Source organism: Seriola dumerili, unplaced genomic scaffold (assembly GCF_002260705.1).
Source record: "Seriola dumerili isolate Sdu_G_001 unplaced genomic scaffold, Sdu_1.0 BDQW01000035.1, whole genome shotgun sequence".
Classification (NCBI taxonomy): Eukaryota; Metazoa; Chordata; class Actinopteri; order Carangiformes; family Carangidae; genus Seriola; species Seriola dumerili.
The window spans coordinates 660743-732831 of record NW_019174290.1 but is presented as its reverse complement, the minus strand read 5'-3'; the positions used below and the strand labels follow the sequence as shown (position 1 = coordinate 732831).

At 41.3% G+C, this 72089-nt stretch overlaps 3 protein-coding genes and 1 long non-coding RNA gene across 4 annotated transcripts; 1 reads left to right on the top strand and 3 right to left on the bottom strand.

Annotated features, from left to right (window-relative positions):
- The first annotated feature begins 337 nt into the window (after positions 1-337).
- On the top strand, positions 338-1894 carry LOC111216615. Its single transcript, XR_002664925.1, has 2 exons — positions 338-462; positions 1143-1894. It is a non-coding gene; the product is annotated as an uncharacterized LOC111216615 (long non-coding RNA).
- A 315-nt stretch (positions 1895-2209) lies between these two features.
- On the bottom strand, positions 2210-20236 carry LOC111216609 (lysophosphatidic acid receptor 2-like). Its single transcript, XM_022738184.1, has 5 exons — positions 19847-20236; positions 12340-12845; positions 10854-11348; positions 8515-8774; positions 2210-4365 (listed from the first exon to the last, which is right to left on the bottom strand). The coding sequence occupies exons 2-5, from the start codon at positions 12593-12595 to the stop codon at positions 4261-4263; spliced, it is 1116 nt and encodes a 371-aa protein (XP_022593905.1). The 5' UTR covers positions 12596-12845; positions 19847-20236; the 3' UTR covers positions 2210-4260.
- An 8299-nt stretch (positions 20237-28535) lies between these two features.
- Positions 28536-48938, bottom strand: LOC111216613 (bromodomain-containing protein 4-like). The gene is made up of 22 exons (XM_022738190.1): positions 48874-48938; positions 46325-46480; positions 43656-43896; positions 43479-43571; positions 42470-42607; positions 42161-42293; positions 41319-41743; positions 40854-41225; positions 39547-39675; positions 38709-38930; positions 38310-38533; positions 38126-38226; positions 37769-38026; positions 36630-36728; positions 36122-36514; positions 34728-35339; positions 33786-33886; positions 33535-33655; positions 33157-33290; positions 32817-33007; positions 31415-31658; positions 28536-31316 (listed from the first exon to the last, which is right to left on the bottom strand). Exons 3-22 carry the CDS (start codon positions 43782-43784, stop codon positions 31248-31250), a joined length of 4188 nt encoding a protein of 1395 aa, XP_022593911.1. The 5' UTR covers positions 43785-43896; positions 46325-46480; positions 48874-48938; the 3' UTR covers positions 28536-31247.
- Positions 48939-49969: 1031 nt separating this feature from the next.
- On the bottom strand, positions 49970-59534 carry LOC111216614 (A-kinase anchor protein 8-like). The gene is made up of 14 exons (XM_022738191.1): positions 59432-59534; positions 58529-58570; positions 57901-58123; positions 55798-56398; positions 55127-55241; positions 54965-55014; positions 54348-54378; positions 54108-54207; positions 53843-53984; positions 53039-53144; positions 52817-52947; positions 52416-52511; positions 51128-51314; positions 49970-51055 (listed from the first exon to the last, which is right to left on the bottom strand). The coding sequence occupies exons 1-14, from the start codon at positions 59454-59456 to the stop codon at positions 50808-50810; spliced, it is 2097 nt and encodes a 698-aa protein (XP_022593912.1). The 5' UTR covers positions 59457-59534; the 3' UTR covers positions 49970-50807.
- Between the last annotated feature and the right edge of the window lie 12555 nt (positions 59535-72089).

The following is a 72089-nucleotide window of genomic DNA, read 5'->3' as shown; positions in this document are numbered from 1 at the left end:
TTCTCGTGCAATAAAAAAGTGCAGTAACACCTGTGCTTTTATGACAAATCAAAGTGTCTGCTGTGAAAAACCTCTATTACATTTTTGAAAAAAAAAAACTAACACAGATATATCATGACATATACATAAGTGTCAATGGACATTTTGAGAGGCAAACCTTGTTGGTGCCTTTCAAACAGAAGAGGCAGCATCAGCCACTGAGAATGTAACAGAACCAGTTTGTTCTTTTCCAGCTTGGTGGCTGACTGCAAGTCAAGTCAAATCACGGAAATGAAGAATAAATGTGTTTTGCAGCTGATCTTTCACTCAGTTAGTGTGGGTGTAGACTGTGGTGCTATCTGATCTGCTCAATCACATATGCTACATGATGTTACAGGTAACGATAGGCTCATTAGTTTTAGACTCACACTCAGCAAAGAAGAACAAACAAACTTCTGCTCCGACTGACTGCTGAGAGGAAAGGTGTGTATGTACATTTATATGTAGGGGGGGGGGTCAAAAAATTATCTTATTTGTTGAAACTATTTTGTCGCAGCTTGTGTAACATATTGTGTGGCATCTATTAGCATTAAAGGTGCGTTTATGAACAAAAATGCTTTACCTTTATACTAAGCCTGGAATTGACCACATGATTAAGTAGGCTACATGAAAGTCCTTGGTTATTAGAAATCCTATGTAATAGGAAAATAAAATATTTTCATCTTTCCTAACAGTAGTGTCAGGAAAACCCTTTTTTTTAATGTTAAAATTCATTTTCACTCAGTATTTTGTAAAAAAGATTGGAAACAAAAAAATTTACAAACAGCTGACTATTTTTGAAATTCAACCAATGCTGAACATGTAATTTTACGATTTAAATACCACTGAATTAATGGCACTAAAATATTTTATTTTGAAAAGCATTAACCTGAATTTATGTAGTCTATTTCTTCAAAAATTATCAATGCGTTAGTTCAAGTTTTGCAATATGAAAAACTAAATATAGGTTTTTTAATATTTTACCTGAATTTGTGAAGCCTACCAATACTTGAAATTACCTGCTTGAAATATTAAAGTATTTTGCTTCTTAAAAGATTCAAAGCCTCATGGTTTTTCCTTTGCACACTTTGTGTTCAGGCATATCACATTCATTCCTCCTGCAGGTCAGCTGGCAATGGGTGGAACTTCCTCTAAAAGAGCCTATTTTTGGCAAAAGAAGAAGAAGTCGTCACCTGTGAACAAAGCCTGGAGTCAACTGAAGGGGGCGCTACCCCATAAGAAACGCAAGAGGAAGAGTCTTCTGTCCCTGGATAAACTAAACCTGGATAACCTGAGGAAGGAGAAGCATTCCCAGAAGAGATTCTCATTGCCAACAGACAAGAAAGAACCGATATCGCTGAAAAGACTCTCACTTGCTAACGTGAGGAAGGAATCAATTCAGACTGCCTCATCAAGAAAGAAGGAGAAGGATGTAGGAGGGCTGGGAAAAGTAGGAGAGCAGATAAAAAGGAAATTTTCTCAAGAGCCTATGAAGGGGATCAGCACTCAAAAAGAGGTTGTTCCTTCCTCTGTGAACCTGAAGGAAACGGTCCAAAAAATGCAGCAAAAGAGTCCAAAAAGAAAGTCAATGAGCTCATGAGATCCATTCGTCCAACAGGATCCAAAGCAAATGGACAATTTAGAGCAAAAGAATCCTGAATTTGGTTGGAAGACAAAAGAAAAGACGTGAGGTCACAGTCAGAGAAGAGTCAGAGAATTTCATGCTTTCTTAGTTTTTAATGTCACAGTCAGTGTCATTGTCAGGTGATCATGGCTGAAAATGAGACACGGGAAACTGAAACACCTTGATGTCAGTTACACAGTTGTAACATTAATTAGCTGCAATACATTTACCATAAAGCTTCACATCACTTGTCACGCTTCTCCTGTTTGCCCTGTCATGCTTAACAAAAAGCTAGTTCAATTTTTTACATTTCTGGGTATAATCCTAATGAAAAATGCCTAGCTTTATTTCCCTTTATGGTGTATTTTAAGTTGCCTCTGATGACAAATCTGCTTAAGTGCACTAAATACTGTACATAATATCTATTACCATAATGTGATCATAAATAAAGTCTTATATCACAAACAATTTACGAAGGCAAATAATTTCATTCCAGCATATAGACAATTTACATGACGCGAACACCACAGTGTTAGCAGCGTATAGTGACAAAAAATAATTACATTTTACAAAATAAAACCTGGAGGAAGGAGCAGTTTAAAGCATAAAATCTATAAAAATAAAAACAAAAAAACTGTATATGATGATTCTTAACCACAGCAGAGGTTCCTCCCTTCAGTTTGTGAAGGGGTAAATGTCTATTTTGGGGTAAAAACTTCAAATATCCTACATTTAAAATTTTGTAACAATTTAACCAGAATCATAAACCAAAGATGATGATTCTAAATGGTCAACAAGTAAATGGGGGAGGGGGCTTTAAAGAGAAATACTTGAGCCTTTACAAGATGCACTTTAAAACAGCGCTATGAATTCTAATTAAGGATAACGTTAATAAATTATTTAATAATGCTTTTAGATCAGCAATAAGCCATTAATATTAATAACTTTTGTTGCTAGGTTGTGACGTTGGTTGGTGTTTATCGTCTTTCAGAATAATCTGCTCTATTTTAATCTTTGTAGTTAGTTCTTTAATTCATCTTGATGATTAACGTGAGCAAAGCGATGGTCACGAGTTTAAAACTTAATAGAACACCAACAAATTTGACATTACATCTGTAGTAAATGATCCATGAGGTCTTCAGTATTTTAATGATCAAATCAAACTAACTAACATTCATGGCACTACTGATAAACTTAATTGGTGGCGGGCAATTAAAAAAAAAAAAAAAAAAAAACTTGCAAAAGGTATGATGAGGCACATGCACCTGACATAACACGGGCCTGAAGGCATATTGACTGACTGCAACCAGGAGGCCAAGAAAAGGCCTGAATAGGGCTTAAAAAGGTCATTGGACGATACATTTGAGGAAAAAGCAGCAACAGTAAATATTATGTTCTTCATAAATGGATTTTGGTCTGGATGCTGTGAAGCTTTGCAAATGTCCAAACTGCCATAAGAAGTTATTCCTTCATGAATTTAAGAGCTTGTTAAAACACTGAGCAAGTTTTTCACAACCTGGCAACCCAAATGTTGCTCATAAGAACAGCCTATGAGTAATCAATAAAGCACTACACAATGATTTATTAAGAATTAACAAATTTATGAAAGTATGGAGTAGAGTGGTACTGGGTCTCCTCCATGAGGTTCAGTGGCATTTGTGCAGTGTCTTATGAGCACATGAACCCTGGCAAAATCAGATTTCAAGTCTATACACACCCAGTCACCAGTTTATTAGGTACACCGACCTATAACTAAAGCAGTCCTGTGATAAATCCTCCCTAAAAGTCAGTTTGTGTTTAAACTGTTCTACATAGGTGCTGATTCACCTGTAAGATCATTTTGGAGGGCTGCAATTCATTTATTCTATTTTACTGACAGGTGTTTCTATTATTTTGTCCAACCCATTTATATCAATGAGGGGAGGCTAAATAATGGAAACAGCTTTCTGTATAACGCAGCCTCTGAAATGATCATACAGTTGAATAAACGCCTCTCTAAAGCAGTTACATCAAGAGCTCAACATTATAACCTGTGTCTAATAAACTGGCAAATGAGTACACACAAACACACACACACACACACACACACTAAGCCAACTGTGGCACTCCAAAGGGCACATATTTCTGCTATTTAACAGTCCACACACTTTGAGTCATTTCTTCCTCTCACTGCCAACATGCTCCAGTTGTTCAGCAGCCGTCTGTGCTGCGTTAGGGGAAAAAAACTGGCAGGTTGTTTATGTCCAAACAGGAAATGTCAGCATCCCCCACGTTGTGTAAATGGCCCAGTGATGTGGAGTTTTCCTCTCTATGTCTGCGGAGTACAAATGAGCCACTTGCGTCCGTTTAAATTAGAAGATTCGTGCAACATCATCGGCCAAATGATACTAGATGTTCATCAATTCTTCTCAGCTTAGACACAAGCAGAAAAAAAACTCTTGTCCTCTGGCAGCAGAGGTAAAAATCGACAGTTTTTGATCCTGCCACAACAGTCCGCCTGCTGAGGAGAAACAGGCCTTGAGGCTTGTTTATGTGTGCATACACAGATCTGTACATTTCACTGTCAAGTGTGTGCATGCTCTTCTTCTGTGTCTGTTGAAAGTTTATTGTTGCTCAAGTTAATTCCAGTTTTCTGAAGAGGCAGGTAAGTCTTCTGAGCCTTCGTGGATGAGAGGCGTCCCGTTGCTCTTCTCTACTGGCTCAGCAGTACGAGACTTATAGTTCTACAGACAGAGGTGGAGAAACAGACCAAAGTATGAGGGAAGGGTTGAAATGAGGTAAAAGGTGCAGCAGAAAGTAACAGGAAGTGAAAAAGAAAAAAAAAAGAAAAGAAAAAAGAGAGATTGGGTTAGTCATGTCTAAATTTGCAAAACAAAGCTAAACCAGCTGAGATAAAACAAAAAAAAAGTTAAAAAAAAAAAAAAAAGATATGAAAGACAGTTTTAACCCTGATACTGTTCCCACACAGAACGACATGATTCACCAGTTTCACCAGGTTAATCACACAGAGGAGCAATCGCAGTGAAGAGCAGACAGAGCAGGCAGCGGACAGACGTGAACAAACAAATCACAGCTGTAGGCAGATTTATACATTTATTCAGATTACTTTTAACAATGCGTGTACAAAAATAAACCCATAATAATATGAAAATGTTTCTGAACTTTCAAAACAATACCACAGTTTGCTTATATTCGGTAGTAAGTATGAACAGGATTTTTTAGAAATGTGAAAAAAAAGAATATAGTTTGACTATACTTTCATCCCTTTAACAGCTTCTTGCAATGGCATTCCCTTTAAGAGTACTTACACTTAATAATTTACAGTTATCCAGAAATATCTAACTTCCTTTTAATCATGAGTGACTGCATATCTTAGTATCAACACACAGGGAGGTCAAGTGCATCTGACTTCTGCCTTCCCCTACAGTCCCAATGTCACTGACAAAAAAATGTGTGTAAAACGTTTCTGTGAATGATTGTACACACTAAGATATACACACACGCACACGCGCGCACACACACATGAAACAACACAGTCATCACTGCAATACGAGCAGCATTAACGGCAGCTTGTGTGTGCGCGCACGCGTGTGTGTGTGTGTGTGTGTGTGAGTGAGAAAATGACAGTGTGCATGCCTCCAACATGCACACATGCCAGAGTAACAAGTCAGAGGAAATGTGGCAAGGAGCACAACCCACTCTAACTACGAGCGCACATCTGGACCAGTTTAAAGCTGTACTACACGAACACACACATGCACATCAGCAAACAGCACAGAGAACACAGAAACCGTGCACTTCGTGTAAAATGTAAAAATAAATGTTCGCATGAGGCAACAGGGTATTTCCAGGCATTTGGGTAATGTGAAAAAAAAAGAAAGCTTTTTATAGCACGAGGCAGCGTGAGTGCTGAGGCATCGTTTTATGAGATCTGAGTTTGATCGAGGTCGCTCTCCTTGATGTCGTGCTAAAGTTTGCCTCACGCAAAGTTCGACATCCTGGCTAGATGAATGCACATGTGTGTGTAATTATATTAGTGCCACACTTCTGCATGCACATTTGCACACACACAAATTATGTTTTGTGGAGAAATTATTAATAATATTTTCAAGCAAAGAGCAATCGCAGCTGGCGATATAGACTTTACATACTCCAGTTTTTAGCTGCAATGGTGGCCAACAGTAACACTCTGCCAGGCCGAGTGACTGCACTGGAAACATCGAGACCACAGACCACAGGATCGAGAGAGGGCAAGTAGTTACTGTTGTACCCTTATGTGAACCATAGCAAAATGCACAAATACATTTATTGGGCAAAGAAGTGAGGTGTTTGTGCAAAATGAATTAATGATAATTTCTCACCAAAACATAACTTATGTGTGTGTGCAAAAGAGTGTTTCTGTGACCAACATGTGAGTTCAGACACAAATGTAATGCTGTATGATGAAGGTAGAGGGGAAGAAATACATTACGCTCAACCAACAAAGACTGTATAACTATAGTAAAGTCCAGCAATTAAGAGTCTGCACACCCAAATCAATCTGGATACTGCTGTAATTCAATACGTCAATACGTCGATACTGACATATTGATTATTACCAGAGATCACTGATGGACGATACGATCGCCTCCATATTTTTCACTCATAATGGCACATTTCACTGAAGGCCGGGCGAGTCTGCAGCTGTGTACGTGATTGAACACACTGACACTGAAAGAACAGAGTCAGAAAGAGCATGTGGTTCATTTGAGTGTGCAGAGTTCTTGCTGAACCTATGTACATACAAGTGTTGCGGGTAGCCACATACACAACTGTGACACTATACAGTCTTCCCTACTGTTTGAATGGCGTTATGATCATGAAGAAATTTATTTTGATTGAAAGTGTGCAACAGGAATTGAAAGACGGAAACACGCAGATCTGAAACTTAACAATAGGCTACATCTGACAATGTTTGAAATGCGTTCGTCAAAGACAAGCAATCTTTAACACGTTAACCACACAGTCAGTGTTCGGTATTTGTGACCTCTGTAAGTGCTACATATATTCTCTGCTTTTTTTTTCTCACCAATTCACACGGTATGCGGCTTTTTGCAAGCGACAGTGAGCAGACTTCAGTACGTCTTCGAAGCAGCACAATGTGCATCAGACTCCAGGCAGTGCAGTTAGATATGTAGACGAAAAAAGCATCAGCCTGGGGTTTATAGAGTAAGGTTTTACATTCAACATAGTTTTGCTCTTGTTACCTAATAAGCAGAAGCGTGTTTGCTTACATTTGCTCAAGCAGAGAATGAAAAGGAAGATTAACATTTGAACTGTACTGACTTTACAGTTTTACTGCACATGACTCTTGTACACAAACCAGTCACTTTTAAACAATCACACACATTTGCATCCAATGTTTTGTGAACAGTGGCTCTGCTTGTAAAAATTATTATTTGCTCGACTATTCTGTTAATGATTTTTAGAGAAAAAAAAAAGGAGTGTGCAGTTTAAATTGTCCTGGATTTTATGTCGCCACACACCCAAAAGTTGTTTTGTTTTCTGCTGCAAAACGACGCTGACCACTGCGGCTAGAATTACCAGCTCGTGGTTGTACGCCTCCCCCGACCGGTCAAGCTGACATATAGTCCCAATCTCCGCTTCCTGAGTTATAGTGTTGAATAGTGGCCACAGGTGTTTTTATATAAACATTGTGATGTCACAGTGAAGTTGACATTTGACCATTTGGATATAAAATGTCATCACTTCATCATTTTATCCTATTAGACATTTGTATTAAATTGTGTCATAATTAGCAGATGAATGTATGAGTTATGGCCAAAAATGCGGTGATCTTGAACTTTGACCTTCGACCACCAAATTCTAATCAGATCATCCTTGTGTCCAAAAGGACATTTGTGTTAAATTTTGAAGGGATTTCCTTGAGGGGTTCCTGAGATATCGCGCTCACAAAGCCAAAAACCGTGTTTTGTGAGGTCACGTGACCTTGACTCTCTTGAGCTACGGATGGACGGACAACCTGAAAACATAATACATCCCGCCCTAGTTTTTGCTGGCACGGAGGCAATAAAGAGGAACTTCATGGAGCATGAAAACCTCAGCTCAAAACTGAACAAGAAAACACAGGGAGAAAAACGTTCTCTGAACTCAAACTCATCATAACTGAGTTTCTCTGGCCACTTGTGAGAAACAAAAACTAGTTCTGAACACAGCACTGACATATCATCACCTTTTGAGTTGATATGGTGAACTGGTTCGCAGACAGATGCTTATCTACACATCCAACATTAGAATTAATTTTGAGTGAAGTTTATGTCCTTTTATGTCAGCTGTTCACTCTCTTAACTTTCTGGTCTCTAGCAACTGCTGAGGGAAACATCCGTCTCTGTAGCTGCTGAACGCTCCACTGTCACTTTCACATTGTCACATTTCATTTGATACATGTCATTGTTTAAAAAAAAAAAAAAAAAAAAAAAAATGTTGATTAAAGCCGCTTTAATGGAACTATTTTTTCAAAATCTGATTTGCATCTGGATGTTTTTACTTTTCAATAATCAAATTTTACATATTTTTTTTTGTGTTCAATGATTTTCAGATTTTTAGGAGCGAAAGGAAAAACTGAAAACAACGAGCAGCACTCAAATACAACATGAAGTTGTTAAGTCGTGCCGGGTTGTCAGTTTTTCGTAGCATATTTTTCAAAGTGTTTGATTGGAGGTTGTCATGGTCGTACTATGTGGCGAATAGATAATGATTGTCATTGGACTACAGTCAGTGTGCTCTCAAAGGTTTATAATTTACAGTCCTTAGTGCGAGTGGTTGTTTTGTTTGTGATTGCTGTCTTCTTTGTCGTTGCTCTCAGACAGTACCTCGTGCTCCAGGGTGTTAAAGTGAGCTCCAGAGTTGCCCTGGTGGTTGCTGCTGCGCTGGAACAGGCAGCACAGGATGTCCCTGAAGGTCCTCCTCATGTCTTTGTCCCTGAAGGAGTAGATGATGGGGTTGACGAAGGAGTTGCACTCGGCCAGCACCAGGCAGTACTTCTCGTAGCGTAGCACCTTACACTTTTCACAGCCCAGACCGTCGAGCAGCAGCACGACCAGGCCGGGCGTCCAGCAGACCACAAAACAGCCTGCAGGGGTGGAGGGTGGAGATCAAGGATACAGGAGGTCATTACAAGACTTGCAATAACATTGGAAATCAACAAGAAAAATCACAGATAAAGAAGGAGTTATTCAGAGGAAAGAAAATGAACAGAGTCGTAAAGAATGTGAAGAAGTACAAGTAGGGGGTAGCTAAGGGAGTAAGGGAATGTACTGTAAATTCCTCTGTACACAATACACACACACACACACACACACACACACACACACACACACACACGTCAGCATGTGGACTGGGTTTAGTCTGTATGATCACATTTCATTATGATAATACTCGATTAGGCAGCTCAGGAATTCATTATGTCCACACATGCTCAGCATGTACAGCACTAATACATGCACACGTACAAGCTACAGATGGAAATGTGAAAACAATGTGGTAACACACTCTCACAAGCACAATGTGCAATGCATTCATCAGCCTTTGACTATAGTTTCAACTGTTACAGCTACACGTCTCAAGGTCAGAAGCTCAAGTCGGTCCTCTCAAACATAGAAACACAAGATAACACACCCTCCGAGCGGTGTCATATGGGCAGGAGAGAAGCTGTTTTCTGTCACAGTAACTGAACTATGCGGCTCCCTGTCAGGGCATGCTCAGGGTTTTCCTCGCCCTCCTCACATGCCAGAGGTGCTGAATCCTGGCTGCTGAGTGACGGGAGAAAGACATGTAACATTTTTTTAAAACTTAAGAGGAATTTAATCGAAAGTTCAAAATGCAAGGGCAGAAGCAGAGGAGGCTGGGAGGAAAAAAAAAAAAGAAAAGAAAAAAGAGGGCCAGAGCCAGTTCAGCATAAAAACAAGGAATTGGTGGGAGACGGAGGGATGAGTGAATGTGTGTTGGGAGGAAGTTTGGTTTAACAAGTACAGACAAGCTAAGAGAGGAGCCTGCATGGCAGCCTGTACATACTTGTAACAGGCTGTGGGTGTTTTTATTCAGTGAAGATTCAGGCAAATATTCCCCCTGAAACCTGCTTCCATCTTGTCAAATGAGCAAAATACAAGCAGCATAGTGTCTGTACAATCAACAGCCCCCAAAAATCACACTTCAATCATCTTGTTACTGTCAGCGATGAGGGCTTACATGAAGAGAACATTACCTGCTGAAGTTGAAACCCCCCTCTGATCTCTGTGGTTTGTCTGTGCTTTTCTTGCAGGTTTGAAATTGATTTGAATAGCAAAGATTACAATGGGTATTTCCATGCATCACGGAAATGCAACTCTCTGTTACCTCAATGGGATGGAATCTATACTACTTTATTACAGAGAAATACTAAAGTCTTTAGGTGCTTAAGGGAAAGTTCTTTTTACACCAGTTTTCATTTTATTACTTAAGAAAAAGCTGATCACTTAACACCCAAAGGTTGTGGTGTTTCCTGCTGCAGATGAGTGAGGTGTTACACATGATGAGCTCTTATCTACACCTACGGTGTCAGAGTTGAAAATTTTTGACTGAACGACCTGAAGAATCCTGCACACTGATCGATTTTACTTGACGAAGGTCAGAGGACGGAAGCGTTGTTCATAAAGAAGAAGAAAAATGCGGAGAAAATAGTTTGTGATTGTGCATCAGAATCCTTCAATGTTAGTTAAGTATTGTTGAATTAAAAACAAATAAATTCCCAAAAACAAAACATGTGAATAAAATGGATTTGTGCATGGGGCTGGACAACATGATCTTAAAGGTATAATTAACTGTAATATTTATCTTGGTGTATATTAAAATCTTATTAAATAGACCCGCTCAAAGGACGCTCAATTAAAACAGTGGATGTTGTATTAATTAAAAAAATGTAAAATGTCAGGAATTAAGACTCTTAATAATATTTAACCTACTCAGTATTTAAGAACTCCTTCAGGAAGTGGTTTGCTAAAATATTAAAAATGTCCACCCACTGATGATGACTGAGATGTGGCTGAAAGCACTCGACTTTCTCTGATGACAAAGCCCAGTCAGACAGTGAAAGTGAGTGAGTGAGTGAGAGTGTGTGTGTGTGTGTGTGTGTGTGTGTGTGTGTGTGTGTGTGTGTGTGTGTGTGTGGCCTCACCCAGGATCATGGAGACGGTCTTCATCAGGTTGAGCACCGTCTCCTTGTATCTCATCTGGGAGGTGTGCTGCGACATCTGCTTGCTCTTGTGCCTCACGTAGACAAATATCCGGGTGTAGACGGCCACCATGATGGAGAAGGTCAGCAGATTGAGAAGGGCCCAGAACACCAAGTAGCTGCGGCTGTACATCGGGGCCATGGTGGAGCAGTTCGGCAGGTCACAGAGACAGTGCCAGCCCATGGTGGGAACCAGGCCCATGATTATCGCCACCAGCCAGATGAACAGTATGATGATGAAGACCCGCCGGGTGCTCATCTTGCTGTGCAGCTGCATGTTGAAGATGGTCTGGTGGCGTTCCACGGCCACGGCCAGGAGGTTGAGGACGGAGGCTGTCAGACTGGTGTCGATCAGCCCCTGCCGCACAAACCACTGGTGCTTAGACAGCTTAATGGTCCAAGGACCGGTATGAAACATCAAGTGGAGGTAGGAGATACCTGGGAGGAGAGTGAGGATTTTATTACGGAGAGATTTTAAAACAGAGCAGCAAGACACTTCGAGTTTGTCCCAGGCCTGTTTCACATCTTCACATGCAATATGAGGAAATGATGAAAAGAGACAATTTAGCTCAGCTCTTCAGACACCTGCCGTCACAAGCTCAAAAAGGAGGTAAAACTTTGTACTGATGGTTTGTATTTGCAGCTTTATCAGTTCCAGTATTAAGAAACATTAGATTTTAAAAAAGGTCCTATTCAGTTTCCATTAGTATGAAACCACAGCTGCAGCTGCAGAAACAGTAGTTCCAAGGGACAATGGAGTAATCAGGAGATCTTATACAATGGCTTTGAAAATATTTAAGAGAAACTCACTAACACTGGGCCTGCAGGTCTGGAGTATTCACCCCTCATTTCTTTTACTTATGAGTGAAGCAGGTCCGGCCCTGTGAGGTCAACACACACTAGAGGCATGTGATGAGCCAAAACACCCAGCACCACTGTTTTCTAAACTTGCATATCAGCAGCATCTTGACATTCAACACTGCAGATTTACCAGCCTCAGTATTGTGAAAAAGATAAGCAGCTGTACACTGACGACTATATCTGTCACGACCTCAGACGCCACAGGTTTCAACTGAAACGCTCCGGTCATGTAACATTATGTGACGTCAAATAGTGCAAAAAAAAAAAAAAAGTGCAGACTTTCTTGTTGTAACGTTAACGTGGTTTATGGCAGAGATGTTGAGCGTGTTCCTTCTGTCACTAATCACCTTTATTATCAACCTTGTGAACTCGGCAGTTAAACCTCAGAGTTCAGAGCAGCGCTGTGCTTCCTGATTGAACTGTAGCAGCACGGAAACTAAATGTCAAACACCTCAAAATATCAAGTGTTACAATGCAGTTTAAACTGGGCCTGGGTTTATTGTATATTTATATCATTTGTAGTAGTTACAATAATAATGTAGCAGCTCATGAAGTAAAACGACTGTACCTGAGAAGAGGTCTGCCAACGCCAGGTTACCCAACAGGTAGTAGATAGGAAAGTGAAAGCGTCGGTTTTTTAAAATGGCCCCTATGACCAAAAGGTTGGAAAAGATGACAATGAAGCAGACCGTCATGCCCAGCGTGACGATCACATAGTCACGTTTGCGCCAGTGGTCGCTGATGTTCTTGCCACTCTCCTCATAGAAGAATTTGACAGAACGGTTGAAGTAGCATCCCTCTTTGTCCTCGGTCACCGTATCCATGTTGAGATATGTGGCGGATGTGCGATCAGAGAAGAGTTGAGGAGGAGGAGGAGGAGGAGGAGGAAGACGAGAGCCGAGGTGCAGACAGGAAGCAGAGGGGGAGGACTAGGGCGCCATTCAGACTCGCCCTGTCTGGTGGGCTGGAGATCGGCATGCCATCAGCTGGACAGGTGAGGAGGGGAGGGATCCAGGTTGAAGTCTGAGGCCTTTACCGCAGAGCTGACTGGGACACCGGGGTCACGTCTCCAATCTGTGGAAGAACGAGTTATTAGTTTAAGGACACAAACACAACCATTAATGCACGACTTCAATCCAAAATTAGTAATGAACCAAACGTATTAAATCACAGTCATGACAAAGCTCTTACAGAACTACACGTATGCAGATTGTAATTTTGAATTAATAAATTGCATGAACTCCATATGTTTCAACTGACAACAGCTCCAACAACCAATGATATTTAACCATCTGGACATTTAACCGGCCAATTAGCATACAGTCCAGTTCAGAGACTAATAATAATAATAATAATAATACATTTTATTTATAAGTGCCTTTCAGGACACCCAAGGATACTTTACACAGCTAATAAAAACACAATATATAACCTACCACTGGAACAGGTAAGTATTTGATCTGTAGGTGCCTGTAACTACAAGGGAGTTTTCCTTTGTTCTGTCTGTCGTAACTCTCAGAATTAGTGTCAGAAAAAGTCTTGACTAAAAACCCTCGCTCCTCGTTCACACACACACTAATTTGGATGTGAGACAAAACGCAGCACTACAGATTTTGATTTGCTTTATTCCATTAAAAAAAAAGAAAACAAAAAAACAAGGATCGGCGCCAACAGTGATTCTTCAGATCGGCTCGGGACATCTGGGGTTTAAGAAATGACACAATTACTGACATCATCTTGGGCGCCAGGACATTGTGATGAGAATTTTCCACTGTTTTCTAATGTGTTAGAGATCAAACAATTAATAAAGAACATAACTGATACAAATTATTATTATTATTATTTAACAATAAAACTTACTAAGAAAGGAAATATCAAAGTAGTAAAATATAAAAAGGACATTTCATGCACTGATGCTTTTTTAAATAATTATTTTACAGTCAATAAAATAATCTGGTAAATCAGTAAGATCAAGCAGTTCAGACCATTACTGTATACTGTGAGCCCCAGTGGCCTGAATACACACAACCAACTAGGTTTACATAAGCACATGCCGCCTTCCACAAATGTATTTTACTGTTTTAGTTGTTTTTCCTCGAATGAAAAAATACACTTTATATGAGGGAAATATAACACAAAGCTGACGTGTTCACAGAACCTTGATCCACATAAACCTGAAAATCTTGATTAGCAGCCATTTCCGCGATCATGTTACTACGGAGCTTAACAACAAACATCGACAGAGCCCGACAAGTCACAACAGGGACTTGCGAGTCTTTATGACGCTGTAATTAAAACCAACCACAGCTCAGACCAGAGCTCAGCACTTCGCTTCAAGACACGCATGCAAAATGTGGCCAACAACAACGGGCTTCAATCCTCTGTTTACGGTAAACTTGTACGGGCTGCTTGTTGCGAGTGTTGAGTCAACAACACTCCCTCACACATTCTCCATTTCCCTGCGACAGCCAGCGCGGCGACACGCACGCTACCATCCGCTCTCAGCTCAACTCTCTCAACAATGGAAAGAGCGGAGCAGCTCCCTGCAGCAGAGACACACCTCACAATTACACAATCCAGCTATGTAACTCAATCTCAATCCAAACATGCCCAACACACACACACACACACACACACACACACACACACACACACTTACACACACAGGGAGGGAACCTCAGTGACCCACTCTCTTACTAAGGGTGTGTGAAGAGAAATGCCAAATCAAAAACAGAAAAAGTTGGAGAGGAGGAACTTTAGAGGCTCGGGAACGAAATGATGGATGAGAAACATTTGCTAGAAAAGGCTTTGATTAAAGCAGCGATGTTGAACAGTTGAGGAAAGTTGAAAACAACTAATATAACTATGCTGCATCTTAAACTGGTGACATATTGATCTTGTAAGCAACATCCCAGAACACCCACACAACAATCGAGCACTTTATTCAAAATTAGTTTGTACTTTGTTTTTCTAAGTTGGTCATTTATTGTCTTGTCTCTGTATTTTAAACAGTTTTGTGTTTACGTCCAACTGAAATGGAAAAGTGTAACGAGAGAATGTGAAAGGACAGAAAAGTCAAAACGAGAGTAAGTCTTGGGTGAATAGAAATATGATAATGAATTAAGTGTTTTTGAAGTCACCCGCCTGACAGGTTCTGAAACGTATTGTGAGCAGAAGAGTGAGAGTGTCTGCACCAAAAGGTTTTCTTCCTTTTCTCTTCAACACCTCCGTCCCCAACAGACATGAGCTGTGAGCCAACCATTAAAACCAGGGTTAACACCGAAAACCGCACAGATGAGTCGTCTTCACGCCATCGCTCTGTTTCATGACCTAACTGTGACATTCTCTCGCAGCTTTAAAATTAGTTTCCCTGACTATCCCTGTGTACACTATCACTATCACCATCTTGTGTTTAGAGATAACGACTCAGTAAAATTGTGCCTCAGCTTTAGACCGTTAATGCTGTACTTGTTAAAAACGCAAAAAAATGAACTCACACTGAAAGTGTGTGACGCACATCCTAACATCTGCACCAACAGTCACACCAGCGGACCAGGTGCACCAGGAAGGCAACAGTCCTTTGCAACCCTTTTCTGTTCTGATACTGATTCCAATACCTCAACTCAGGACCAGGGTTTGGCGATACGTGCTGAAACGCTTAATTTTCCTCATCTGGCCAAAACCTGATTCCCTGATTCGGATCGCTACCTGCATCGATACTAATCCAACGGATCTGACCAGTGAATTCTTAATCTTGATGTACAGTGCCACATGATGACACGTCAATTTGCCAACGTTTGAAACAGCTACTGTACCATGACAACTTATTTTGTCTGCATGAGGCTTGTGGTCTGTGCTTTGGCAGGTGCAGATAACGTACAATATATTAAGAGCCAAAGATTTAACAAACCTCTTCACAGGAAGAGGTTTGTTAGATCTTTGATAATTGAAAAACCCACACATTCATCATAAGAGGGTGCTCGGCCTCAGTTGTTGACTGTACAATAGTTGCATTTCAGTGTGCACCTGGAGGCTAAAACACACCTTCATCAACTGTTGCAGTCAAGTTTGCGAACAGGGAGCCTGCGAAGCCATCGAGTGAATCTGAATCTGAGTAATCTCTGTGCCAAAGGTCACAATTGACAAAGGCTACAGCTCACAGGTAAAAAAAACAACAACAAACTTCCAACTGCCCGAGTCTAAAGATCAAGACTGAAGCTATTTTCATTGAGTCTGACGCTGCTCAAAAGATTGTCAAATCCAATTGAGACACACAGACCTCATGTCAATCACTTTCTAAACACTAAATATCATGTTTGTAACCTATTTTCTATGATTTGTCTTGATGCTAAGCTAAGCTAGCCTGCCTCTGCCCAAACAAAATCAGCTGACCAACATCTCTGACACTCACCAATTAACATGTCAGAGCTCATTTAACCCTGAGAAAAGTGGCTTCCTGCATAGTGCATTTTGCAAAATGTCAAACTACTGCTAATTAACGTCTGTTGGATATGTAGATAAGTGAAAGCTTGTTAACATGCTGACCACAACTGAAGGTGATAATATGTCAAAGTTTATAGCTTGTAATGCAGGTTCAAGCTCTGATCCTAAAGTATTTTATTATTACTTTAGTACTTTATTTATTAAAGTATTTTTAAATTAGAGAGGATCAATGAACAGAACATTCAGGTAGTCATTTTGCTAAATATCAAAAATCGAAAACTAAAAATCCAGCCAGTAGCCAGTTAGCCTAGCTTAGCATAAAAACTGGAAACAATGGGAAACAGCTCATCTGCACAAAAACATATGTAACCAGGATTTAAGCTTTGTTAGTTTCCACTTTTAGTGCTCAGCGATCTGTCAACGTTAGAGCAAACTAATGTGTAATTGTTATACGTGCATCAAGGTTGTCACTTTTCATATTACGTTTGAACATGTGGAAAAAAAAAATCAACTGAAATTCAGGATTTACAGTGTGTAAGTGCATCAGAGCGTTGGGAGTAGCCTGCTTTGTGGTCCAGTAGAGGGCGCTCCTAAAATTCACTATCAGCCTGACCTACTGCACGTGCTGCCGACTCATCAGTTAATTATACATAAAAATGGAGGAGGACACTCGTGAGCAAGACCACGCTAATCAGATAATCGCGACACAGGAGCATCAGGAAGATAGTGTGCGGAAATATTCTTAGTTCCTCATCATGGATGCTCAAATTTCCAACAAAGGCACGGCTATTTGGCAACTTTGTCAAAAGCACCGCCTTAACTCTACAATGACAATAAATCTGAGGACTCACCTGCTGGCACGCCACCCAAGCAAGTCTGCAAATGCACCAGAAATATCGCGGAGCAGCGGCAGGTGTATAACCACGACAGACCGCCTACGCTCTTCACCAGACTTAACGTCAGGACTCCCGTCAGAAGCTTGTAAAGAGGCCATCACAGATAAGATAAGAAGCGCCAATTAAATACGAATATATGTGACCCGGTTGTCTGACACCACATGGGCAAATATAGAGTTTATAAAAGGTCCTTCAAAACTTCAAGCACTTTTGCATATCCCTCCACAAGTCCACTGAGGTGCTTCCACTCTGTGTGGCTCTCAGGATCTGAATTTGCATGACTGTGCGTTTTCATGCATCATTTGCCTGTGTTTGTGTGTGAATGGACTGGGCTGAATCAGTAAACACCAGTTTGAATGCAAACTAGTCATTACCAGAGCAGCCACACCCGAGTCTCTTCTCCCCTCCTCCTCCTCCTCCTCCTCCTCCTCCTCCTCCTCCTCCTCTTCTCTCTCCTTCTGAAAGAAGAGCTCCAGCACATCAACTTCAGCTAGCACTTGTTGGAATAGGAAACATTTACACACCACACACACTAAAACCAATACTGCAGCAGAGGTGGTGGAAGTGAGTGAGAAACTATCGATTATGTTTGTGACCTCTAATTCCAGGTAAAAACGGAAATTCTGCTCATCTCGTCGGGAGCCGTCTCTTCGGGTGCATTGGTTTCAATTAATTCTGGACAAGCAACTGGTGGGACTGACTGTGTGTCATCTGCATAATGATTACCTTTGCCGATTTAATCACACAGATGCACGCACAGGCACTTCTCTCTTATTGGATTAGGCAAACTAATGTCTAATCTATCCAATAAATTCTTTTTCTTCTAAAAACAGGAGACCTCATTGCATCGAATGCCACAAAATACACATTTCCTGCAGAGGCTTTTTTTTTTAGGCAGAAAAGATTCTGATGAAAACACAATATGAAGTTTGTTGCTATGCATCAGAAATACTGTAATTAGGGACCATTTAAAATAAATTACCTCATACCAAAGCCTTTGGAGACATTGTCATGGAGGAAAAAAAAGGGCTAAATATAATCTAAAAGAACTAAGAAACTGCTGCCTGTGTTTTAGAGTTGTGTATTTAAATCTAAAGAGTCTCTGAGAATATTTGCCTTGAAGGTTTTGTGTTGGAAGTCAACTTTCTCAGTATGATACATTATCTGTCATTTGCTGCAGATTTACCTAAAGGTTACAAAGAGGTTTCAGTAAGAGATTTACATCAATATTTCCTCCTTACTGATGCACAGGAAAGTCATCTTCGCATCTTTTCTCTGTCTGAAGAAACTACTCATCTGCCCAACTCATGACCTGCGTTCACTCACTTCACAATCAACTGCGGTAAACATGAGACGTGACAGTAACTCAACTTTCCCGGGTAATTCACAAGAATACAGAACAGGAAATGATCTTTGTGAGTAGTCAGTTATCTCGTAAAAATCTCAGTATTCAGTCCCAGCTCCTTCAATGTTTGGATTTACCACTTCACTTCCTTTTATATGACTGTAAAGTGAATCAGGCTCCTGGTTGGACAAAATAAGCATTTCACCTTGGGCTATGGGAACTTGTGAGAGGCATTATGAACCTTAACGTTTGTTGGTTCAATTCAAGCTTTTAAATACAAGTGTCCATAAAATATCAAAACAATGAACACAAGGAATATAAACAAAAACCTTTTCCCATTTAACAGTAGAAGCCAATGATGTCTAAATACAAACAAACCAGAAAAGAATAAGTCAACAAGCCAACAACAGTGAACAGCCATAGTTGTGAAGTGAGGTGTGTGGTAGAACAAAGAGGGAGAAAATGAAACTGCTTACTAATTAATGTAATATGCATAAACATCCCCCACCCCCAAAAATAAAAAAAGCTGGTTTCAGCTTCACAAATATAAGGATTTGCAGCTTTTCTGGATTAAATGACAGTAAATGTAATATTGTGTTTGGAGATCAGTCAGAAAGCAAAGGCAATTTGAAAACATTGATTTGGGATGTAGGAAATGATGATGAGCTGTTGTTCACCATTATCCGATATTTTATAATCTACATGAATTTACATGGAAGGGGGGGGGGGGGTTAAAGACGTTATAATTTACCGCAGTTCAACCCACACTGACACAGAGTTGAGTCAACACTGTGTGACAGTGTCAACAAAGCCTGAACAAACTAACCTTCACGATGACAAGATTTATTACAGGGCTGTGGTGCTGGATTCAAGTTCAGGTAACTAAACTTTTAACAACCTGCACGCTGAACTATAAAAGCTGATTTTTGATATTTTCTGCTCAAAACCAGGACACATGGGTGAAGCACATCTACCCTGTGTGTGCCACCTACTGCAGGATATGTGCTGTGGTTACACCCAGCCAAAAAAACAGGACACAAAAAAATGAACTATTTTATCTCTTGGGAAAGAAAGATAACTGAAGACAGGTTGAACAAAGGTTGCGTGACTAGATGGGATCACTTCTCAGAAGAAAAAAAAAAAAGGGCATGGTCACAGCGGACAGTGCTGAGGATGTTCAGGCTGTAATGAAGTCCAGACTCCCTCCACACCGCTTTGAGACAGTGCAGATGCCTTTGCATGCTGATGGGTGCCCCCGACCTCCCGGCGCAGGAACAATGAGGCGCAGAGAAGGACTACAACTCCGACTTCACACTCACAGCAGAGGCATTTTACACACACGAAGAAAAAAAAAAACAAAGAGAAAGAAAGAAAGAAAAACATGAACTCACCTTTCCCCGTGTGTGTGAACTCGATTATCCAGAATATCAAGCTCGGAGTCCTCGTCGAGTTGAGAAAACAATGTGCTGTCGTACCTGAGGTCACAATCCCGACGCCCTCTGAGCGCAGAGAGGAAATAAAATGCAACAGAAGCAGTAAAAATAAAAAGCCAATGTTGTTGTTTTTTTTTCTGTTTCTATTGAGGATCCACTCCAGCTTTTTTCCTTTTAGTCCCACAAACTCAAACTCGGTGAGCAGTCTCCGTCACCTGTGCGGGGCACTTTCGCCTTGCTTCCGGTAGTTTGAGCGGTTGTTACCTGTGCGCAGTGATCCGCGCTCTGTGAGTCCCAGGAGGTGTAGAAAGGGTGCGGCACAGTGCTCCTCCGCTGCTGCTCTCGCTGCTGCCGCCTCTCTGTTACAAAGGAGCGGGTCGGAGCTCCTCGGTATGCTGCTTCTGCCAACCTGAGCAGCTCCGTATCCGCCCCAGCTGCCCCCCTGTTGGCTGCCGCGGAGGCGGGACGGCCAATGACAGTGGAGCTTAGGAGTGATTGACAGGATGTTATTCCGGCAGGTTTACATGATTTTGATTGTGGTGGGAGATGGATGAATAGGCTAATTGTCACGGTTAGACGGAGGTTATGTCTTACTGTCTATTGTGGTGAGGTCGTGGAGGCGGGTTGTGGCAGGAAATGGACTAACATGACCTTTGATACATTTACATTGAGAATATGGAACATAAAGAATAACTAGAATAACGCTTCATAGTCAGAGACTGAAATGACAAGATAGAAATCCTCTATCAACTAACAAGTTTGTTAGGATGTTCCTGTAACAAACTGCTGCTTTGTAGTTTATGTGTCTATGCACCGAAGAGGGCCCTGGGGCCAGAGCCTGTGTTGTAAGTAACGGTTAACCAGAGAGAGACTCAAAACAACCACAAAGATGCAAAACAATGACAAAGATGAAAAATGACCACAAAGAGACACAAAATAACCACAAGGAAATACAAAACATCCAAGAAGAGACGCAAAATGTCTACAAACATGTCTCTTTGAATCTGTCTCTCTTGCTCTTTCGTAGGAGGGGTGAGGAGACTTTTATGTGTCTGTGCCCAGGGGTCCGTTGTCATAATCAGTCCATGTTTTGACCTGGAAGCTGTTTCCTTGTGATTCCAGAAACTATGTAAATGATGATCACGACTGCCTAACACAGATGTTGTTGCCTTACCTTCTGCAGAAGTACTAATACCTGATTCTGCTGCACAATTTACAACAAGCCATTTAAAAAACCCTTTTCATTCATCAGGTTGACTGACGTTGTCCTCATCCTGATCACAACCAAATCTGCCTCCAGTATAGTACAACAATGACAGTGACAAACAGAAACAACACCGCCAACCTCCAGCAACAATGGGCTGTCACGCTCATCTTTTATTCACAAGCTGAGGGCACAAGGCCCCGCAAGCAGCCTGGTCCACCACCGCGGAGAGAGGGCAGAAGAGAGAGGCTGACAGCTGACAGAAACGAGGACACGTCAGAAACAAAACGAGGGTGGTTGTTTTTGTTTTTTTCTTCCATTGTTTAGGAGTGGACGGCGCGGGGGATGAACCTGTAGTTTGGGATGAGCTGTTTGTACTTGAGAATGCTGCAAAAAGGTTTATGGAACTGTCTCATGAAGAAGAAAAAAAAGAGGAGGGGGGGGGGAGATAAGGAAGGAAATAACAGGAAGATTGCACGGCACACAGAGATGGAGTGAAGGAGTCAGGGTGAGGAAAAAGTGCATACGCTTTCCTGTTTACATGAAGGGGCCGAGTGTGCTGAGGTTAGCGTGTGAGAGACGTGACAGCCATGTTTGTTCAACATGTACAATCTGCTTTCCTTATTAGGTCGGCCGTGTGTCGCAGTGTGTAGCCCCTGTGAGTCTTCCAGCGGTCATAGTTTCCAGTTTGCTGTATCGGCGGCCTCTCTCCATTCTCTTATTTCCTCCCAGCGTCACGGACAGCTGCCCGGAGGCTGCGTGCTGCGTTGCCACGGCGACGGGGATGCTGATTGTCCTCCATGCCTTCCACATCTGTTTGACACTGTACATGACCAAACACATCTCTCACGTCAGGGCGTAATACTGACCAGGCCGGGGTTACCGGCAGGCCAGAGCAGCATAATATTAAATTTAGGGTCTGAAATTTGATATTATTGCACCATGAATTATATCTTATCCAGTTACCTCAGTACGAGTGAACATTAAACTAAGCGTAGGGAGCCGGGTTTGTCTTACACCTTGATCAATAGGGCCAACTCATAGTAGATTAGCAACATATGTGACCATAGCCTTGATGGTTCTCAAGGATCCACGGTTAACTTTAAGCTTTGAACTGGTAATTTTACAGCCCAGTCACACCAGAATTTAAACTGGCAAAACCTTCCTCTAAGATAATTTAATTTCAATGCAATAGACACATTCAGTGGATTTCCTTATTTGCACATGGATGTTCCTGGACAGCTGCGTTACTGTAGCGTCACCTGTTAAACCCAGCTGACTGTGCGAGTGAACACGTCATAAATTAAACAGGTGACTGGTTTTGTCAAAGAGAAAGTAAAACTGCTCAGATACAGTGAGTCAATGACGGGAAATATCAATGTTTGTTCACTTATTGAAACCTGTGGTATGCGTATCCTGAATCCTTCACATCTATTCTTTTTATGTGACCGTTGATATACAAATTCTGGCTGCTGACCAATAGTGAGCCATCTCAACAATGCTGGAAATGGAGGTGTATCTGTGTTTTACCATCCAGTTTAAAGCAGGTTTTAGGTTCTGTATTAATACTGTGAAAGTATCACACTCTCAGTCCACAGAGGAATGCACACAGCCTGTATTCAGAAACTGAGCCTTTAAAACGAGCTGTCAGGACCTGTGTAACTTTGTGATGTCACAGCAGGACAGTCACTGCTCTCCGCCCCAAGCCCCGCCCACCTGGGCCCACCATCCAACCTTGCAGGATTTGGTTTCACTGAGTGTTTTTACCTGAAATCTGCTATATTTTTTATCAGACCACTAAGAAAACAATCAGCCAATCAGAAGAGAGACTCAGAGCCTCCTCTCTTCTGATTGGTTCACAGACCTGGTGTTGCTAGAGCTCCAGAGAGAAGCCTGAGAGAGGAGATGTAAAACTACATTGAGATGGTTTTTGGTTCTTAAAACAACAAATATATCTTCTTTATTGGATCAACACTTCAAAAACACTGGTATACTGTAAAATGATGGTGACAGACTATTTCAAGGCCAAGGAACTGTTCATGGGAGATCTTAATCTATGCAATAATTTCTCTGAAAAAGGAAGTTTCATGCAAATATTCAAGGTCCGCTTCTCTCCCTTCATTCGATGCCTACTTCACATCTCATATTTATCCTTACATCCTCTTTCCGTAGGTTGTAGGTGTGAGCTCGGGTCTGAACTATTTCATATCACCTCTTTTTTGTTTGACGGAAGTTGGGTCCCACCCACAAGTCATGACAATGATGTCTGAACAAAATTCTGAGAAGTTTATGTGAATCAGCTGTTGCAAAGCTTTGGAAAAAAAAAAATGTGCAAGGTGCTTGTAAAATGCAATACAGCTGTTCCTCAGTGTTTTTCAACCTTTATGCGGAGCGGCTGCTAGCTGTAGCTTCAATATCATAAAGACACAGGAGTCTTCTCATCTCTCCGCAAGAAAACTTACAACAAGAGCTAAAAGTGAAATTCCAACTCTATACATCAGTGGCTCCCAGCTGTTTTGACTTGTGTCCCATTAAAGCGAAGCAAAGTCTACTTGCAAACACTCGTCCCGTCATCACAGGTCGGTACGCGAGCACCGCAACCGAGGAGAGTTTTCCCGCTCAGATTGTTTCATGTGAATAACTTTTAAAGGCCTAAAAACATCAAGCTGTTCAAGTCTAAAGACAAAAAAAAAAAAAGAAGAGAGCAGTCACCGTCCTACAAGACTGTGAAAAAGAAGTGGAAGGACCATAGACTTTAATAAGGTCTTTTGTTTTCAATAATCAGCCTGTCTGATCCTGTTTACATTGACTTTATCTTTCTTGGCTTTATGGCCTAGGGAACTAAGCCCCATGTTTATCCATGGTGTCGTGTGTATCTACAGATGTTTGCTTTTGGTTGCTATAATTTGTGGAATTAATCACCATAATGCTTTGTGCAGATGTTTAAGGTCGGTCGATGTTAATGTATCATGTGAGGGGGTGTAATTATCTATGTAGTGTATTTTTGTCATGTTGTATTATGCTGAAAATTAAATATACGTCAAACTGTGATGATGTCTGAAAATTACAGCAACTGCTCTGGAGCTTTTTCAAACTCTGACTGCTGAGGAAGACTGCAGGGTGTAATAGAAAGCTCCAGAACAGCTGCTAAATGGACCTTGAAGTGAGATTGTTTCATCAACTACTGTTTCCATGGTAAATTTAACTTGCCATCCGTTGTGGGAGGTCCTGTGTTGGGAGCAGCTGCTCAATAATGTGCTGGTGCTATTTCTGTATTCAAGGATTCATAAAGCAGCAATAAAATAACAATGGAAGAACAAAGAGGAAAGGTTATCTTGAAAAAGAGGTTCTCTGTTGCTAAAAACGTGAAACCAGACAAAGGGAGTTTTATTTTAGCACAGGAAGTAGAAAAGGAGGGAAAGGAAAAGTTATGTGGATCCCAAGACAACAACGGAGGAAAAGCAGAAGTGCTTCAGAGAGATTTATCACGGAGGGCGTGAACATTTTCGAGCAGTGTGGTGAAACAACAGAGACTAAGGGCCGAGTCAACAGCTGAATGACAGCCAGATCGCTTCCCACCAGGCGACCTTGATGTGCACCATAAAACAGCAGGATCCAGAGCCTGAGAGCGAGTTGTGTATGAGCAGCAGAATGTGTCAGCGAGGGTGTGTTTTTGTCAGAATTACGTGGGGGTCTTGTGCAACGCGTTCAAGTCTGAATTGTGACTGTATGTGTTTGCATGTGCATAAATCACATATGGAGCTGCTTATTGTCATCTGGCATCAATTTCGCGAGGGCCTTGATGTCCCAATGATTGCCATCATCACTGACTTCCACCCCTCACCGCTCTTAATGCCATTAACGGGAAGAATGCAGCGGTTCTTACTCAATCTGAGTCCACAGAGGAAGCCATACATGTGGAGCACAAGCTGCTGGCCTGCGGTACTTCACATTTGTAAATCCCCTGCACCACCCAAAAACAACAGATGCGCACACATTTTTCCTGCTTAAAGGATGAGGAGATGCCGCCCTCGGTGTGGTCATGCCTCAGAACAGAAGAAACAACATGGCTGTTTGGTTTATTTTGCTTTAGCAGAGACAAAATGCCTCGATACAAACATTAATTGGATGAAATTTTAATTTGTTAAGATGAAGACCTACACTACTATACTTAAGCCTGCACGAATCATTAGTTTTAAATTGATAATAGAAAACCCATCCTGCAGTTCCTCTCAGCTCTACGCGGGATGTTTGGGATAGGAGAGAATAAAATGTAGTTCTGCTCCACAAACCTATTTGTCTCTTTTTACTACAAGTTACTCAAATGAAACAATATGAGAACAAACATAATGCAACCTGTGATGCGAGGCTGGAAGCAGCCGCAGCTTCATTTAAAGGGTCCACTAACCTGAAAGGTTGGTACCCACTGATCTGAATGTAATATATATACCATGTTCTGATGCTCTGAGCCCAGACAACTCTTCCTGTTTTAATAAGTAAAGAAAAAATATCACATGAGAAGCAGCGGCCTCAGATTTAGAGAAGTGGGAGTGTGACTCGATTCCTCGACTGGATGAGAAAGTGGAAGAGCAGCAGCCCCTCGTTAACTCCCCCTACTCATTACCGCTGTGGACGTGCCATTGAGCAAGACAGTTAACCACCACCTCCAGTGTTCAACAGATCAGGCTGTGGTTGTACCGGGGAAAGTTCACTGCTGTGTCTTTTTTCTCCTGGAGGAAGACAGCACAGCCTCTCTTCTGTGTGTCTCGCATCGAACATGTCATCCTGTAAAGCGCCCGGGGACAGGACTCCCACAAAGGGTCACAGGATGAGTCTGAATGTTCACAACTTTAACAACAAAACTACAATTTTCCACACAAAATTACTTTTCGCATCCGAGACTTTCCTCACATCTTAGCTTTAGTGGATACTTTTACGTCTTCAGGCCTCTAAAAACATCCAAAATAAACAATACAAAAAAACTGATTGAACTGGTGGACGCATGCAACCAACCAAATGTGGAGAATAGAGTGTTTAGTCAAACAAAGCAGAACTAAAGGAAATGAGATATAAAACTTTTATACAGAAGTGAAGGTACTTATCTGATCCCATCTATAACTGTTGATCTGAACCTGAACCAAAGAGATCAAGACTACAAAGAGCTGCGCTTGTCTGCTTCTACAGGAGGATCACATGACCGCTCCGCTTTACACGGCTTACACCACCGGGCCCGACTCTCTCGCGTCTGTTGCCACATGCAGCAATAACTAATGTTTCCCATTCCTTCTCTGCTATTCATTCGCCTCTCGTCATCCCTCTGCCTGTCATATTCTCTCATTGTCTTGTCACTTATTTCACTTCTTCATTCATTAAACCTCTAATGCCGCCAGTTTCTCTTTTCACTGTTAACATTTCTAAATCTCACTTCCAGGTACAGCTGCCAAGTCTTCACCACAAACCTCCAGTCTTAACTGCAGAGTATTTAGCTATGCTGTCTTCCTTCTCTGTATATTTTAGTCTTTCTTATCTGGATAAGGAAAACTTGAGTGCAGAATATTACCGTCGTCCCTTATCTTTATGTCAGCCCTTTTCTCATCCTCTCACCTGATAAATTCAGGGGCCTGCTTGGCAGTTTTCCTAACATTTAGTTTCGCTGACCTCCCCTCCAAGTGGGGGTTTTTGGAAACACACATTTCAAGTTTCTGTCACGCCCTCGATTTGATTTTAAGTTAAATACTATGCAAAAACCACAAAGGCACTCATTTGAAAGTCAAAGACGACGGACGGGGAAAGCTTCCTGCTCGCTGAGGAGGATAAAGAAATGTTGAACAGAGCAGATCCTCACAGCGGCGGGTTTATCTCTGTACAAAGCACATTATCAGCCTGCTCAAGGCCACAGGAGACGCAGTTTAGGATACAGTGTAAATAACAAGTGTGCAGTATTATTAGAAGTGTGTGTATCAAGGCGTCAGAGGTGTGATACTTGAGGGTCAAGGCTCGTCTTAAAAAACCCAAAGCAGTGATTCAGCAGTGATTTGGATGTGTTCAAATCACACGTAACTGACAGCGTTTGAACCTCTCTGCTGCGTCTTTCCAACCTGCATCTGGTTTGAACTGGTCTCAACCACAACATCCTCTGTTGCTCTGTTGTAAAAGTACATCCTGCACAGTGATCCAGTTACAGAGCAGAGTCCTTTTAACACCTTAAAGTCTCATGAACCCATGTGTCCTCTATTCTTCTCTCTTTCCCCCTCTGTTTGTACATTTCCTCTTGTTACACTGTGAACTATGACTCAGAGGTCAAATACTTCTCTTGTTTACATATGATAATTAATAATTACTAAAAAAAAATAAGGGCATTGCATCTTATGGATGTCAATGTAATGAACCACCGTCTAATAATGTGGCAGCAACTTCAGTGAGCATCATATTCACAGTCACTGTCTCATATTGCAAACATAAAGTGAAGAGCAGTGAACTGAGGCAGTAAATGTTTAATTGGCAGAATATTGTAGGTGTATTGACATTTTAATCCTCTTTCATTCAGAATATTTAACTGTTAAAAAGGGACAAAAAGTTGTTAACCTCAGTTCTAAAATGACTGGAAACACAGAAATGTTTCCCACAGTTTAATATTCAATAAGTCCTTAAAAAAAAAAAGAAGAAAAAGTATAAATGATTATCAAAGACGCGGCACACATCCACTGCTGTAAACCGATGGCACCATGAATACGTCTTAGATTTTCTGAATGTAAAACAAACTGTAGAAAACTCTCATTAGAGATAGCAGCTGCAGCACAACTGTTTTATAATAAACATTTTGTCATAATGTGCCTTCGTCGTGTTGGATATTGTCGGTCAGCTTTGGATTAGCCACTGCCGTTAAAGTATTTTAATTTGAAAAGAATAGTTGACTATAATTTTTCCACACCTCCAAAACCCCTATTGTTTATCAACAATACTCTAATAAACTCATAAAATAGAGCACATCAGATTCTGTCTGGGATAAAAAGAGAAAATCCTGGATTTATTTCCATCCTTGTCGCTGGTGTTTTCACAATTCACCAAACATATACATGTAATATAGTTATATGTGATTTTATTTATAGTTATTTACAGTAATTCAAATTTCAAACACATTTCCTGTTCAGTGTTTTATGTTCTGCCATCTTTGATCATATAGGTTATTATCCAACTGTGACCCATTTTAATATTGTGATGATGATACAATATGTATGAAAAATCTGAAGATACTTGTTCAAGTCTGGCTTTTAATAAAGGTTGTTTTATCTATTTGATCATTTAAATCAAATTTTATTTCTGTATTTATATTTCTCTATTTGTTACCGTCATTATTATTGATATTTTAACTGATTGTTAAGTTTCACAGTGTTTTTACTTTAGTCCTGTAAAGCATTTTGTTAAGTATGTTTCAAAAACTCCTAAACAAATAAAACGTTTATTTTTCATCGTTTTCAGATTTTTATTACTCTCAAATATTTACATCAGTATCAGACTTAAAAATCCAGTATCAGCTGAGCTCTACTCACATCTCCATTTGCAAATCAGTGTTTCAGGGACACCGACTGCAAATATGCTTATCTGGCCAAAAGTATGTGGACAACACAACATCACTTCCTTATGCGGTGGTGGAACATCCCATTCCAAAACCACTGATATTAAGCCGTCTGTCTGTCTCGGGCTGCATTAGTGAGGTTGAGCTCTGATGTGGGGAGGTGAGACCTGGTTCAGTGTTGGGTGGGGTTGGGGTCAGGGCTCTGTGCAGTCAAGTTCTTCCACACTAAGAGTCCAAACTACTAGTAAAACCGTCTAAAAAGATCATTGTATCCTGTAGCTTTAAGATCAGCCCTAATTGGCACTAAGGAGCTTACAGCTAACAGCCAGTCCACATACTTTTGACCATGAAGTTTTTATCAAGTACCTGTGAATGAGAAACCAAACTGTAGCTGACGTTTCTCTCTCTATAGCTCCCCCTCCTGGCTGACACTGGATAGTTAAAGCAGAGTTCACTGTACCACATAAATACAGTGCCATGTGTGAATAACTCTCACAGTGGAGAAGACAAAAAAAAACCTAAGCACCAAAATAAAGTTTTTTTTAAATATTATTTTAATACTTTTCTTAAAAAAAGATGTTGATACTCTGAACAAGATGAATCTATTGACCTCAATGCCTCACTCGCTGACATACCAACAGGTTGTCCTGGGTAAAATAAATCATAGGAAGATAGCAAAAGGAAAAAACAAAACAAAATAAACTCAAAACAATCAAATATGAAATGGGAAAAGAAATGAATGAAACATTTAAAAAAAAAAGAAAAAGAAAAAAAAGAAAGAAAAAAAAAAGTGATTATAGAGTTGAAAACACTCACAGATCTCTGGGCCAACCTACAGGAGCCGGGAAAAGCTCCCGCCTCCAGAAAAACACGATGGCACACGACATCCCAAAACTGTTACCATGGACGATAAAAACATATCAAAAGTAAAAACTAAAAGACAGAATGACAATTAACAAAGAATCTATTATACAGACTGCAGGAGCTGTGAAGGAGATAGTGGTGGACGAGACGGCTAAGAAAAGACAAAAAACACGTACATGATGAGAAGAAATAATGAAAAAAAATAAAATAAAATAAAGATGTTAAGTAATGAAACATTTAAGTGCAGATTTATCGGACAACTACAGAATGATGGGGCATAATCAATGATTTTGGAACCGCTTCCTCAAACTATTACAGAGCAAACTGCTGCATAACTTTACGGATTTAAAAGGGGGATAAAGGAAAATTAAATAGCAATAAAAATGTAGCCTTTAATATAAAGTGAAAAGAAAATGCATTTTACATGTAAAAAATGTGAATGAACTTTCAGCACTCAATAGATTGGTTTTGGCATAGAGTCGAGAAAAAACAGAAACATTAAAGGAAGGAGAGAGAAAAAGACAGACGAAACAATCCTCTCAATAGAATCATAAAAAAGTTTTTTCTTCTTCTTTACAGTAAATTCTACAAAATCAAAACCAGAGCTTAGAGATGAACACCGAGACGAGCTTTGCTCCCCGCAAACCAAATCCCTCTCATGTTCTTTTTCCTTGACTTTTCCTTGTATATAATATATATTCATGTATCTATTTATATATAATATGTATAATTTGTCGGGTGTGATCGGTAGTTTACAGGCCAGAGCGCTAAGGCAAAGGACACACTCTGAAACTTTTATAACGCCATCGCTCCTTCCTCATCACCCTCTCTCGTCTGAATTTGTACACGCGACCCGAGCGTCGCCGAAAAACCTCCTCCTCCTCCGCCGCTTCGGTTCATGACTGAGGAGGGAGCAGTAGCAGGAAGTGAAGGGAGGAAGGATGTTTTAGAAAAGTGTGTGACTGTGGCCGCTGTGTTTCGTTTTCCACCGTGTCCTGAGATAACAACCGACTCTCAGATGACCGCTGAGCCTGACAAACTCGACCACACCAGCCCCCAACCCTCCCAGTTAAAATTCAAACTTAAAATAAAAATTATAGAGACAAGATTAGGAGAGAAGAAAAAAAACCAGAGCAAAGTGATCTGTCCGTTTGTAATTTGTTCACCCGTTCCTTTTAAACCCCTTTCTCTCTTCTCAGACAGAGAATGAGGTTTCCGTAATTCTCACTTAAATTAAAATCCTACTCATCATCACCATCATCATCGCCATAATTTTTTTTAAATGTAAAAGTCCCCTCCTTTTCTGTCATTCTTATTTTCCACGAGGGAGCTGACTGTCTGTCTGATTTTTTTCAGTGTCTGTTTTCCATCTGTCGTAATTGAAGACACAGAACCAACAACCGTAAACACCAAGCCAGACACCAAAACGTATCTGAGGTTGGAGGAAAAGAGGGTTGCTTCTTTCACTTTCACTTCCCCCCTCCTCTCGTTCACATGACACAAGCCAGCTGCTACTGAGAGAAAGGGACAGTTACTATTAAGTGGGTGGGTGAGTGTGTGTGTGTGTGTGTGTGTGTGTGTGTGTGTGTGTGTTTGCATTTGTATGAGCAGCGACCATGTGTATCAGAGCATTGTGGTCTATATGCATTTTATAAATTTTCTTATGTGTGTCTATAGGTCCGTTCTCTCACTCCCATCACCCTCTTTTTTCCCCCTCAGAACAGGTTCTCTTCAAAAATGGCCATCAGGTCGCTCTGGAAGTTTATATCAATGGTGTCGGCCATCTGCGGAGGAGACCAGACAACAACATAAAGCATTAAGGGCTGCTTTTTCAAAATCAAAAATCAGCGTTTTATTTGATTTTTCACAGTTTTGTTCATACCGCCTCTCTCCTGCGCCTCTCTTGCTCGCGGCGGCGCGCCATCTCCCTCTGCTGGTCGAGAGCGTTCTGTGCAGCTGAGGACGATGGGGGCGGGGCTTGAGGCTGTGTTGGTGGAGCCTGCGGAGAGTGAGTAGGTGGGGTTGAAGCTGGAGGTGTGGGAGCAAGTGGTGATTGTTGCTCCTGGCGACGGCGGGCATCTTCCTGAGCTCGACGAGCTTGCTCCATTGTGTCCTCGTCGTCACGGCTACAGCATAAAAAAAGACGATGACAATGAAGCTTAATTAGAACCCAATCAATACGGGGGTTTTCAGACTGATACTGATATTTGAGAATAAATTCTGAAAATAATACATTCACATTCATATATTCTTCTTACACGAACCAGGCCGCTACTGTAATCTGATTACTTTTGTTACCAACAAGTAATGTAAGGGATTACAATTTAAAACTCAGTAATTACATCGCAGTTCCTAATCCCACTAATGCTCCATTACTTTGGCCTCCGGCTGTCTAAACAGAAGTTAGACGGAGAGTTGCCTCTCTACTTTCAGTAGGAAAATGGGTCCAGGACTTACTAAGACATGCTAACTTGGTAGAGGCAGTTAGCCTCTACCAAGGAGAAACGCGAGTCCCCAAGTTTTCGTATTTACATGCTGTGTGTTCTTGCTAACATTCGCTACACGCACGCCTACATCACTGAGTTTTGTTTAGGGTTGGAGGGTGAGTTGAGGACTTGTGTGAGAGATGTGTGCAGTCACCGAGGCTAAAGTAGCTGCTGGATTGGACAGATAATCCCTCCACATTGTAGAGCTGTGCGCTTGTTAAACCACAATGTGTTGCTTTCAATTTCTAAATGAATTAAATAAAAACCGTGTTAAGAGAGTTATAGTTCTTTTCCACTCTGTAAGCAGTTCTTCATTCATTTGACTACAGCATTAAAATCCACCTGAAACTCTGGGACAGGATGTGAAAGTTGCAGATGAAAAGTGTCAAGAGTCGACTCAATCTCCCACATTTGAAAAACAACAGAACTCATGAGCCTCCGGTTGAAAAATCAAACAACCAACCGGCACAAACAATAACAAGACGGACATTATGGAAAGGATTATACTGTATGAATTTGACAGGATTCAGTTGTCAGAGTGATGTGTCAGCATATTCAATTAACCTGCAATAAGACTTCAGTGAAAGGTGGATAAGATGTTGAGTCTCCAGGTGGATTGTATTGTATATACTCTTTGGAAAAAATAAAAGAGGGGCTAAAACATGAACAACACCGGTATTATTTCTTAATCTCGGATCATTTCTCATCAAGTCGTTCTATGTCTCCCTCTAAGACAGAAACTAATGCGGTGGTCTCATCTTTCCCTGTCAGACACCTCTCCATCGTCCTCCCACCTACCGTAGCTTTTCTTGCTCTCTCCTGGCCTGTTCAGCCTGTGCTTTCAGCTGTCTCTCTCTCTCCTCCTTCTCCCTGGCGGCCCGTCTGAACTGTTCGAAGCTGTCGCTGGAGGAGCGAACAGAGGAGGCCGGCGTGGACTGGGACCTCTGAGCCAGGCTCGCCCAAGAACCCATGTTCTTTATCTTCACGTCCTGGGAGAAGAGGAGAATAAGACGTGGAGGACGGTAGGGGTCAGAAAATGTGAGGTTAAATGAAAGAGAGAAAACAGACAAACCAGATGAGCCCGCTACTTTAATGGGGCTTATGACATTATTTTCTCATCTCTCACACTCATACACACCTGTGTCTTCTTAGGAGCGATGGGAGTTTTGGGTTCTTGCTTGATTTTGTTGTCTTGCTGGGAGCAGGGCGGTGCTGGGGAGTCCAGGAGGCGAGAACCAGGGCGAGAACCATCCAATGGCTTCAGATCTAATCCTGAGGGAGACATGGGGATTAGCTATACATACGCACCAGGGGCTCATAAGCAATAATGTTTCTGGAAAGTGGCAGTAGATAAGTTTTGGGGAAAACAAGAAAATCTTTCTGCAATCAAAGTAATAGAAGGAAATAGTTACTTTACTTTTTCAGTTTTGGCCTCAAATTTATTCCTACTGCTTCTAAGTAAATGTTACCTTCTTTAGTTTTAGATGTGATGGACTGTGAAGTCTCTTGTACTCACTGTGTTTGTTGTCGGGTTTGTGTGTGTCCTGACGCATGGCAGGGCTGAAGGGTGAGGGGGGAAGGACTGGCGACTGGGAAGGCTTCTCTTCTTTGACCCCCACCAGGTTGGACCTCTGCTCCTATGCAAAGACAAACGTTGTCACACACAGCTCCGTTACCAAGAATCAAAGACGAAAAAACAAACAAACAAAAAACATTTTTAGCATTAAAAATTGATCTTTTTTTTTTTCCTTTTAACATTTCACTCACATGTTTCTTGGTCTGTGGGGGTGACTGCTGTCCCATTGTATGGAACTGAGGCATCTGAGGAGAATGCATCATCAGGGGAGAGGGGCTCTCACGCAGGCAACCTAGAAAAACATGCAACACTTAATTCAAAACACTATTTAGTTAAGTGCTAAATTTAACTAACTCTGACTAACTAAACAGACTCTTCAGCTGCTGGTAACAAGACCCTTGTCCTGCAGGTCATAGTGATCCTTTGGAAGCTAACTAGCACCACAACATGATCAAATGCAGGGATGAAAGATTAAATCTAGTTTTTTACGTAAACTGACGACAAACAAGGACAAAAACATCAACCACTGGCCTTGGTGCATAATCATTCTTTTCTGTTTACTCTTCTTTATTGTTCTGTTCCTGTGGTTATTGGGGTTAGCAACATGCTATGGTGTTTAAAAAGAAAACAAAAACACAGCATAAGCCTGATTAAGTCCTACTTGCTGTTGAAAATTTTTTTCTTGTTTGATTTTGGATGGTTGGTTTTTACACTTTCACTGTAATTGTTAATTTCTGTTTTTATCCTGAATAAAATGAAATAGATCTTACGTTTGACTTGAACAGATGCATCTAGCTCACGTCTTAAGCCAGTGGTTCTCACCTTCTTTTTGCCTTCTCACCATTAAAATTTAGCACCATCTACTTGTGAGCCCTTGTGACATGCTACAGCCTTAGTGGGGACATGAACTGTGAGCAGTGAGGCAAAGATTGTTTCATTTGAAGGATTTTTAAACCCCTAAAAGAGAAAGTATTCAGCATTTCACATGAACAAAAAGTCAGGAAATACATTTACATAACAGAACTATGTTTATCTTTTTTAACCCTTTGATGATCTTTATTTTACGACCTCATTGAGGGGTCGAGAAGCCTCAATTTGGGCACCATTGTCTTGAGTATAAATACGTGTCTCACCTGTTGAGAAAAGCTCAGCTTTACTGCGTGGTGATGGCTGTTGCTGATGTTGCTGCATCTGTTGTACCTTCTGCTGCAGGGCCACCCCCTTCTGCTGCTGTGATGTTGACGTGTGCGTGTGCGGGAACGGCTGCTGCATGTGCGCGTGGCCTGAGCTGTGTCTCTGCGTCAGCGCGGGGGTGGGTGTCGTCATAGCCTGCGTGTGCAATGACGGCACCAGCTGAGAAGCGGCCTGCACTGGCGAATGCGTGTGGGCGTGCAGTGGCTGGGTCTGCGTGGCGGGCCGAGCCTGGAGAGACTGCAGGAAGGTGTGCACCTGGCTGAGGGGCGGGGTTTCAGAACTGGTGGGCGTCGGCTCTTCGTCGTCCTCCAGCAGGGCCTGAGGAGGTTGTGCCGAGAGGGTGCCCAAGATGCCGTGTGATGTGGGTGAGGGGACGCGAGGGCGAGGCACCGGCTGGGGAAGGGTGAGGGGAAGCGAGGGCTGAAGCTGGGGTGAGGGGGATGGAGGCAGGGAGGGGAGCGAGGACGGGGGAGGCTGTGGGGGTTTGGGAGGAAGTGGTGCTGCGCGGTTGCTAGGTCTTGACGGTTGCTGGGGAAGAGCACTGTGGATCGCTGTAAAGCGGGAAGAGAAGAGAATGATGGGAAAAGAACAGAAAACAACAACTTAGGGAAAAACTTCACAGAGACAAAGTCAACAGCAGAGTTACAGACCCCGAGAGACAAGCGTCTTTGTACTGACAAAATATTGATACAAACAATTAGTCACTTTACTTGTTAGTCTGATAAGGAAAAAGCATTCATGTTGATATAAATTATTCCTTCAAAGAAACATCTTCATAATCCGAGTCAGTTCTGTTCTAAATGACCCGTTCAATGAAAACTGGGGGCAGAAAACACACTTTGAAAAGCTGCTCCGTCCCCCTGCTGTTCTGCTCCTGGATTATCTAATTATATGACATACACACAAGTGTCATGTTGTATGCAAACTAGCTCGTCTTCTGAATTTTGTCCAGCATGTGCATGCATCCTTTCCTGTGAATCCCCTGCGCACGTGTACGCCATGAATCCACTGTGAGAACGTTGGACTCCGCCATGGATCATGCAAACTACTCTATAGAGAGGCAACTACTGACCCAGCCTCTTTATTTTTTGACCTCTTGTGGGGGTTTGGGAACCATTGTCTTGAGTACTTGATTACTACTACAGTCATTGGCTATAGCAGAATAGATGTCAGCCATAATGTATCAGGTTTGGGTTTAATATGATGAATATTTGCTGGTTCCAGCTTCTATATTGTGAGGATTAGCTGCTTGTGTGTCAATATAAGACAAAAGATTATTTGTTAGAATGAATTGTTAATTGTTAAAGCATCAGTGTCACTGAAGTGTACATACCCGGTGACGGTATGATGGGATGTTGGTTAAGGAAGGGGTGCGTCTCAGTGGGCGTCTGGCTGCTGGGTGTGTTTGTGTTGAGGAGGCCAGACGTGACGGGGGGGCCGGCAGTAGTAATGGTTGGATTGGGCTCCGTGTTTGACTGCGTCAGGTGTGGGTTCATGAAGTGAGCCAGAGGATCAAATCCTGTGGTCAACAGCTGTGTGTCCAGAGATGGGACAGAGACAGGGACAGGGACAGAGGGAGGAGGGACAAATGGTGGTTTGGAGGTGACTTGAGGCTGAGTCTGAGGCTGAGGAGGGACTGGGCCAACTCCACTACTGAGGGACTGGTGGTGTGGTCTCTTGGTGTCTTTGTTAGTTGAGGTCTTCTTCTGCTGTTTGGGAACCAGCCCTGGTGAACAAAGGTATGTGAAATAAGTTGAGAGCTGATAACGGAAGAATCACAGCTACTGTTTCTCGCAATAAAACATGCTGACAGATGTTTAATATTGTGTGTGTACCATTACCATTCTCAGAGTCTTCACTATCAGAGGAGTCGCTGCTGCCTGAAGATGAGGATCCCGTCTTCATCTTTGTCACATTTGTCATTTCCAGAGGCTTCTCTACTGCAACAAAACACACACACACGAGATTCAGAAACCGACGGACTGACAGTTTCTATCTCACTTGTGTAAACACAAGACATTCAGCTGGGGTGAAGACAAAAAAAAAACACAACACTGAAAAAAAAGTCTTGTCTGGGATGCTTATACAAACATGCAGTGAGCTACACTCCTTTACAATGCACCTGATGGCTTGTAAACAGGGCTGGGATACATGGCTGAAAACACAGAGTTCGATGAGGAGATTAACACTCTCAATAAACTCTAATAAACATAAGGCTCAGTTAACTGGCTGCTGGCTTTAGCCTTATATTCAACAGTAATATCAGAGTTTATATCAATGTTTTTCATGTCTGTTTGCTTTTCAAACAAATGTATTTCCCTTTGGTCTTTTTCACTTACAGTCTATCAGAATATGGTAAATATATGCTAAATTACATGCAGTGTTATCACACTCATACTCAACTAAATCAACAGTGCTCCACTGTTATTCATGAGATGACCGCACATGTGTAAAACAACGGATTGTGTTAGTTTTAAAATTTGAACTTATTTGAGCAGAAAAAGTCACAAAATTATATAAATTAATAATATTGAATATAACCTATCCTATCCGCTTAACAATACTTGCCACATTCACCCAGTCACTCACACATTCATACATCACAGTCACACACTGTCACACACTTCGACACACAGACTGGAGGAGCCGGGGATTGAACCACCGACCGTCTAATTAGTGGAGGACCCGCTCTACTTCCTGAGCCACAGCCTCTATTCATCAATCAACAAGCTGTTTGATCAGGTTTATTTTTTTAACTGACAGTCTTTCCTGTGTTGCCTAGAAGCTGCAAGACAGGACTAACTAGACTTTATACAGTGTGTAGTTTGACAATTACAATGGTTAAGCAGCATTTAATTATGAGCTGCAGAACAAGCTCTTCATGTGAAACTGCTACGACGCAGTTGAGAAGAACTGGAATCACTGCAGTCAGGTGTCAACCCTTTAAAACAAGCGCTGAGCTCAAACACAAACAACCCACCTGATGGTTTTTTCTTCTTCCTGAGGCAGCTGGAGACGTATTTCTCCAGCTCTCTCAACGTGGAAGGCTTCAGCGTCTCGAAGTCGATCTCAATCTCGTCCGGGTTTGAGTTCTTAAGCGAAGGCTCGCGCGTTTGGATTATGTGCACGACGCGGCCCAGTTTGTCGCCGGGTAACTTGTTGATGTCCAGGCTCAGCTGGCGCTTCTCCTCGTACGACATCGGCTTGCATCTCTCGGAGGACACACCCCCAAATACATCTGGAGAGGAAAGCATAGCGGCAGGTTGACAGTGGGCCGTTGTTAAAGACACAAGCACAAAATCAAAATGCTCAACATACAGATGTCTCATCTACATACCTATGTCATCCTCTGCTTCAAGAGAGGCTGAGGGGACGAGAGGGGTTGGCCCAGGCGGAGGGGGCACAGCTGGGCGGCTGTTTTTAACTCCTTCTTTCTTACTGTGATTAACGAATGACGTGATTAGCTCCAGTTAACTCAACTACAATAACATCACTTATCTTGATACCTCTGTAAAACCTACCCGGGCTTTTTCCTGTCCTTCTTCACGATGATTGGCTCCTTGCTGCTCTTGCTCTTCTTAGGAGTCTGAAGCATCGCAGGCGGAGGGGCGTCCACAGTTTCCTCTGCTCCCACCTTCTTCTTGTGCTTTTCTTTCTTCTTCTCCTTCTTCTCCCTCTCTTTCTTCTTGGGCTTGCTGGCCTGCGGCTGGGAGAGTGCCGCCAGCTGTTCATGGACAGCTTTAAGCTGGAAGACACAAACACACACAGATGTGGTCTTAAAGAGACAAAAAGACATCAGCCTTTGCATTTGTTTCTCCGTGTTTCAGCAATTACCCACATTCGGTAAAGCTGTTCTGCGTGGCCCACCCACCTGTTGTGTCTCATAAGCCTCCCTCCCCCTTCATTTTCCATCCTCTAACCTGTTCCTGTAACTCAGCCAATCGCTGTTGCCTTTCGTGTTCTGAGTCTCCTCCCGAGGACTCCGATTCGGAGGAACTGGAGCTGTCTTCTTCCGAGACAGCAGAAGGAGGCGGGGCTTGTCGAGTGGAGGGGGCAGGGTGGAGGGCCGATGACGGGGTGGGAACAGGGGTGGGCTCCTCTGGCTCATCAGGCATTTTGGCAAAACGCATCTCAAACACGTCCTATTTGGAGGGACACGGACAGGAGAAAGCATGAACTTCAAAATATACCTTCTGAAAACTTTTTAGGTAAAAAATAAAAATATTGCGCATCTGGAAATGTAACAACATCAAATCCGCTCATCAAACTTTCAAAAAATTTTATCCTCACAGCTTTTTCATCACGTTGCATTTTAGTGTATTTTTCTTGAAATCGTTGCTTTGATTTCTCGAATAACTGTCCCAACTCACTTCAATGTTTGTGTGACTAGCCGTGTTAACAAACAAACATCGCAAATTAACTTCGCAAAAGATAACAAACCAAGGTATTTTACTAATTTGGAGATGGATCTAGAATGCAACCAGATGAAAGCACACATGACCAAACAAATGTGGACACATAACCAGGACATATATGACTGTTGAACATCGCACTCCAAAACCTTGAGCGTAAACCTGCTACTTCCACTGTTCTGGGAATGATTTCCACAAGATTTTGGAGCCTGGCTGCCATTCACGTTTACACAGGTGTCCACATACTTTTGGTCATGGGGTATAAATATATATATATATAATATTATTATATAATATGCAATATTTATTATGGTTTAATTAAAGGTATACAAGATGTGTTGCTTACCTGTAATTTGCGTGCCATGGCAACCACATCGTGGTCTGGAGGATTGTACTTGTAACAGTTGGAGAACATCAACCTGACATCTGCTGCAAATTCTTGAGCGTCTCTGTACTGTCTGTTGTCCAGCTTTTTCTGAAGGAGACAAAACAAAACATGTGTCGTCAACTCATGTAATTCATTATGAAAATTGTTCTCAGTTTATTTGTGACCAATTGAAAGCTGTTGATTAATGATGAGAGGCTGGACTATCAAACCGAAACCAACTGCAAAACAGGTAAGAAGATTATAGTCTTTACTTATCATTTAATCACATATTACCTGATTTCAATCCTTACTTTGATCATTTTGTACCGTCATTTTGGGCAATGTTTTTAAATTTTATTGATGAAGAAAAACAGTTACATGCATGTAATGTGTTAAAAGAAACGATTTAGACATCTGTATTAAAACCCAGGTATTGTGCTGGAAGCCTCAGTATGAGGACTTCACTATAAAAACAGACGTCATATAGCAGACAAGGAGTTTGTTGCATTCAGGGATAACGATAACGAGCACTGTCGTCTTTGACTCGAGTGAAATACAACCTCAAGTCCGCTGCCGTGTCCACTCTATATATGTATGAGTGGGTGTGGGTGTGTGTGTGTGTGTGTGTGTGTGTGTGTGTGAAGCTCAGCCCTGCCCTCTGATGAACAGTAACCGACGCACACAGCAGGGAGGAACAGATGCCAAAACCACCACTGTGCCTTGTTTGCATCATGCTCCAGATTATCAGACATAATAACCTCTGCCAAGGAGCTTTTGTTTTCAACTGTGTCTGTTTATGTGTCAGCAGGATTACAGAAAAAGTTCTGAACCGATTTGCACCGGAGGGATGAAGTATGAGCCAGGGAAGAACCCATTCAATTTAGGTGCAGATCAGGATCATTTACTAAGGTAACTACTTGAATTTGAATTTTTTACTCTGAAGTTCGGTGTGTGTTGTTTGACACTGGCCTTGGTGGAAGTCTGATCTCTCTGGGTGCCCTTCTTTCGTTATCAGCTAAAATTCCTTTATCAGAACAATAACAATAATATTTAATAATTATAACGGGGGCTCAGGAGGTAGTAAGTAAGTAAGTAAGTAAGTAAAAGGTCGGTGGTTCAATCCCCAGCTTCACCAGTCCATGTGTTGAGGTGTTCTTTGGCATGTGATGTAAAGTGGGGTCTTAAAAAGGTGCAGTCCACTTACCAGTTACCATATTCCTGCTTACCAATGATAGATCAGCCCCCTAATATTAACACATATTAATCACCAATCCTAATAAAATCACCTTGATGGTGCTGAGATCCATGGGGTGCTTGATGATGTCGTGGTAGTCGTGGAGGCCAAGAGCTTTTACGTCAACAGGCTTGTAGAAAGGCCAGGCGTATGACACGTGTTTCTTGGACAGCATCTCTCTGACAAGGCGCGCGCAGGACCGCAACTGATCCTGACGTTTCGGCGTTCCCATCCCTCCCGTCTCCAAACCAGCACCCAGGTGATGTTGAGAGTCCGGCTGTGATGCGTCTCTTTTGGGTTGCTTTGACGGACGAATGCTGTCTCGGCGCGGCCGAGCCTCAGCAGAGACGGGAGATGATTCACTGAGCTGGTCGTTGGCTGTGGGGGTGGTGGTGTCTGCTTTCCTCTTCTGGCTCTTCCTTTGCTGTTGGAGCATCAGAGATCAGGCGTAAGATAATGACTTCAGATCTGATAGTGTTTCATAAGATTAGCAGTTCATTCTCCTCCAATGCCTTACCTTGATGGGGGCGGGGGAGCTCTGCAGCATCGGGGCAGGATGGAGGCCTGGGTGTGTCGGGGGAACCGAGGTCAGACCTTGGGCCAGGACATCTGGAGTTGAGAGGGGGAATGGGGGTCCCAGATGGGCGTGGGAGGTGGGTGTAGGAGGCACGCGTGGGGGAGGCTGAGGCTGGATCAGAGGCTGGACCAGAGGCTGGACCAGTGGCTGGACCAGTGGCTGGACCAGAGGCTGGACCAGAGGCTGGACCAGCGGCTGGACCAGAGGCTGGACCAGAGGCTGAGCGAGGGGCAGAATTGGAGGGCCTTGAGGGGCAGGTGCAGGACGGGGCTGCGGGGTGGTTGACGGGGATGAAAAGCCTCGTGTATGTGGGGTGGTGGAGGGGGACGATGAGTCTTGGCCCGAGTCTGACTTTGAGATCAGACCTGGAGAGAAGATCACAAAAATTAAATCAAGGGTTAAAAACACAGACCTTTCTGGCCCCGGCCTGCTTTCAACCTGTAAAACGGATTATGAAATGTTCAACGATGGTACAGGACGTGCCATTAGTCAATCAGAACTTGATTTAACAGTACAAGTTTAATGCTAGGTGTGGCCGAAAAAGAGGAGGAGCCAGTACAGACATAGTAAATACTGTACACACAAGCTTGGCTGGTTAGGTTAGTTCATGTGGGTTATATCCAGCTAACATCAAAACACACTGCCAGGTAAAAGTCTGGTCACTGCAATTTACTCATGGAGACTCCTCATCAACACAATCACAAACATGTCATTATGACATAACACCATTGCAAAAAAGAAGACCGACATTTTTAAGTCCATGTTACATCCTAAACGCATACCTGGCTCCCGTCTGTTGCCACGCCGTCCCTTGGACACCACAGCAATCTCTGTCTCCTCCTGCGGCATCTCTGCAATCTTTTCTAGGAAGAGCTTTTCCAAGGCCTCTGCCATTAGGACAATATCATCCCCAGGCTAAACAAATAAACAAACAAACACATAAACATGTTTAGAGCTCTTTGTACACAGGTTTTCTCTCTTTATTTGAATGATTAAATGACAGGAGGAGGACAGTGTCTTGATTTCATCAGAAGTACATGCTGCAGGATTCATGTCACATGTGACGGGCACCTCTCCCTCATGTGGCTGACCTTGTTGTAGATGTAGCAGTTTGTGAACATCGTGTTGAAGTCTTGGATGCACTCCTGGGCGTTCCAGTAGTAGTTGTTCTCCAGGCGTTTCTTTATCGTGCCCATGTCCATAGGAGTCTTGATGATCTTGTAGTAGTCCTTGAAGGAGAGCAGGTGGAGAGTATTAAATTAGCATCTTGCCTGGATGAAAGTAAATGAAGATTGTGAGAAAACAAAGAAAAAAATGCACATTTATATATATTTTTGTTCTAAAACGCTCATCCTCTTTCTTTAGTTCAAAACACACTGGCACCTCAGTGCAGGGCCAATTAGTATTGTTCATTTATTTATGTAATAGGGATAGTTCTAATACAAAGCAAGAAACTGATGTGTTGCACAGAGTTTATAGCTAATTTCCAACTCTTATCCCATATGAACCTAGTTATCTGTCACCTGTAGCACACCTTTGAGGTCCTGCTACATTAACAGGATCCCAAAACACAATGTTTAGTCATATAAAGTGGCTCTGAGGTGCTGCTGTGGATTTTCTTTGGACCAAAGTCATTTAATGGGTTAGTCAATGGACAGAAAACTGGAAACTGTTCTAATAATCGAATGATCATTTCAATTATTTTTCTAATAAATATGCTGGTTCAAGCTTCTTAAATTTGATGATGTGCTACTATTCCTTATAATAATATGTTTGTACTACTATGTTTGTATTATTTGTCAGATTTCATGAGATCCATGATGAAAATAAGTTTTAGTTGCAGCAACAACAAACAACTAACAGTTTATTATTTACAGGTACTGCTGCATGTTTCTTCTTGTCGACAGGTAGATGTTGGTGTTCTGGTAACCCAGAGGCAGACAAACAGGGCAGCGGTATATTCTACTGCTGTGTGGCTCGTCCACCTGCGCTACTGTGAGCTGCTTTGCATATAAAATGAATTAGGCGGCTGTTACAATGCTATCTGTGTGCTCTGGACTGTACCACAAGCACGCAAACACACACATAAACACAACTCACAGGCAAATTGAGTTTGATGGCATCTACAGGAGCTTGGAAGGGCCATGCAAAGTGGTGCTTCCATAATGTCTTCAACACCACTTTAAGCAGGTACTGAAAAAGAGCAAAAATCATTGTTAGAAACACAAAAACACACAAAATTTCCATGTTTCAAAAGAAAAACGGAAATCTCTCCACCTGTAGCTGGTTGGTCTGTCGTTTGGGTCTGGAGGAGTTCCATGTTTCAGGTGGTGGAGGGTTGAAGGGGAGAGGTGGTGGGGCAGAGGGAGGGTTCTGGCTGCTGCCTGCCTCCAGTCCGTCTCCCATCGCAGTGGTGGGTTGCAGTGGCTGAGCAGACAGTTTAGGCAGACTGGACCTGGCAGGGGCAGGTGGGACTGGGGGAACCCCCCTCAGGCCATTACACTCCGCACTCGACTCTCTGGAAGGACGAGCAACAAAAGCATCGTCACCACTGCTGCTGCAATTACTACGCTTGTCAGTGAAACCATCTCTGACTCAACTGTCTCAGGATAGAAACCATAGTCACTGACTCAATATCAAGCAGTTTACTTCCCTCTCTTATCTCATTGTCAATCAGCAATGTCTGCATGTTGCTCGAAAACTTCAGCTTCAAAGGCATCGGTGTGAGAGCGACTTGGCAAGATATATTAACCATCTCATCTGTAACTCTGACAGCAATCAGATATCTCATAATGTAGTCAACATCCTCCTCCTCAGTGTAGCTGGTCGACAGGGATCAACAACGTTTCTCTTTAATCCAACAAACCAACTGTTGGATTTCAAACTCTTACAATAAATATTTATTCGTGACTTCACATCAAATAAAACCTGTTCACCTGCAGAACTTCTGGCCCATCAGGTAGAAGTGGAATTGAAAAATGTAAAAACCTCACAGATTTATACACTAGTAGTTGCACTGTCCAGCATTAGGTACAGTGTGAAGCTTTCAAGTCTTTCAGGATTCTGGTTTACAAGAAGTCGTGTTGTGTTGCATTAGTTGACTCAAGTTGCATCATTAGTCTGTAGCAGGGTAATGAAGTAACAGTGCAGGAGATAATTGCATATAAATCTTTCTCACAACTTTAGGATAAAGAAAGAAAAACCCCATGAGCTCTGATTCTTCATGCTTGGTGTTCACTTTGATGTACACCATCTTTGTTATTAATTTGCAATACAAAATAACAATAATATCATTTATAACTCGACTCAACTCAACAATGGAGAAAGATGCTGAAAAATATGAGGTATAACTTCATTTTCATGAAATAACCAACAGTCAGATATTATCATTCCTAATGGCAGATGCGCCAGAGAAACATCTGTCATTAGCTATGAGCTGCTAAAACTTTTACACCTCCTAGAAGGCAGCGCAACATATGCCACTAAAAGAAAGAAGCCTTTTCTTTTTCTTTTTTTTTTTTTACTAGTCAGTACTATGTTAGTAGTATTGGCTTGCTGTCCATCTGGCTTTCACAGTCCATTCCATGTTTGGAATTTCACTGTTTTTGATCAAAAACTGGAACCAGTTTTATATCCTGGACTGGACCGAAGGCAGAACTGGGCTGTAGGTGCCACTGCAGTGAAACTCTGTATGTGTTACCAGTGGCAGTTGGTGATTAGGCTCTTCAATGATGAGGTACACATTAACGTGCAATTACCGTGCTGGATAAAACCTTTGATCTTTATTATAACACAGGTCAGTTATAATCATACAAGCAGCAAGATGAATCTATTAAATTTATCTGATCTGAGTTTTACAATTTATAGTTATTGGTAGGTTTTGTGTCTGTATTAACAGAAAATCTGGGACAATTTTCAATTACAAATCAGATATTGACCATTCAAAACCATGAAAAAAGAAATTTTTTTTTTAGCATGATAATATGAGAAGTGCATCTATGCAGTGTATCAGATATACTGACAAACAGATTTTTTTTCCTCAAAAAAAGACTGGCAGATGCCATTTATTTCGGCCTAATATGGCGTACGAAGATGTGTGATAATACACTTTTTCTACAAATTAATGACAATACTTTACATTGGAACCTGTGATTATTAAGTAGAGACAGGACATAATTTGCCACTGATGAGTTCAACATCAACATCTTTATTCTCAAGGGCTTAAAGTGGGAATGTCAAAGATTTTAATGTAAATAAATGCCTGTTAAGTTATTATCTGTCGCCGAATGAGATGATTGAGCCTATGGCCCACTGATGAAAGTGTTGCAATATTTATATATTAGCAGAATTACTGCGGCGACATTCCCGGCAAAACTGTTTTTTTCCTACGGCTGCAGCTTCACATTAAAAACAATGAATTGGGGAAACACAAGTTGACTTTTATTATGAAGAAGTCACAAGGAATGCAATGTGTTTGTCAGTGAGCTCAGCACTAACTGCTATCGTTCACAAAAAGGCATCTACAAAACAAGACAACGGTCATTTACAGCATTTGATGACAGCGGATCAGTTTGAAATATCGCAGGGAGTAATGGAAGGAGGAGGAGCCGCAGTGAGCTGTTAGATGAAGATCTGCAGGTGACAGGCTACACACCTCCAGCTTCTCAGCCAGGTGAAAAACCCCTTTCACTGTGCCCTGCTTTTCCCAGACTCACCATGTACAGTATAAAATCATTTCACAGTTGCTTACAGAATGGTGGAAAAAGGCCAATTACTGACTGATTTCTTTATTAAAATGACAATAGTTTGGTCCTTGACCTGTTGTATTTAACCACACCAGTAACTACAGGTGCTCAACCAGGACTGAAATCTTCCAGATTGCCACTTTAAATGCATCTGCTAACAGCAATTTTAAGAAGAAGGCCAATTATTTTGTAGGGACTTACATGTTTGTTGCCGTGCAGCTGTGGCCTAATCCAATTGTGTGACCATATCTCAGTTGGTGAGATGGCGATTTCCTGAGCTAACACAGGAGGTTGGTCAGTGGCACGCTGTGGGGGCAAGGAAACAACAACTCACTGAAAGACGGCAGAGTGTCACACCTGTGAGAGAGACAGAGAAATGGTGGGGATGACAGATTAAAACTGAAGTCAACATATCACATGTGGGTTATTTCCAGCTAACATCAAAACACACTGCCAGGTAAAAGTCTGATCGTGTTGTGTCGTGAGCAGCCCTGATCAGAGCCCATAACACAGGCACAGAGAAAGTGGTATTTTGATACAACGGGAATGGCGCAAACAAATATTGGAAATTTGATGGCACTTTGATGCCACCTGCATCTCTTTTTGGTTCATAATATTTAAAACTGATCCACCAACTGAGACTTACACAATTGCACAATACACATAGTATAGGTTCTTAGCCCAAGACGACCTCTTGACCTAACTGATGTCTCAGTAAAGGTTTCTGAGCTGTCATATCCCTTCACCTTACTTCCTGTCTGATGTTTCTACAACCCTTTAGCACTGCTATCCGTCTGCTTCGTAAGCAAGAGACCCTTATGAATGTGTCTTTTGATTCTGCTGCCAACTTATGTCTTGCAGAACCCCTCCAAGTTGAGGATAAAAAGGACCACATGCGCACATTATAAAACCATGTGTCGAAAATCTGTTGGTGTGTTCTCCTCTTTGCTCCCCAGGGAATGATACAGTGCAACGAGCAGTTTGTAAGAAGAACTCAGTCTCAGTATTCTGATGGTTCTTTTATTAATGTGGAAACTTTCATCATGTGCAAGTAAATCACGTGTTGTTATTTTACAGCGTTTTGTGCTTTAAATTATCTTGTGTTACTTTACGTCAAGCAAGATGACAAGAATGCGACAACTCCAATTTCCATTATTTGTTGGGTGAATACACTGAACCCTGACCTTGAACATTGACAGTTTCTAGATGACTTTTAATAGCATCTGTCACAGTGCTCAAAGGTACTTTTCTTTTTTTATTTGTCTGCGAGACAATTTGTCCATGAACAAACAAAGACAGCAGCTTCTCTTTTGTCTGTCCTGAGCTGACGTTTTTATTCCTTGATGACTAGTGAATTTCATCTACCAAATACCTATTTCTAAATATTAAAAGATTTATTGACTTATCCCAGTCATGTCCAATGGGGTCCAAAAGTCTGAGAACACCAAATGGTCTCAGACTTGTGTACCCATAAATAAAATGACTGCAAATGTTGTAAGACAAATACGTGTCCTCTGCTAAAGGCCCATAATTACAAGGTGTTAAAAGACACCAAAAACAAACATTAATACTAGATAACTAACTCATTGTCAATAAATTTCTAGACATTAATCTAAACCAGAAGAATCTAGAACATGTATCTTATGTGGACTGTGCATGCAAACAAATTATTTAAAGCACTATGTCCAATATTGTGATTTATGCCCTTTCAAACTAAAGTACCACACAATCATTAATATATTACAGCATCATTTTAAATAAACTGTGGTTCACGATTGACGATTTAACCATATCCTAAGAATCTACTCAAAAACACAGTCTACTCAGTCGTGTCACTTGTCACTATGTAACGGCATATAATGTACATTAGTGCATATAATGTACATAATGTACTTGTAATGACAAGCAATGTCGAAGCTAATTTGAGTAAAAGACAACACGTCTGGACGGTTAAGTAATTTGACACTTAAATTAATTATTCTACCAAATTTATCAGCCATTTTGCTACTATTTCGTATCACGTATGTTCTCCCGGTAACGTTAACTGAGGAAAGCAAAGGAGCTAACGAAACCGAGAGTCATGAATAACGTTACTTATCACCAACAATTAACACATAGACACGATTTATTCCCGAACAACTTTGTTCTACACCTTTGCCTTGCTAACCTTCCATGTCAGTACATCTCCATGTCCACTCCACCGTGAGCAAGTGACAGCTCCGCACGTAAACGGCCTTTCAGAATACAACTTGGACGGGATTGATATTCTCGAAATGACGTACGTCGCATTTCACATGAGCTTCTGCGCCATCGCGCGTAAACTGCGCTGCCGAAAGGACGTAACTTATGTCACGAATACGGCCTACGGGGCTACAAACAAACAGCCTAGCAGCTAACAGGCTAGCATGAACCCGACCTGCAGCTAACGTGCACACTGACAGCACGGAGTGTCCTACGCCACGAAAACGACCTCAACACAAGCATTGAGAGAAGAAAGATACAACACTGAATATTCACAATAACACCAAATCCGACAAACTTAAAAGACAAAAATCCATCTATCTCGTGTGCCCGAACCGGTGCAAGGCCTGCGAAGACAGCTCATGCTCCGCTTGCCGAAGCACACACTGACAGCGCGCGAAATACGCCACCAATGCCTGTTGTAAACCCTTTACCGCATCCCCGGGGTTGTATGCTTTCGTATGATATACCAATGCCATCTACAGAAAGGCATAAAATGCTATTTTTACCTTCTTCAGTCGGTTGTCAGCGCTCGGAGCCCTTCCTCGCCCCAAATCCAGAACAAACAGTCCCGTTTGACGTCGATGACGTCAGACGCACAGGGGCAGGCTGATCGTTTGTCAGCCGAAATGTCACCTAAGACTCCTCCTTCTATCCACATCTCCCTGGGTAACATCATGCAACACCTTGCAATAATTTCAAATATAAAACAGTCCGGTGTCTGTCAGATTGATTATGTCTTTGATACATTTGTTTAAACGAACATGCCACAAGTAAATTACACCAGTAAACTCCACCCATTACGCATGTTATTATTCCAGTTCACCACAAAATGTGACACAAGCTGGTTCAGTGTCTCTTTAACTCTTTGATAAGAATGGGTGGATGCTTTTTTGTGGTTTTCCGTTTCTTTGCGGTTGTTTTGGTGATTTTACATCGATCTGTAGTCATTTTTTGTCTCTCCACGGTTGTTTTGAATCTCTACATTTCCTGACTCCATGTGGTCTTCTGTCTCAGTCATTTGTGTCTTAGGGTTTGAGTAGTTGCTTGACTGCCCTTCTAAAAAGAAATGCTAACATACAGTCACATAAAACAGGCTCTGGTCCAGCGGCCCCCAGACCTCCTGAGCTCGGCTCAATAGAGAATATAGAAAGAATGTGGAAATAAAACCAGTGCAAAAAAGAAATTATGAATTCGTCATAAAAAATCAAAACAACATAAGATTATTATGTAAATATGTTATAAGCAGAGTCTTATTTTAGTCTTTGCAGCTTTCTTATAATACTGCAAAGTTTAATAGTCTTAAGTTACAAGGTCTACCTAGAGGACAGAAAAAAAAAAAGAGGCTTTTGTTTGTGAATTTACATTTATTTATTTATTTATTAGCCAAGACGCATTTGTACGCAAACGTTTGGGAATCCCTGCCGTAATTGTTGCATGTGCAAAAGTTTTGGGAACCTGATGAACCTTTGTTTTTTGTTGACAATGTGACATTGAATCTACATAGGTGGTCAGTCCTGTCGCCATTTAAAGTTTTCTTCCCATGACGTTAACAGGAAAATGACACATCATTATAATCTTCAATACAAAACAGTGAAACAGTGATTTATTCAACAAGTTTATTTCTTATTCAGAGTGAAACAAAACTGTTGAAGACATGAAAGATATCCATTCAGAATATCCAATACTTACCAATACTTATTCTACAGACAGTCCATGGTCAATTATCTCAGTCACCGCAGCTGTAGAAGAAAAAGCCCACCCTGTTCTAGATTTTACCAAAAGGTTGGGAAAAATCATCCATTCATCATGACTGCTGGCAATAGACAGAATGCTATGAGGTTGTGTCAACTCTGATTAGAAGAAAAAAACAAAAAAAAGAACATAATGTCCCAACTTTACAGTATTCAAACAAACCTAAATTATGAATATTTTTGACAAAAGGCACAAAAAAAAAAAATTCCATTAAGAGAAAAAGTTTGACATTTTTGGAAATACACTTTGGCTTTCTTCACGAGTGTTAAATCAGAAGAAGAAAAATCTGTGTTACATTTGGTGCTAAAGCAGGAAGATGATTAGTGTTGTTAAGACGGTAAACGGGGAAACCAGGAGCACGGCTCTCTAAAGTCCAAAAGTAAGTCTACCAACACCTCTAAAGAAAGCTGGTCGGCAAACATAGGACCCTTAGGTGGTGTAACTAACCTCAACTTCCAACTCTCTGCAAGAAAGTGAATAATAGTATTTCCCAAAATGTGGAACTGTTCCTTTAACAAAATAAAAACTAACATACAAACTCAGAGTCATTAGACAGTGAAGAATGGTGGGAGCAGGTATGCATTTCTTAATATGCCTGGCAATGAAATTGGGTTGAATGGGACAGTGGGGGTCACTGACTGGTCCGGACAGATGTTTAGGTCGAGAGGTCACACCCAGGGTGCAAAAGTCATTCATGAGTCTTGTCTTCCTCCTCAACTTCTGCCTCCACTCCTTCATCCTCTTCTTCTTCCAGGTCACACTGTAATCCTTCTTCACCAATCTCATCATGCACGACGTATCCCTCCTCCTCCTCCTCCTCTTCTCCAACTTCAAAACCTTCCTCCTCGTCCAGGTTCCCCTGCTCCTCCTCTCCGTCCATTCCTAGCTCCTCCTCCATCTTCTCTTCCTCTGCTGCTGCTGCCTCTGCCTCTGCCTCTGCTTCTGCTGCTGCTGCTGCTGCTGTTTCTGCTGTTTCTGCTGCTGCTGCTTCTGTTGCTGCTGCTTCACCCGCGACTGCCTCTTGGCCTGTCTCTCCCTCTGCCACCGGCTCCTCTTTGACCGGTGTCGCCTCTGTCTGACTGTCTGCTGTCTGACCGTCTGCTGTCTCACTGGTTAACTCCATCTCTGACACGTCCATCACCATGGAGTCCTCAGGATCCTGGTCATCCTGGTTACCGGTGAATGGGTTTTCACCCTGTCAACAAAAGAACGTTCTTAAGTATATGTTCTTTGTCTCGGTAAATCTAAACAATATGCTTTGCAGTGTGGTGATCTTCAGATTTAAAGGTGCTGCTCTCTAACAAACAAATGCTAATCCAATAAGTGATAAAACACCTTTGGCTAATACCAGAATATTAGGATCAAACATGAATAGTCTGTATGATTCATATTTTTATCATTTTATTAATCTTATTAAAACATTTTGGGAATATTGTAATTTATATTTAGAATTGAAGCCAATGGGTAAGAGCACCAGTCAAAATATGACTTCATGAAAACGAGTGCTGTATGAGTGAGTATAGGCCTGCAACAAATCTGACTACATCCCTGGCCAGTGTCACTACAATGTTAACTAATTACAAATCATCTCCTTTTAAAACCATTTAGTTTGTTTTCAGCCAAATTAGACTGAAGATCTCTTCATTTGTGAGATTTTGAGGATAACCACTACCTTCTGATTTCGGTAGTTTGGCTCCTCCTATACGTCCTTATCACTGATGCAACTGTGTTTCAGTTTATGTTCAGATTAACCTGCTGATACTCTTTTACCCTCTCCCACCTTTATGAAGTCTTACAGTCTGGTTCCTTACTCACACTGAACGACTTCACAACACAGCGCAAAACTGAGGAATCTGTGGTGATCACAGGTTCTTATGTGCCCTGTTCAAGCAGTTAGTCTTAATTAGAAATCACAGGCATAATTAAATTTACTGCGGTGATCACATGTAATCTTACTTTTGTTGCAGTTTTATTTTCAATGTAGTCTATTTAACCTATACCTCAAAACAAACTCCCTACACTTCAACTTAAAAACAATACAATTATATTAAGATAATATAATTTTGGATCATCTAACATTTTAGTGACGCTGCACAGGTCTGTGCTCAGGTTTGTTGAATATTAAATACTGCTTTCACTTAAAAACATGAAATAACAATATGACCACAAACTCTAGTCCTTATATTCCTATTTTCAAAGCAAATAACACAAAGGGACATAAGTAAATTTAGTGCAAGTATTCATGCAATGCATTTGAATTACCAGCCTTTGCACAGGCACACGACACATTACATACCTTGAGGTAACTCTCCAGCTTCTTGCCAATGAGTTTGTGGTTAAGGATGCTACGAGCAACTGACAGACTGGCCCTCTTGGACTGCTCCATCATACCCTTGAATAAAAGAAAGGACAGTCCCACGTCAAACAGAGGACAGAGCACAAAACATTGAACAGCTGTCATTACAGTACATCCAAGTTTTTAACAGCATTCTAACTGATCCAGTCAGTACAGGACTTCAGTGGAGTACTCCCAAGATCACCCTCCCACACCAGAGTTAATTTTAACATGACTAAATAAAGAGTAGCTGATTCAACAAAAACTGTACATGAAATTTTTTAAGGTCTTCACAAATCAGTTAGCTAAAGGAATTAAGTTTTCAATGGAAAAATGATCCAGTGGGAGATGATCTGCCATACCTTCCGATTGTAGTTATGGTCAGGAGACTTGATGTGTTTCTGTATCAGGTGGGGCTGCATGGGAATGAAGAGGTCACATGCTGCACAGTGAGCAGCCTCCACCTTCCTCATGAAGTGCTCCATCCCAAGATCTACAGATGTGTGAGGAATATTTGCAATCAGCAATCATTTCTCTATGAAATTGGGTAGACACACACACACACACACACACACACAGCTTACCCCTGGTGAGGTCCTGTTCTTTGTACACCTGACAGATGGCAGCACTGTGGTTTTCCAACTGGCTGACCCTCTGCTCTGTCTTCTTAAACTTGTTCTGCAAATACTCCTACAAGGAGAAAGGAACACAGTTGGATTGGTTAACACCTCATACCATGCAACTTTTGGCATTCAGTGACTCAGGTGACCCTGGTGCATGTTGAAAAAAATTCTGTCAGACATTTCCTGTCAAGCTAACCTTCACTTGTATCAAAAATAACCACAACCTCTAAACTCTACAAGCATTAACAGCTCAAACTAGCAGGTTTATGCAGTTGTCGTTCCAGTCCCTTTTATATCCTGAGTGAAAGTTTTTCAAATTAGAAACCACAACTGGTAAAACTTACCACAAAATGAGTTTAGTTTTACAACACAGTGAATCTTGTAGTGAGATTCTTTTGCCAACTTGTAAATCTTGCAATAATTATATTGAGAAGCTAAGGGGGTTCCTTTAAGTAGGACTTTGATGACACATCCCTTTAATACCAGTGACAACTGCAAATATACTGCAATGCAATTTACTGCAATAACCCAGAAATGAAAATCACCTTTGTTAAATTTATTTAAATTTGTTGAGATTCAAGTATTGAACTACATAATATTTAAAGTATATATATTTGAACGGAAAGCAAACTTTGACTTGTAAAAAAATATGATTTGGGGACAGCCCCATTTCTTGTACTACATATGTAACCTTAATCACATGTTGCTAAAAAAGCAAAGTGTCCAAAAGCTGTCAATGTGAAATATATGACAAATCTCAATCACCTGTAGGAAGTCTGTTGTGGGCTTGGACAGTTGGCTGGAGAGGAACTTAAAGTGGTCCTTGTGGAAGCGACTTTCTAGATGCGTTTCCATTTCCTCCTTGTAGAACGAACGGAACTTGCAGACGGAGCATGCAAACATTACTCTGAAAAAACAATTCAGAGTCTTAGTCCTAAAATCCATCAAAACAGGAACAGTAAAGATGAAATGTAGATGAAACCCACGTGAAAAAGGCAAGGCATTTGGGGTATTTAGTTTATCCTCTCACCTTTCCAAGAATCCCCTTCTCTTTCTCATTTTTGGGTGCTTGTCCTGACCTTGGGTTGGGGTCTGCTTGCCCTGAAGCTTTTTCTTCTCCTCCTGTTTAGCTAATTATGAGCACAAGAGCAGATGTTAGACATGCCATGATTTCCATGAGAGGCATATAATACAATGAAGCAGCTGATGTACACTGACAAAGCACAGCATAAAATATACATCAGTGAGAAGCAACTGTATTTAAGCTTACCTCCGTCTCCATCTTCAGCAGGTTTTGTCTCCTGTAAAAAAACGTATTGCATTATTTAGAAAAGCGGACTAATAAATTCACTTAATTTTTTTTTATGATTGGTTTAGGAATAAAAATTTTTTATCTTTACAAATTGGTGATGTTTGAATTCTTTTAGCCTAGCTTCATTTCCTGTGCAATACTCCAGTTTAGGAATACCCCTGTGATCTAGCCAGTCAAAGTTGTCATATTCTACAATTAACACAGGCTGTAGTCAAAGTCAGCACCTCTACTTGCAATGAAAGCCATTATGTTTCATTTAAATCTGTGCCAGTGAATTAGAGATACTGAAAAGAACAGAAAGAACAGTGTGTTGATTTCTGCCTTCTTTACCAGTGCTGGGTGAGGCTTTTATCTAATAAACTGTTGCTGTTATAGAAAAATATGATCTCTTCCTAATTTGCTTTTTGTTTTAAATAATACCAATTAATTACATTTGAAGAGACACTATGTTGTTCAATTAAATCAAGTGGTTCAGAAGTTTATTGATGTGGGAACATTAATACACGCATGAAGAGCCACTATTTGGAGATAAAAAAAGAATCAGAGCTTCTATCAAATAACCTCAATCTGCTCACCTCAGCTGCAGCCTTTGGTTCACTGTCATCACCATTTTTCTCAGCTTGCTCTATAAAAACAGACCACATAAAACATTAGATCAAGACAGATATATAAATGCTATCTGCCATATAAAGAGATTGTTTATTTTGAGTATACCACAAATGTATTTTGGGTGGTACCTTGGGTAGCTTCAGACTCTGCACTGTCTGTCTTGTTTATCTTTGACTCTGGCTCATCAGCTGCAGTAAGTGTCTGTTTTCTCTTCTTCTGGACATCACGTTGTGGCTTCACCTGCTACAGTCAACAAAAATCAATTTGCACTCACAATTACATTTTCTGACAAAAAAAACCCAAAACAAAACAAAAAAAAAAACAGGCAATACAACCAGAACTCATCAACGAATTCTAGACTTAATTCTAGTCAAGGCCAATTAGCAGACTTCATACGTCTTTCTTCTCTAGGCATTTCCTCATCAATGGTGTTAGCCTTATTTTAAGACTACCCGGGATTAGGGCAAAAAGGAAATCAAAATAAAAGCTACAAAGTGAAATCAACATCCCCACAAGTAAACAAGACAAAGAACTGGGCAGAGAGAAGCGTCACTTGACTTTACTAAACAAAAAGGGCCGTTCCATGAAGAATTTCTGACCACATTAAATAAGAGCTGGGCAGAGTTTATATGAGCAAGTGATGTGTCAAATGTGTGTCGGGGGTTGTTTGTGGCAATAGCAGGTACTTGCACTTTAGGCTGACTTGCCAGTTGGTTGAGGATACAAAAAGGAGGGAATCAGAAAGGGCTTAACTTTTGCCCAGTGTCTGAGGAGGTCTTATTTGGCTGGAGGTACTTACTTTGTTGAGGGGTCTCTTGCGGCCTCGCTGGCGGCCAGCTCGTGGGCCCCCTCCAAAGTGCCTCCCAGGGAAGTCGTGAGGCCCTTGGGTGGAACCCTGATGGAAGCCCCCACTCTCAGGGTACATGCGGTTGGACAGGAGGGATGGGAGCTTGCCTCTACCACCTCCTGGAGAGTGGCCGTGGTGGGACTGGCCACCACTACCACTTCCCCTTCCACCGCCTAATGGAGTGGGATCAGACCTGCGGCTTCCAAACCCTCCTCCAGCTCCTCGACCCCCGGCACTTCCACCCCTTCTGGGGGAACGTCGGCCTGCTCCAGCCCATCCTCCACCTCCAGAACCTCCTCCCTGGCCACTGTTGAAGGACTCCCTCATATTCTGTCGCATTTTAGCGACTCCATAGGAAGAGGAGGGGCTGTCAAAGCCTCCTCCTCCCCCGAGCCCCATTCCCCCTCCGAAGCCCGAGCCTCCTCGCTGACCCAACAGCAGATTGTCCCCACGGCCATCACCATAACCATAGCTACCGCCGCCAGATCTGTAGAGATCTCGGGAGGAGGTGAGAGCGGAGGTGCGCGAGTCGAAAGACTCGTACTGGTCAAACCTGCAGGAGGGAGGGAGAGGATTGATAGAGAGAAGCAGAGAGCAAGGGAGGCAGGGAGGGCAGTCAGGTTTGGATTTCTCCACCTGCTATTCCTTTTCCTCCGTGGTCTCGCTTTCTCCATTTTGTTTTTTTGTCACTCCCAACTTTATTTCATAAACCACATTAGATCAGAAATGAATGATCCAAAACAAGTTAACACTCTGCTTGTGGTCTTATATATATAATAATGACATTTCTCTTATCATTTAGTTTAGTTTCATCCAACCACAGTTTCTGTTGGAGGTCAAACAGTATCCTGCAGATTAAGGAAATGCAGTTTCTTAAACCCAATTCCTTGTTAAAAGGATAGGCTGTGAATCCTTGAATAGGCATTAACATGGTCCGTCAGAACCAGTGATGCCCTGAGACAAGTGCAAGAGGTGAAATATCCTGGAAAGTGACAGGATTATAGTGATTACTCAGGGAAGGGGATGGAATATAAACTGGTCTTTTTTTCCAGGATTAAGGACATTTTTGTAAATACAGCAGGCAACCTTCAATACACATTTCAGCTTGACAAAGTAATATCAAGCTAATATCTGAAAACTCATCACCCTTGTGCAACCTAAAGCCAGAACACAGGGTTAGGTCACATGGATGATGAGAGAAACAAAGTGTATGAACAAATAAACACAAAGTCAAGACAAAAGCAATGTTGAAGGAGTGCTAAATAAAGATGGGCTGGCTTCATGTGCAAGGATGTCAATCTGTTACAAATCAAAAAGCTGGTCTGTAATTGCGCCTTCAACGAGGGGCCATGCATTTTCAGAACGTCTAAGGTTTTGAGGGATCACAACATTTCTTCCCAGCAATCAGACGAACAACGACATAGCAAATGGGGAGCAATCAAAGCTTCCTCAGATGCTGAGGCATTCAAATGCAGCCTGTGAGCAACTCACACCCTTTTCAACCCAAACAGGATTTGAGGCATACATAGTTTCACCAAGACTGAGTGTGAAATGTAAGTAAATGCCTTAGCAGGCTAAAACAGCCCAATTTACTGGAACAGCCTCACCATTCTAAAAACAAAACAACTAACTTTCCAACCACGTTGACAGGGCCTTGTTTTTTTTCTTAGATTTTTACAGAACTCTGTTCTACTACAGGTCCCTAACTAGGGGAAGACTTTTTGACTTTTAAGTTACCAATAGCATCAGAAGGCCAAAGCATCTTTAACATCACAGCAAAATGTGAATCAAGACATTTACTGAGATCCTTTTTCAGATGACTCTAAAAACAAGCAACACTTAACTGGTTGGATACTGTCCAGGCATGACGTAACATTCAGACACAAAACTCTCAACCAACGAGATACCACATTATGACATGTGCTATGTCATTTAACTTCAAGCATGAAAGACACTAGTGGGAAATTTAATGTAATCTTACTGGCATGGATGTGTGGTAGTAGTATCTAACGGAAGACGACCGTATGGATCAGAATAAGTAAAAAAATGCATTACCTGTCACCCCGAGACCCTTTCAACCCCCCCTCCAACTGAGTGAGCATGTCCAGGCGCTGGTTGATCTTTGCAATGACTGCATCTGCATGTGTGCCTGTGGATGAGAGCAGGGATGCTCCCGAGAGACCTCTCTTCATGTGGCCTCCTCCTCCTCCTCCATAGCCCCCGAGCCCAGACATCGAGTCCTTATAACCTCCCCCATACAGGTCAAAACCACCAGAACCTAAAATAGTCAGGAATGAATTATGGTAATGTGACCACTATCACCTCCCATACTATAATAATAATAGATCAGTGGGGAAACAACTGGTCATTTATTCAAAATCCAACTGACAGAAAATACCTATTCAGATGATACTTAACATCTAAATGTCCCTCTCTCTTCTTAGAAAATGACTTTCATTCCTTTCCAATTATTGATTAAATTATTTGGAAAAAAAGTCATACTATGGTTACAATAGTACAGTTGTTACTACAATATCAATAGCAGTATTCAGTCAAAATTACATCTGATTTTGTCAATATCACCTAGTTCCATAACAAAAAAAAGCTTGGTGTTGGCTGCAACCCTAAAGCAGTTGATTGAGTGTCTTTATGCCATCATTTAGTGCAGGAGTGAATTCCTTACCTCTGCTGCCTGACCCTCCACCACCTCCCCAACTGGAGTAACCTACAAAATTTAAAACATTGGTATTAGCAAACTGAGCATTAATAAATGGTGACGTTTCAAACTTAATCTCCTAAAACATTTGGTCACCATCGCGCCCATATGGCTGTGTAGATTCTTTTCTGTAATCCAAGTGGTAATTTGTTGATTAGAATAAAATGCAAAATCGTCAGGACTCACCGACCGTAAGTCATATGTAATTAAACAATGAATCTAATAGCTGTCTGTTTATCTGATTTAGTACAAAAGTTGAATTCGCTACTGTCTCCGAGACAGTATTTGTGACTGTAATGTAAAGATAATAATAGGTTTTGAGGACATTTTTGTTGAGGCGGCCATTTTAATAACTAGCCTTTAAAGTTTCTTATTCCATCCTGACTCCATTTTAACAGAATTAGCCTGCAAACATTCTCATAGCATCTAACACGCCCTACACCAACCCAACAATGGGCCACACAACCCTCTATGTTAGCATATTAGCAAATAAACAGTCTGTTGGCGAAGTGGCTAACCTAGCAAGCTATGTTTCGTCAATGTTGGCTTGCAGGCCTATTTTTTCGTTTCTTCTAGCATTTATTAATCTCATTATTACCACAACAGGCAGGAAATTATTACTTAACAGCTAGCTAACGTCTCTTTGTTTCAAGCTACAGCAGGATATGGCTTGACTGGTGTTGCCGGCAAGCGTAGAATATGAAGATGCTACATAGATGTAGCTACACGGCTAACATAATGAGACGATGCTACATTGATATATGGCTAACCGGAATACTCATTTAAAAATAGAGCCATAGTAAATGTATCTGCACTGGAGGTTAGGCAATATCACACCAGTGCGATGTCTAGTTGTCCGTGTGTATTTACCAGAACCGTAGCCTCTGCCGTCCATGATATTTTAGTGCGCTGTTCAGACAATGCGATCGACACGAGCAGCGGGAGGTCCGGCTGCTGTAATACCAGAAGCCGAGTGTCGCTCCTCCGAAGCGGCAAGACGTATTGACTCCAAGGCCTCGTCACGTCACACGTATTTGGTGACGCGTTCCACCCACGTATAATTATCATGGATGTATTATACATCCATGATAATATAATATAATATAATATAATATAATATAATATATCTATGATAAGAATGTTAAACAGTCAGACAGAGATTAATTCTTTTTTCGGCAGGGTTAACCGAGATAAATATTAGTATTAGTATATTTTAAAAAACCTTTGTGCAATTTAATGCCTTCACAATCCCACCAGCCACCATCTGGATGGGTAGATTAAAAATGATTAATTAAATTAAATTAATACCCTTGCTAAAATTGACATGTGAAAGAGGAGGACCACAGACACACAAACTTGCTCTTTTCTTCTTCTTTATTCAAACAACATAATGTTAAATTATTCATTTGCAATAATAATGCCCCAAACCCAGGGACATTCAGTCAGTTGCCACAGCTGATAGCTTCCAGTCATGAGTTCAGTAGCAGAAAACTATTCTCAAACAGCAAGGGCGACAACTTGACAGCTGGATGGTACGTTGGCTTTGGTTTTGAAATAGTTTTAATCTATCTTCAGAATTAATACATCATGGTAAAAGATATACAATAATAAAAAAATAAAAATAAAGGTGAAGGGAACAAGGGAGCAAAGAGGCTTGTACAAAGTTATACTCAGTATATAAAAAATATTTTCCTTCCTGTAATTATATTAGACATTATTATCAAACAAAAAAGGCAAAACAAACAAGAATATTAAGTAATAATGAAACAAATATTCCATTAAAAATTAAAATATAACAAGAAAAAGATTTACTCATAACATTTATGATGCAAAACTGAGCAGATTTGTTTTCTGATGGTGGCAGTACGCAGCATTTCACTGCTTGTTTCACAGAAAGTTAACAAGAGCATCTGACAAAGTTGAACTAATATAAGTGTTATAAACACGCAACAGGCCCTTATGAACAGATATGTGAATCTGCAATAGATATGAGCCTTTTATGTAGCTGCCAGTGGTTGTTAAGGCAGGAAATAAATATCATCAAGTATAGGGGTAAATGAGACCTTGCAATGTCGTTTCGCAACTACTCTTTGCAGTGCTCAAATCATGTCTTGCTATCTTTATGACCAAGACAGACATTTTATCTGCACTCTGCAAAGCCCCCTGCACAGATATCTAGAAATCCAAGATGAGATTATACAGTGTCTTGCTGCTGCTCTGCTGGTTCCGTCGGTGTTGCAGGATTGATGGGCGTGAGTGCAATGCTCTCATACAGCATGTCCTAAACCGAAGGACAGAGACAACAGATGACGGAGGGGGCATATATGGATACACACAAACAATCATTTCCAGGTCTCGGGTTTTGTTCTCACCTGTCCAGTTTGTACTTTGTCTGTTTCACTTAGTTCAGTAGTGGAGGTCAGAGTTTTCCTCTTCCTGGATTTTTTTTGTTATGTTATGAAAATTATTAATGTTAAAAACAGACTTATTTAGTCAACAAGAAGATTTTGAATACAGGAAATGAAAGTACAGGAATGGAAATAGGAGCTTTTTTACCTCATCAACAGGTAGAGGACAAACACAGCGGGCAGGATGAGTAATAAAAGAATCAGTTTTACTGCATTCAGTATTGATACTGATTTTGCCAGGGCTGGGCAGGGATAGATATGAGATGTGAGTCAGTAATGCAACATATTTTAAAACAATTAACATTATTTTGTACCTTTTTTCTCCCTTTACTGAAATCATAATCTCTGGAGTTAAGTGCCTGCCTGCTTCATTCTTTTCTACTAAATGTAAATGAAGTGTCCTTGTTGAATGGATGGAGTCACAGTAAACGTTTGTTTTGATGGTGGATCACAGTCATGTTGGGTGACTGATGTAATTTATGTCAAAGAAAATGTATGTATGTGAAAGTATTTAAAACCATGCTCACGTGTGACAGTGAGAGCCTCTTCAGATGAGCTGACGTTGTGGGGAGTTGTGACAGCACAGGAGTAGTGCCCTTCATGCTGAGTGCCAACTGGGTCCAGAACCAGGTGTTTGTTTTGGTTTCCTGGCGGTGTCAGAGGTTGACTGTTCAAGTACCAAATGTAGTCAGTGTCTTTAGGGAGAGGACAGCTGGTACCGCAAGTGAGTGTGACTCTCTGGCCCTCTGTCACCACTGCAGAGGGAGTCATTGTCACTGTCAGGCCTGAAAGGTGATTAGATTGCTCATTAAATTATATAGAAAATAGGTATGATTAAGCTTTTGTAATACCATTTATTTCAGAGAACATATAACATGCAGATTTAATGAAACAACAGAGCAAGCAGAATCCAAGGGCTCCCATCCAGAAGCTCCTGGCAACTTTTGAAAAGATTAAAAAAATTGAACCATATTAGTTGTGTGCTTATGTCCACCAATTTTAATGCTCACATAGTTTTTTAATTAAGTTTTTTAGACATTAATTGCCTTGTACAGACATTAATGAGTATAATCTTCAGGCATCTGCTGGCACAGCGTGAAGGAGTAATAGATTCTGAAAGATATTCAGGTATTTTAAGATGAAGAATTACCTGTGACAACTAAAATCACTCCAGATAAATCAGACTTCTTCACTTTTCCGTATCGATCTTTGAATACGTATAGTCCCGAGTCACTCTTCTCCAGGTTAGTGATTCTCAACATATGGACGTTTATTATGTTGTCATCATACTCCACACGACCAGGATCCATGGATCCATTTCCAACATTGTGCTCACCAGGTATATTTATTTTATACCATGGTACCAGAGGTAAAAGTTCGTCTTTGGATTGTGAGTATTTAACTGAAATGTTCACTGAGAAACCTTCCAGGGCACACATTCTCCTGCTGGCATAATTACTGATCCAGCAGCGATTGTCTTTTGGGCCTGGAAAATAGATGAAAGACTTTTAGTAGCAGCTAAATTTAACCAGTCTCATCTTTTTTATACACGTCCTATTTTCTTCCAACAACTTAATTGGAAAGCAAGTGCTCATTTACTTAATATGGCTGTGGACACATGAGCCTGGATAATAAAACACTGACAAAATTAATTATGTAGTAAGTGGTTTTGACTTGCCAGTTGGAAAACAGGTCAGTGACCCAATCAGAAGGAGGAGGATCAGAGCCTCCTCTCCTCTGATTGGCTCACTGACCTGTTGTTACTAGAGCTCCAGAGAGAAGCCTGATTTAATTTTTGACTTTCTAATTTCTAAATACTTGAAATTGAAAGATGATATTTGATGAAATTCCTCAAACTGGTGTTAATATCAAGTAAGTAAAAAAAAAAAAAGTTGGTTCCTACTCACATGTGTTGTCAGAGTGCAGATATTTATGGCCTTTTATAGCACAAGACACGACTTGATAAAAGGAGCCCAACACTGTTACGTGTTGACTCTCACAGTCAGTGTATAGTTCTTGGTTCCAGTACCACACATAGGTATTTTGAGGGTCAGCCGCAGGACAGCTGCTGTTGCAGGTCATTATGAAACGGTTCTTCATTTCAGTCTTTTGAACATGCACCTCTGTTGGGAGATGGGAAAATACAAGTTTCATCATTCACTGTGATGTATATATATATATATATGTGTGTGTGGGGTTGAATGGTATGTCAGTATGTCTGCGGAGGTTTGGCGAAACTGAACCTGTGGGATATGTGAAGGAGCAGGGCTCATCCTCTGAGTTGTTCTGATAAGAACACATTCTCCCTTTGGCATAGGTCACATTGAAGCAGGTTGATGTGACAGAATCTGGACAAGAATACATGAATAGTTGAATTTAATAATAGTAAGATTTGCATGTTGTTGAGTTGAGGTTTTTAATATCACTCACCCACTGAGACTTCAGGGGCTCTGTGATCCTCGTAGCCTTTGATAGCACAGGAGTATCTGACTGTTTCCTCGCTGCTGACCAGCTCTTGGTACCAGGGAGACCAGTCCTGATAGAGAGGCTTTCTGTTCTTGTACCAGATGTAGCCTGCAGGGTTTTCAGTCAGAGGACAGCTGGTGCTACACATCAGTGTCACTGCCGTTTCCTCTGTGGCAGGAATCACCTTTACCTGCAGGTCTGAGAACATGATTTATAAAATAAGAATTGATATATTTCTTCGTCTTAAATTGACGAACAACAGGAAGCCACCGTACCTGCGACATGGAGCTCTGTTCTGCTTCGCCAGCAGAGTTCTGCTTCCTCAGTAGTTTCGCTGCAGCAGTAAAACTTTGCATCACTCTCTCTCAGATGTTTGATTGTTAGCGTTAAATTATTCTCTTCAGAAATGTTGTACATTGCATTCCCATCTGTAGAGAGCTCATTCAGGACAAACTCAGTGTGACTCCAGTGTACGGTGAACCACTTCATGCCCGAAGTGGGATGTTCAGCTGAGCAGAGCAGATCCACTGATGAGCCTTTTACAGCACAAATGCTTTTTCCTTGTCCCCGAACCTCTGTAATGGAGGACTTTATTAGGAAACATCTAAACAGATGTATATTTTATTACTATTGAATGTTTACTTATCACAACGATATGATATACAAAATATTTCCACACATGTCATCAGTTCTTTCAAATTACCACTCCTACAGTATATGCAAAATATTGTTCATTCCCTGCTTTGTTTTTTATGACAGTTATATCACACCTATTATACAGTACATATCATGTAGTAGGAATGTATTAAAATGGGTAAATGATATAGAATACCTGACATGAACAGGATGAAACCCAAAAACACACATCCAGCTTGTGTCAACAGCATGGCTGCTGTAGTCCTTCAGTTTCTGATCAGAAAATTGATTTAATAACATAATTTGTATCTGATTTGTCAGAACGACAGCATAAAGAATATTCATGAAATACCAAAAAAATGTAACTCACCAGTGAACGTGGACAACAGTCTTTGGTTGCAGAGAACAGAATGGATTCGTGGTAAGAGTGAGGGTAGGAGTCAAACTGCAACATGCAGCTGTGATATCAAAACATCTCTTCCTTCCTCTTTCAATGATAAAGTGATTATTGAATTATAAGTGTAAAAAAATGCAATCTTTACAGCTTTTTCTTTTTTCTGTAAAAGTATGAAAATGTGGTGTGATGGTGTCAAAGTGAAAGGTACAGCAAAAAAAATGATCAAAATCATAATAAGAGTTAAAGTAATTCAAGAAATAATAATAGTAAAGATTCTAAATTAAAAATACAATAAATGTTTGTTTAGAAAAAATGAAACACCATGGCAACAAAGGCTCAAAATTAAAACACTAAAAAGAAAAGATTCATAATTGAACTCATACATCGTGTACATGAAGCTCAAAATATATATTAGAATTAACCTATCAACAACACAGGTTAGTTTCGGGGGTACTGCAGACAGACAGAAAATACTGAAAGGCAATATCTCAAACTTTTCTCAGAGTTACTGAAGCAAACTTAACTGAAACAAAAATTTTAAAAAGTCTATTTGTTTTTTGTTTTTTTTACCTTTTCAAATCTATATGTTAGTATACTAACAGTATTCTTATATTACGACTACAATTCTAAGAAAAGATTCTTGTACTTGATCTACATCTTCACATGCTTCACTCTGCCATATATGGACATATTTTACTTGTTTGCAGCTGTTTGCAGTTGCTTCATATTCATGAAGCCTAACATATCAGCAAACTACATTTCCTTTAGATGTATAAAGAGCCCAGTCATGAGTCAGTCAGTTCACATGTGAGCTGCATGTGGATGTGGTAAACCACAAATTTCATCAAACTAAAGGTCATCTAAATGATGACTCTGTGTTCCTCGTAGCCTTTGCTAACACAGGATTATCTGACTGTTTCCTCGCTGCTGACCAGCTCTCGGTACCAGGGAGACCAGTCCTGATAGAGAAACTCTCTGTATGTTCTTGTACCAGATGTAGGCTGCAGGGTTTTCAACCAGAGGACAGCTGGTGCTACACATCAGTGTCACCGTCTGTTCCTCTGTAGCAGGAATCACCTTTACCTGCAGGTCTGACATGACAGTGTATAAGGTTAATGTTCATATCCTAATGTTACTTAATGAATAACTGACCGCCAGTGTACCCCGCAACATGGAGTTCAGTTCTCGTGAGCTGGCGGCTTCCGGTTTGTCAGCGTTTCTGCAGCAGTAAAACTTTGCAGTTTATGGTGTTATGGGCGAGCCAGTAGGAATTGCTTTGAACTAATCGCCTTGTTGTCAGAGTATGATGCTGACCTGCGTCATCACATGATTCAGAATGATCGTTGCAGCTGCTGATGTACTGAGGAAAGAGAACAGACTGCACGAGGAGGCGATCGATTGGTTTCATCAGAAAGGAGCAAAGGATGGATTTGGTTTTCAAGTGACCAGTGAGTCCTGCTGTAGTAATTATGTGCCGAGCAGATTGAGATTGTTGGTGCCAAATGCTTGAATTTGCTGCTGTGAGGTATATAGCATATTTTTATTGTCCCATCTTTCAGAATGTGAATTTGACCATTGAAGGCCCAGTGCAGGACCCCGCGGCGGTAGAAGTAATTGGACGGATATACATGAAGTCAAAGAAAAGCATATACAATATTTTGTGGAAAATTCTTTGCAGTCCACAACTGCCTCAAGTCTTCCACCCATAGACTCTAGATGCTTTGTATCTTCCCTGGTGATGCTCTTCACTGCAGCCACCTTCCACTCTAACTTGTTGTGGGCTCTCTGTCTTTAGTGTGGTCTACAGCAAAGGCAACGTAGCTCAGTCAGAATGAGGTGATTGACTCGCGCAGTTAAGAACAGTCCACCTGAAAAGCTCCTTGGTTCCTTTGGATGTATTCGTTCCACTGAGTTTTGGTGCTTTGTCTACCTCTGCATTCATCCTGTTGCTTCCGTCAGCATGTGGAATCGTCTATAAATGCCAGTGTGCCGGTTCTCCCTGCAGCCAAACATGTCCGAGCCACAACAGAACCACCAACATGTATGAGAGATGAGGTGGTGGCTGCGGGTCATGAGCTGTTCTCTTTTTTCTCCGCGCTTTTTCCTTTCCATCATTTAGATGGAGGTTGATTTTGATCCGTCGGTCCTTAGAACTTTGTTCCACAACTCCACTGGTTTCTTTTTGTGTCTGTTCGTGTTTTGCTGGCCTTTCTGTTTCTGAAGCTTACCAGGGGTTTGCATCTTGTGGTGAATCCGCTGCAATTATGGTCATGATATCGTCTCATTATGCTTGTCAAGGAAACATGTCCACCCTACATCCCAGAGAGCATTCTTGACTTGCTGTGCAGTCATAAAGGGATTTTTCTTCACCATGCAAAAGGCTTTCTGCTCTTCCACAAGACTTGTTTACCATTTTTCTAGATGTTTTTGTGTGCTCCTGCTTTTTTTTTTTTTTTAAATCCCAGCTGTTGATTTTGGCAAACCAACTATCTTTGATTTTTTTTATATCTATCTCTTTTTGAGCCTCATTATTCTGTTCTTCACATGCATGGTCACTTTGCCCCTTATATTGATAAACTGACATAAATTCAAAAGAAATGTGTTTATTTTACATTTTTATTACAGTGCTGATACAACAGCAAGAGGTAAGCAAACTGTTCGAAAAAGGTGAAGTATTTTGCTGCATTATTGTTTTCTGACCACTTGGGGGCAGAAGACTTATCATTGCCTTCAAAAAGCTGTTATGACCAACAGTCTAAGCAAGTTATTACAGCCAGCATACATGAACAAGTGTTTATATTAATTGGGAGATGTGTTTCTATCCATCTCATGAAAGCACGACCAAAGATCTCAGTGATCTTTGTATTTTGTTGCACAATATGCAGCAGAGTACAGGGCTTCCAAAGATTTGACATTCCTCTGTCAGGAGGGGTCAAACTGAAGAGGAGCGAGCGTGTAAAACGCCGTGTGTCGGTTCCCAAAACGCAAGTAGACATTACTGTCTTCTGCTGCTCCAGTTTCCTCTGCGCTGCAGTTGCGGGATTCATGGCCGGGCCTGAGCTGTTCTCAAATTGCAAGTCAATCTGCAGAGTAGTGTAAACAGAGAGATTGACAGAAGAAAACATGTCAGTTTGTAGCTTTTAAGATTCTGTACTCACCTTTCACCTTTGTCATCAGGGCTCAGCGGTGGAGGTTCAGGTTTTTCTTCTTCCTAGATACATTTTGGTCATAAAATACTAATAAGTGATATTAAAAAGACACCCATCACGTCAGTAATAAGAAGTTGGTAAAAGTGAAAGGATGTAAATTGAAGGCTGTCAAGACTTTTACCTCAACCACAGGTGGAAGACAAGTAGAGGAATCGGGAGCAGCGCTGCAACAGTCAGTCTTACTGCATTAATGATTGCCATCAAATTCCAGAGAGCTGGAGAGAGATGGATGCAAGATTTGTGTTTGCTAAACTTTAGGAGAATACAAAAGGAGACAGGGAATTGTACACAGTATGTTATTTCCAGTTAAGATGTGAGTTTCATATGCAAAAGTGCTTCTAATATCTAATATTAATAATATCATAAGCCATGCCCACCCTGAACAGTGAGGGTCTTTTCATATGAGCTGATGCGTTCGTGGGTTTTAACAGCACAGGAGTAGTTTCCTGCATGGTGACTGCTGACTGGGTCCAGAACCAGGTGTTTTTGTTGGGTCTCTGGCGGGGTCAGAGGTCGTCTGTTCAAGTACCAAATGTAGTTTGAGTCTTCAGGGAGAGGACAGCTGGTCCCGCAGGTGAGTGTGACTCTCTGGCCCTCTGTCACCACTGCAGAGGGAGTCATTGTCACTGTCAGGCCTGAAAGATGCGTCACAATGCTCACTAGGTGTAAAAGAGACGCTTTTATGAGAAGTTTGAAACTGGCCTGCAATCAGGAACACATTTTAATTAGAGTTATCTCAAGCTGATCCTATCGGGGCCAGTCCAGGCATTTTTAGCGGCTAAAATAAAGACCCTCTCCCTAATGACAGCTGGGCTCTGCAGTGTGGCAATTTTGCTGCGTATGCAAATGAAAATTAGTGTGTGTGAATGTGAAAAATGATCTGGTCACACTGTTCATTAACCCCAGTTGAACAAATACACTGGAAATTTGCTCATTTCCAATGGTAACAAGTCTCTCTCCTCTCTCTCTCTCTCTCTTCTCTCTCTCTCTCTCTCTCTCTCTCTCTCTCTCTCTCTCTCTCTATAGCTTAGAGCAGTGTAAAAGACACTCAGGCAGCAGCCTCTCATTTCTAGCTGTTATATCAGCTGTCGTCAGTGAATTCTGTGAGTTACTTGATGGCAGACCAAAATAAAACTTGGCCTTCCAGTAGCTGTTGAGATATTTCAGTCTGGACCAAAGTGGTGGAGTGGCTGACCAACTGACTGACAGACTGACATCTTGAGACCCATCCTGAAAGACATGGCTCTGAAGGTGAGCCATAATTTAACTATTAAGATAAAAAATATAAAAAAAAAAAAAAAAAAAAGACATCTCTTAGATAATTGGTCAGATTTTGACAAAACCTTAGGTGCAACATGTTTTGGACGAGCAAATTACCTGTGACAACCAAAGTCACTCCAGGTGCATCAAGCCGTTTCTGTCCTCCATGACCTGCTCGGAGTCTCAGTGTGTATTCTGCTGAGTCCCTCTTCCTCAGCTCTTTAATACTCATGATGTGGTTATTCTTCATGCTGTCATGATACACCACATGACCTCCAGCCTCAATCCCGTTTTGAGCGTCCTCCTCACCACTTTCCTTGAGTTTAAACCAATATTTAAACGTAGGCTGCTGGTTGCGGAGGTACGAGTACTGACTTGAGATGTTCACCGAGGAGCCCTGCAGAGCACAGATCCTCCTGCTGACGTAACTCACACTCCAGCAGCTCTTATCCTCAACACCTGAAAGACAGAGGAGGAACTCAGAAGTAGATGATTACGGTCAATGCTTGAATCTGATTATTAACTGACAACAACGACCATGAACTGAGTGATTGTGGCAGAACGGATAAATATTCATTTAACTTCCACAATAAAATATTTTTTTAAATTTTCCACTGTTTAATCCATGTGTAACTGTAACATAACAGACTGTGTTTAATAAACAAACTTAATTAGGAATACGGTATGAACAGAAATGAAAATGTCAGAATTTGTTAGTTGTAACAGACCATAAGTCCATACTCACAGACGGCGGCGGAGAGCAGATCTTCATGGCCTTTTACAGCACAGGATAATCTTTTATCATAAAAGCGGGAAACTGTAAGTAGTTGACTCTCAGAGTGTATGAGTGTGTTTCCACCTTGGTACCACCTATAGGCAGTTTGAGGGTCAGACAGGGGACAGCTGGTGGTACACTGCAGTACAACATATCCCTCTGCTGCTCTCTGCATTTGAACACGTACTTCTGTGGAGAGATGATGGGCACAAAATGCAGAATGTGTGTAAGTGTAATGGGAATTGAGGAAAAATCTTTTTTTTCATTGTTTTTAATAAAGCAAAGATAGAACAATGTGAACAACAACAACAATAATAATAATAATAATAATAATAATAATAATCTAGCTTCCCGGTGTCTTGTAGATCTGTCTCGGGTGATCGGATCAGAAGCGAACGGCTCTGAGTACAAGTGTGAACACACCCAAGACACAACTGAGGAAGCATTTGAGATCTGATCACTCAGACTCCATTCGGAGGTGGTCTGGGCCACACGTGGCCACATCCTCTCAGTAGTGTGATGCGTTCCTGGGCCACATTGAAGGACCGCCTACTCTACTGACATCCTCTGCCCCAGTCTTAGTCCCGCCACAGTTTCATAATGACTTGAAAATATTTAACTATTTCAAATGGCTAAAACTTCATTTCACTGTAGAGCTGTGCACAGGACATTGATTTGATCAACCCCTCCTTTTCCTGCTCTCTCTCTCTCTCTCTCTCTATCACAAACACATTGACACTGGCAGGGAAGTGAGATCCGATCACATGTGGTCACTCTAGACGCATGTGTAGATGTATTTTAAAGCCAAGTGTGAACTGACGTACTTAGAGCTGACAACTTGTGATTGGATGACTGAAGACACATGTTGATGCCATGTCTGAACAGAGCCAAGGTGTGACTTTTGTTGGGAGTAGTAATTATCTCATCCATGTACTTGGCCAACTGCTGCATGAAGTTGGCATGCTTGATTGACAGTTTTGAACGATTACATTGTCAGAAGCAGTAGGGGGGGGAGGGGCTACTGGAGGTGTGTTTGTGGAGTGTGTAGGAAACTTCACCTCTGGGATATGTGATGGAGCAGGGCTCATCCTCTGATTTCTGCTGATAAGAACACATTCTCCCTTTGGCATAAGTCACGCTGAAGCAGGTGGACGTGACCGAATCTGGACAAACACAATGAGATTCAGTATTTTTATTGGTGAACATGGTCACAGTTTTCAGAAGTTCAGCCAAACATTTTGTAATTTGATGAGGAGCTAAATGTTGTGACTCACCCACAGAGACTTCAGGGGCTCTGTGTTCCTCGTAGCCTTTGATAGCACAGGAGTATCTGACTGTTTCCTCGCTGCTGACCAGTTCTTGGTACCAGGGAGACCAGTCCTGATAGAGAAGCTTTCTGTTCTTGTACCAGATGTAGGCTGCAGGGTTTTCAGTCAGAGGACAGCTGGTGCTACACATCAGTGTCACTGACGTTTCCTCTGTGGCAGGAATCACCTTTACCTGCAGGTCTGAGATGACAGTATATATGGTTAATGTTCATATCCTAATGTTACTTGTGAGCTATAATGAGTAACTGACAGACAGCGTACCTGCAACTTGGAGCTTCGTTCCACCGGACCAGCAGCGCTCTGGTTTGTCTGTGTGCTCTCTGCAGCAGTAAACATGTTCATCACTCTCTCTCAGATCACTGATCGTCAGAGTGAAGTTACTCTCCTCCGACATGTTGTATGTCACACGATTTCCATCTGGCGAGAGCTTATTCTGAACAATTTCATATTCATCCAAGTGTGCAGTGTACCAGTTCATGCTGGAAGTGGGATGTTCTGATGAGCAGGGTAGATTCACTGATGAACCTTTTAAAGCACAGATTCTGCTTTCTTGTCCCCAAATTCCTTTGGCAGAAGCTTTCATCACAAAACATTTGGATAAATACGAGTCTTTCTATATAAATGACTACAGAAACAATTATATATAAATAGTTTTATAAGTTTATTTCCACAGCTTTTTAAAAAAAAAAAAAGTACTGTAATTTTTTCACAAAATATGATAATTTTCTCTGTTTGTTCTTTTGTTTAGATTTTACAGTAGACCTTTACTTCTCATGTATCACATAAACCGTATATCTGCTTACAATTTACTATTAATAGTAATATATAATTGATATAAAATGAACAGACATCCATACCTGAGATGTACAGGACGAAAACCACGAACGTACGTCTAATTCCAGTCAGCAACATGGCTGTTGTAGTCACTCAGCTTCTAATCAGAACACAGATTGTATTAACTTATTATTCCAAAAAACTTTTGGTCAAAATCGACATGAGTTTACTTGGAACAAACAAAACAGAATGGACAGTGGATCAGTGGAGGTGAA

Coding starts and splice junctions, on each gene's coding strand:
- LOC111216614 (XM_022738191.1), bottom strand. CDS start 59,456: ATGGACGGCAGAGGCTACGGTTCTG. Junction 55,015..55,126: donor AGAGTCTGAAGCTACCCAAG/GTACCACCCAAA, acceptor CTGTTTTTATAG/AGCAAGCTGAGAAAAATGGT. Junction 53,985..54,107: donor AGAAGGGGATTCTTGGAAAG/GTGAGAGGATAA, acceptor TTGTTTTTTCAG/AGTAATGTTTGCATGCTCCG.
- LOC111216609 (XM_022738184.1), bottom strand. CDS start 12,595: ATGGATACGGTGACCGAGGACAAAGAGGGATGCTACTTCAACCGTTCT. Junction 11,349..12,339: donor GTTGGCAGACCTCTTCTCAG/GTACAGTCGTTT, acceptor CTCTCCTCCCAG/GTATCTCCTACCTCCACTTG. Junction 8,775..10,853: donor GACCGTCTCCATGATCCTGG/GTGAGGCCACAC, acceptor CCACCCCTGCAG/GCTGTTTTGTGGTCTGCTGG.
- LOC111216613 (XM_022738190.1), bottom strand. CDS start 43,784: ATGGGAGACGGACTGGAGGCAGGCAGCAGCCAGAACCCTCCCTCTGCC. Junction 38,534..38,708: donor TGGCTGAGTTACAGGAACAG/GTTAGAGGATGG, acceptor TGTGTCTTCCAG/CTTAAAGCTGTCCATGAACA. Junction 38,027..38,125: donor TGAAGCAGAGGATGACATAG/GTATGTAGATGA, acceptor TTTCCTCTCCAG/ATGTATTTGGGGGTGTGTCC.